Genomic DNA, 71,938 nt, shown 5'->3' with positions numbered 1-71,938 from the left:
ATTATGAAGCAATATTTATTACAGACTTGGCCAAGGAGAACCGGACTGCAACTCTCGTGACTTGCACTTAAATTCTGACAAACTCATGCTTAGAGCTGTGTTTTAACCTTGCGCTATCTCTACCACCTCCCTGGCTCGGGCACCAAGCGTACCAATGTTTTGGTTCAGAGCTGAACACAGTGAAACATAACATTCTGGAGTAGAAGGAGATGAGACTTTATCTATACAACTGACCTAAGTGTCTCCTAACAGGTTCCAAAGCTGACCTAGAGTCTGAGAGACAAACACACAAGATAGACATATGACCTATTAATCTTTCCCATTAATATTACAACTAAAGACCCAAAATTCCCTCACAGTGGGAAACAGGTGAGCGTGTTGTTTGGGCGCTAACCTGCTATAATCACTACACTACCATTCAAAAACTGTGAAAACAGCAATAGTCAAAAATTTGAGGTGACACGTTAATCTGCAGTGACCATCCGCGAGTCGCGGCCGATAATCAGTGTGTATTAATCAATACAATCGGCCATATAAAACTAAGGTTGTTGTTGAAATCACTTTTTTGTCAAAATCAGTGAATATCTCCTCAAGATCTGCTACCTGTCCCTAATGTGTGTGTGCTGAAAACATCTGCTCCACTACAACAGCAAAGAAATAAGTGGTGGTGGACTGTTTCTTTTCTTCTTCTTTTTTGCCACTCCTCTCCCTTATCCCCCTTCACCCTCTCCTCAATCGCCTCGTCATGTCAGAGCTCCGGCATGAAATTCCACACGTGCCTTTAATTTGGAGCGAGGCAGCTCAGGAGTGAAGTTATCTTACCGCTGTGGAATTTTCCACTCCTCCTGCCGCCGACGACTACGACGATGTGAGCCCAGAAGCAATTAAGCCAAAGGAAGGAGTGGGGTGTATATGATCAGGATTGGGGGGAAAGCGTGACAATGGCTGTCTGTGAAGTGCCTGCTCTGTTTGTATATGGCCCAGCGTTTACCAGAGGGCGTGAGCAAGAGTGGCAGGATGGGGAGATAGGGATGATAAAGGTGAAAGGTGATGGAGGGATAAACCCTGCAGTCCTCTCCATAGGGGCCACAAGCACTAAGGATGAAATGAGGGAGGAAAGGGTTAAAGAATATTCATCTTAAAAGGTGGAGTAAGCGATTCTGGCGAGATCTGGCCTGATGTCGAAATAACTTTTTGTCAAAATCAGTGAATGTCTCCTCACGATTTGTCAACAACTGTCTGCAGAATCGCTGACTACACCTCTAACCAGGATGACCCCTATTATTTATCTCAGTTTTCCCCATTCAGAATTGTGTCACGGGATGAACTAAAACTACTTTGAGTTACTCTATGTAATGTGCTTCCCAGCCATGACAGAATAATGACCACTGTTAAAAGAGAAAATGGAAAAGACAACATTGTCTACATCCCCCAAAACAACTCCCAACTCTTCCGCCTCATCCCTTCTCCCATGGGGAATCGGCGAGCCACGAGTAACCCAATCGCAGACTGTGCGATGGATCTGTCAGACCTAACGTGTTAGATCCTTGGCTGTGTTTGACCGCCTGGCCTGCTTTTGTACTCACAACGTCCTTGATTTGGCTTCTGTTCTCATTTTTCTAAGTACTGAAGAAAGAGAGAAAGAATGAAAGAAAGAGAAAGAGCTGGGTTATAAAAAGAACAGCGACGGAGGGCCTTTGAAGTTTTCCGCGAGAAAATTGGGGAGAGAGGAGCGGAGAAACAGTTGGGTCCCTTCTACTTGAAATAGTAATTATGCTAACGCTTTGATATGCTGGATACTGGGAGCATGCGTTCCAACTTCCTATTCTCAGCAGTGCTGTAATAGAGAGAGAAAAATTCCCCATTCCCTTTAATAATAACCAGAGTGATATTCTGAAGAAGATCTTTTTATTCCAAAGCGACTTCAGAGATGTGCCCTGATTTTTTTTCTCCTACCCCTTAATCAGAGAGAAAACCTCATTTGCAGGCAGTAATTGATATAGAATCTAACCTGCCTTTCTCTCCATCAGTAAAAGGCATTATACACAAGCTGCACAGCTAAAATAATTACACTCAGCACTGTATGAAATATAGGCTATGATCAGACCCTGATCTAGATTGTATTTGTTCAGGTCATGATCTTAAAAAAGCTCTAAAATATACTAGATCTGCAAAAAGGGATTCTAAACTGACTGATATATGTTACAAATAGGAGTGGGGATCTTCAGGGACAGGGTGTACCAACACTTATGCAAGTCAGTCATCTGCTCCGTCATCCATAGACGGGAAAACGTACGACTGTGAGTTGTTGAGCAATGAGCTATTATCAGGAAATGAAGAGAGCACGACCGTGGGCCCGTCCGCGCCAGTTTCAGTTACATGAGACCCCACACCCCTGCTGTTTGGCCAGCTCCTGCATCCCCGCCCTGCACTGCAAAATGAAAACATGGGTGTGTGCCGGAGAAAGAGAAGGAAGGGAAGGAAGGAAGAAATAGCAGTTTTATTTTCTGAAATCCCCCTTTTTTTTGCATCTGGCTATTGAGGATATCCAGAGAGTTTGACAAAACAAAACAAATTCACAGAGAAATGTGATGACAAGTCAGCTTTTCTTCACCACCTATATACAAGCATGGAGACAGAGTGGGAGATAGAGGATTGAGATGACAGTAAGAAAGGTAAATAGAGAAACGGTCAAAACAAGGACTAGGTGAAAGCTAAAGACAGGTCATTCCTTTCAGCAAAGGAGAGGGTAGGGGAGCAGTTGTGCAGCTCATTCTCATCTGGGCTAGCTAGTGGCTCATTGTCCTCTCCCTGAACTTGGACACAGCGAGGTGACACCGCTGTCTGCCTCTTAGCAGTCAATATCTATAAGCGCAGCTCACAGGAGGAGGAACTGAGGAGAAAGGGTAGGAGGCTCTTAACGGGGGAGGGGGGTGGGGGGTTAGCTGCTGTGAAACATGCACTTTTCCTGTTCCTCTCAAGTCCTGAAGTGGTGGTGGTCAGGGTCAGACTTCAGTTACTTCAATTTGCTGTAGCTATAACCACAATCATCCATATGGCATCAGTTGCTTTGGTGTTGTGTGCAATGAAAAGCATTATCCAAGACAACAGGACATTCTAGAGACAGTTTACTGCAACCAGGTTCACCACAGTTTATTAGTTTAAAGGTGGAGTCAGCCATTCTGGGGAACACTTGTTGTCAAAATGACTTTTTGTCAAAATCAGTGACTACCCTATTACAATCCACTACCAAACTACTAAAGAAATCCAGTGTCAATACGCTGCCTAGGCTCTGTAAATGGCCATGTTGCTAGCAATGGTGGGCCAACTTTGTTAACATACCCTTTGTTTACATACCAGTTTACAGAGCCTGGGCTGTGTATTAACACTGGATTTGTTTTTCAACACACACATAGGGGTTGATATACTAAGATCCGAAATAAAGATTGCTAAATTGCATTGGATCATGAGGAGAGATTTTGACATAAAGTGATTTTTACAACAAGCGTTCTCCAGAATTGCTGCCTCCACTTTTAACAAAAAGTATTGACTACATACTGTTAGCATGAAGTCCTTTCAGAAGCTGCTCTAGATCAGATGGAAAAAAAACTTTGCTGCATCTTATTACGCAAGTATGCAAGTGTAGCGAGTGGGGCAATAAAGGGGGAAGAATTGGGGGGGGGACTGGGAGAGTACCGACAACGCCACCAGGGGAATTACACCCCTGGAAATAAAGTAAAGATAAGGGATGTAACTTGTGTTGAATAATATTAACAATGTTGATAAGGCAAACAGATTCGTTAAACTGACAGACAGAGACGGGAATTCAAAATAAACCAAATCTTTATTTTGATGGAAAACAGATAAAATGTGCAGGAACTGGAACTACTAAGGATAAAAAAAGGGATTAGTGTGTAAAAATGAACAAACAAGATAACTAAAGAGAAAATATTCTTTATTACAAAAGTACTAAATCTCATTTATATAGAACGTCTAAAAGTCACAATATCTAAAATAGCAGTCCCAAACTTAAACAAAACAAAACAGACTAAAGCTGAGGCCAACTGCTGAGAGGCAAACTACGCCGAGGAGTGCCTAGGGGTGCTACCACTCACCACAAGTGCCTCACGTCAATAGTCACTACACACTAAAACTGGTGAAAAACGTGTTATATCCCTGTGCTTTAACTCGCATGCAAGTGACGGGACCTCACCAGGGGTGCCTAGCCTCCTTACAGTTTGGCACCCAGCTCCAGCCTAAAACAAAATAACTATTAAAACATCAATCAAAAACAACAATTAACCCCCAGTTGGTTCAATAAACACTCAAAAAGAAAGACAAACAACTAAATACTAAACTAAGGCAAAACAGCAGCAAGTGAACCTACAACATGGAGGAAAATAAAGTTAACTTTGGCTCACTATGCTGCATACTTGAATCAATTAGTGTGGCCTACAAACTACTCACCACCACGGGTTTGGGGGTAAGCATGAAATTCACTCGGTCACAGGGGGGCTATCCTAAAGCTAAAAGAAACAATACCAAATTAATGGATGCTTGTTTAAAATTACGTTCAGTACATCTTCTAAAAACAGATACTCACATGGTCACCAGCCACAGCAGAGACAACACCATACTGGCACAACACACCTGCTTTATATACAGGGCTTGATTAGGGGACTGGGCCATTTGCAGGCTGTGTTCAAGAGCACTAGGTTCAATACTGATTAGAAATGCTTCTACATTGCTACAATCTACCCCTAGGTTTTTAAATCGTCGGCCCGACGATTGACACTTACTGCCAAGGCCGAAACATAAATAAAGTGCTAGGACTGGGCACCTGAGAGTTCGTAGCCCCTATTGCTCTACTTCCAGCCGCTTGAGGTTGGTGATGGAGGTTGTGGTGCCTCCCGGCATTGGTCCGGTTGGTCCTCCTCGGGGGTGCCTCACTGGTGCCTGGAAAAACAGCAGTTATATCAGGTAAATAACTTGCTTGATGTGGGCTAGAAGGTGGTACCTGCACTTCTGATGGAGTAAGTGGAGGGGTGGCTTGGGTTTGCCGACTGGTTTGGCTGTCCAAGGCTGAAGGAGCCAGTAGGAACCATTCACCATCCTGTGCAGTCCCCTCTGTAAGAGATTCTACCTCCTGGAGTGGCTTGCTAGAGGGGCAGTCAGTCACATGATCCAATTTTCTTTTAAGTAATACACGATGAACATGTTTTACCTGATGTAGGTCAGTTACAGGGGCAATGGAGTACACTGGTCCTTGTCCTGATGGGGCCTTCAACACCTTGTACACTACAGAGCTCCAGATGTCCTGAATCTTGTGGCGACCTCTTAGCCCGACATTTCTAAGGAAGACTAGCTCTCCTTCTTGTAAGGATGGATCCCGCACATGTTGATCATGGAGCTTCTTGCGCCGCTCAGCCGCAGCCGCGAGATTCTTGGTGGCACCCTCAAATGCATGGCACAGCCGGGTCTGGTGTTCAGCAATCCAATCATGGGCACTGCCAGCTACAGGTTCCTGCACTCTGCCCAAAAGAAAATCAACAGGTAACTGGGGGTCTTGCCCAAACATCAGAAAAAATGGGGACTCACCAGTGGACTGATGTGCTGTTGTGTTATATGAGAATGTCACTTGCGGGAGGTAGCAGGACCAATCCCTCTTTTTGGTAACAGGCAGGGTGCGTAGGAGGTTGTGGAGGGTGCGATTGAAACGTTCACATTGGCCATTGCCAGCTGGGTGGTAGGGAGTGGTGTGGCTTTTGTCTATACCATACATACCACAGAGCTGTTGGATGAGTTGGCTCTCAAAGTTTCTGCCTTGGTCCGAATGAATACGCCCTGGTACCCCAAACTTATAGAACCACTCATTCACCAACACCTGTGCCACTGTGGTAGCCCTTTGGTCATGGGTTGGGACTGCTTGAGTATACTTGGAAAAGACATCCGTCATGACAAGGACATTCTCCATCCCATTCCTGGATGGCTCCAATGTTGTGAAGTCAACAGCGAGTATCTGATTTGGGCGAGAAGCAAGTAAATGTCCCATGTATGTACGAGTAGCAGGATGAGTATCTTTGGCTACCTGACATCGTTCACAGTCCAGACACCATTGCTTGATGTCCTGGTGCATCCCTGGCCAATAGCACCGCTGCCGTACCAAGTCAGTTGTCCGTTCAACGCCTTGATGCCCATGCTCCTGATGCAGCTGATGAAGGACCTGGTTCTTGAGCGACATGGGGAGCACCAATTGAAGGAGATCCCCCGCTTTGGGGTGGCAGACCGCGCGGTGCAATACTCCATCTTTTTCCATCATTCGATCCCATTGTCTGACTAGCCCAAGCACTTCCTTTGAGGTCTGGTGCCGTTCAGCTGCATCTGGGCCCCTCTTCCGGGTCCAAAACCTCTGGAATTCCCTTATTGCAGGGTCGGCTTCCTGTAAGATACACAAATCAGATGGGGAGTGAGAGGGGAAAACAGTGATGGTGGCCTGGGTAGCCCTGGTTGTCTGATCAGGTTTAAATAACTGCTTCAGTGTTTCTGGGACATGACTGCCAGAGGCTACACGTTCAGAGTCAGTAGCGCTGGGTGGGTGCTGTCGGGAGAGTGCATCTGCATTTTGATTACTTCGACCAGGCCTGTACTTGATGGTGAAATCAAATGCAGCAAGTTGTGAAGCCCAACGCTGTTCTGTAGCACCTAGCTTGGCTGTAGATAAGTGGCTGAGAGGGTTATTGTCCGTGAACACCACACATTTCTGTCCAAGCAGGTAATCTCTGAATTTTTCAGTAAGGGCCCACTTAAGGGCCAGAAATTCCAATTTCATCGAGCTGTAATTACTCATGTTTCTTTCCGTAGGTCTGAGGCCCCGGCTAGCATAAGCTATAGGTCTGACCCTGCCATCCTGATTTTGGGAGAGCACAGCCCCGAGCCCACTGTAGCTGGCATCAACTTCTAGGATGAAAGGCAAGGAGAAGTTGGCATAGGCCAGAACTGGAGCAGTCACAAACCTACTTTTAAGGCCTTCAAAACTCCGCTCACACTCCTCCGTCCACGCAACAAGTAGGCTCTCTTTAGATGGTCTCCTGGATTTCGTGCCATTCATTTCAGCCACCAGGCGATGCAAGGGTGCTGCCAAATTGGCAAACCCATCGATGAAGCGTCTGTAGTAGCTTGCAAAACCTAAAAAGGAACGCAACTCTGACACGTGGTTAGGTCGCTGCCACTTTGAAACAACGTCTATTTTGCCAGGGTCAGTAGACACACCATCCTTTGATATGATGTGCCCCAAGTAGCTCACCTCTGGTTTGAAAAAGCAGCACTTTTCCCACTTGGCCTTGAGACCTTCTTGCTGTAGGCGGCCCAGTACAGACTCCAAGCGCTCGACATGCTCCGTTACTGTTGAGGAGAAAACAACAACATCATCCAGGTAAAGCAACAATGACTGACAGTGCTGATCTCCAAAGATCCTCTCCATTAACCTCTGGAAGGTACTTGGGGCGTTGCACAATCCAAAGGGCATCCGGTTCCACTCAAACAGCCCAAAGGGTGTGCAGAATGCGGTCTTCATTTTGTCCTTTTCAGTGACTGGTACTTGGTTGTACCCAGCAGTAAGGTCCAGGGTGGAGAACCAGCAGGCTCCTGACAGAGAGTCAAGGGACTCTTCAATGCGGGGCAAGGGAAAGGCATCCTTGCGGGTCTTACTGTTTAAGAGCCGGTAGTCCACACACAAGCGGAGGCTGCCATCCTTCTTCTTGACCAGCACGATGGGGGAAGCAAAGGGGCTACTACTTTCTCTAATAACCTGTGCCTCAAGGAGCTGGTGGATGTGGGCCTTGGCTGCTTCATACTCTGAAGGGCGGATGCGCCGATATCTTTGACGTACCGGTACCTCATCCTCTAAAGGAATGTCATGAGAAAGGAGGTTAGTGCAACCTATATCTCCCTCGTTTGCAGAAAATACGTCACTGTACTTGTGCAATAAGGTTCTGACCTGACCTTGCTCCTGCTCTGATAGAGCTGTTAGATCAACTGCAGCAATCTTATCCTGCACTTCATTAGTCACTGTCTGGGAGGAAACTGTGGCTGCTAATTCCCTCTCCTCAAGCCCTGCAGGTAAACTCACGAGATGGGCATCACTTAGGGTGCCTAGGACAGTACTGGGGTAGAGTAAAACATCCTGAATCCCTACATTGACAATGGGGATGTAAACAGTACCTCTACTCACACGGACCAGTGCTGGGGAGGCTAGTAGCCCTGAAGGCAGGCCATTACTCAGGGGCTCGAATAAGGCATCATTTGCTAAGTGTTGGGAACAGGTGGCGGCAACAATTTTCAAGGTACCCCCGGGGACTCTGCATACCCTCCCTCCCTTTACTTTTACACGACCCGAGCAGTCCGGAGGGGTAGTAGCCTGAATTTGGTGACACTGCTGGAGGGCACGCTGAATTAGGGGGGGAGCCTGCAACACAGAAGGTAGGTTAAAAAGAGCAGGGCCATGCCGCACAAACAACTCCAAGTAGCATTCCTTAATTATGTTCATTCCCAGCACACCAGGAACTGTAGCTGTACTGTGTGGGGGATCCTTTACCACCAAAACCCCCCGCTTAACGATTTCCTTGCCACAAAGCTGCACATCTAACTCAAGGTATCCTATGTAAGGTATGGCTATCCCATTAGCAGCAGTAAGCCTTAACCAGTTACAGGAATGGAGTTTTTCTGAGCCCCAGGGTTCAAAATGCTTTTCAAAGAAACTCTTGGTTATGGTTGACACCATTGACCCTGTATCAACCAGGCATGGAACCTCCACCCCACCCATATTTATGATAATATTAGGGCAAGCTGAAACCAAATTTCCCGGATCATGAACTTGAGACTTGGAGCACGTAAAGCCCCCACCTGAACCTTGGCTCAACAGTTCAGGGGGTGAAAGTTTCCCTGGTTTGGTGGACAGCGCTCATCCCTAGAGCTGGATTGTACTGCTGTGGTAGCTAGCTTGGATGGCGCAGCTACATGGCCACCATTACACTCCCTAGCAAAATGACCAGGCTGTTGGCACCTCCTACAGATAAGATTCTTCTTATCATACTGGGGTCTAGGGGCATAAGTGATGGCTGCAAGACTTCTGGTAAGCTGGTTTAACTGCTCTTGCTGAGACTTAAGGATTTCTTTTAACTCACCTAGCTCGGAGCTACCTGATGGGTTACCCATCCTGCTGTGGCTTGGATTGACTCCCTGGACAGTGTGCTGAAACCCAAAAGCAGAGGGGACAGAGTGACTTCTACCTCTCCCACCCCCTGGCATTCCCTCCTGTTCCCACCTAATGGCCTCACTGCGGACATCTATCAGGGTGGTAGCAGGGTGGCCCCGAACAAATTGTTTAAGCTCTCTGCGAAGAGTACAATCAGACACATATTCCACAAATTGATCTCTGAGTAATACATCTTTGTTTGGTAGACCATTAGGGGCTTTCTTTACAACCTTCTCTATCAGACTCATTAGTGCATGTGAAAATTCTTGCAGAGTTTCTCCCTCTTGTTGCTTCCTAGAAAAGAAATCTTCCTGCAGAGACACATATGATCTAGTGCACCCATACTGTTCCTGAAGTATAGCTAGGACCTTGTCTGGATCTTCCTTTTCTGTCTGAGATCTGTACTTAATTTCTTCTCTTGCTTCTCCTTCCAGGTGATCATAAATGAAAATTGCTTTCTCAACTGATGACAAACGCCTAGAACGTGTACAAGCCTGAAGCTCTTCAACCCACTCAACAATATTGAGGCCTGTTCTACCCCTAAACATGGGGCACTTTCTGTCTCTGGGTACAAAAATCAGTCTCTCGTTTACTGGGTTCCTTGGGGCAGAGGCACTCGATGCCGCACTGGGCCCCGGCTGGTTGCCTTCTCGTTCCTCACGCATCTGTCGATTCTCAGCTTGAAGCTGCATTATCAAGTCTTTTAGCTGGGAGAGTTCCTCCTCCATGATGGAAGAGAGAAGAGGTTATCAGGGTACAATTCACGGATCCGTCGAGGACCTGCTGCTGTTTTGCCCACACAACAAAGCTTCTACAATCAAATAAATGAGCCAACTGGGGTACCAAAAAATAAAATTTTAAACTACACGTCTCTGTCTTTACAGCATCCTGCCGACAACGCCAGATTGTAGCGAGTGGGGCAATAAAGGGGGAAGAATTGGGGGGGGGACTGGGAGAGTACCGACAACGCCACCAGGGGAATTACACCCCTGGAAATAAAGTAAAGATAAGGGATGTAACTTGTGTTGAATAATATTAACAATGTTGATAAGGCAAACAGATTCGTTAAACTGACAGACAGAGACGGGAATTCAAAATAAACCAAATCTTTATTTTGATGGAAAACAGATAAAATGTGCAGGAACTGGAACTACTAAGGATAAAAAAAGGGATTAGTGTGTAAAAATGAACAAACAAGATAACTAAAGAGAAAATATTCTTTATTACAAAAGTACTAAATCTCATTTATATAGAACGTCTAAAAGTCACAATATCTAAAATAGCAGTCCCAAACTTAAACAAAACAAAACAGACTAAAGCTGAGGCCAACTGCTGAGAGGCAAACTACGCCGAGGAGTGCCTAGGGGTGCTACCACTCACCACAAGTGCCTCACGTCAATAGTCACTACACACTAAAACTGGTGAAAAACGTGTTATATCCCTGTGCTTTAACTCGCATGCAAGTGACGGGACCTCACCAGGGGTGCCTAGCCTCCTTACAGTTTGGCACCCAGCTCCAGCCTAAAACAAAATAACTATTAAAACATCAATCAAAAACAACAATTAACCCCCAGTTGGTTCAATAAACACTCAAAAAGAAAGACAAACAACTAAATACTAAACTAAGGCAAAACAGCAGCAAGTGAACCTACAACATGGAGGAAAATAAAGTTAACTTTGGCTCACTATGCTGCATACTTGAATCAATTAGTGTGGCCTACAAACTACTCACCACCACGGGTTTGGGGGTAAGCATGAAATTCACTCGGTCACAGGGGGGCTATCCTAAAGCTAAAAGAAACAATACCAAATTAATGGATGCTTGTTTAAAATTACGTTCAGTACATCTTCTAAAAACAGATACTCACATGGTCACCAGCCACAGCAGAGACAACACCATACTGGCACAACACACCTGCTTTATATACAGGGCTTGATTAGGGGACTGGGCCATTTGCAGGCTGTGTTCAAGAGCACTAGGTTCAATACTGATTAGAAATGCTTCTACATTGCTACACAAGGAAATACAGAGACTGTTTGAACAGTTTATTTTTTAAACATTACAGGCAGCAGTAGATATGTTTCATTTGTGCGGTGGATCAGTTATTCTTTATGTAACCCGCGGCGTCTTCGAAGGCCTGCGGTGAATTAGGGTCATTCTTTTTGCCAAGCTTGTCCCCAAAAACCTCAATCACCGACTCGAATGTACAATGTCACTGGCAATGTGTCACCATTGTCATCTTGAGTGGCTGCGGGGCTCATATTGTTTCTTCCCGAATTCTATTTGTAGTTTATACAACATGTTTGAGGGCCTTGTCTACTTTCATTGTGTTTTGAAAACTTTAATATTCTCTCATTTTGTCAATTAGTGAAATAATTTTCTTCTCCGTCCTTGCCATCACAAGACCTTATTTACTTTGAAAGTGTGGAACTTTAAGAGTCCTCACAGCAGAGGACAACTCATTTGAATGTGTGCTAGCCTATTGAAGGGGTCACTGTTCACCAGCTAGGCGCTTACTTTGTTCCTGGGCAGATAGTGTACAGATAGTTTACAAGAGCTTTTTTTGTTCGAGTTGAGCTTTATAAATGTTTTATATAAAGATAAACCTAATTCTCATTTGAATTTTCCGGCCTTTATATACTATTTTACTGTTTACTCATGCAGCTGACAGACTAGATGCGTTTTGTTTCTATTTACTTCACATATCCCAGTAGACCTGATCATGAGAAATAAACATGTTCTCACTTTTAAGATGATGTTTTTTTTTACTTTTATTGGCAGCACAGTTTATGTAAGCATTGGTCAAATACATCTGTTTCCATTTCAAAATATGTTAGCTGACCAGTAGGCCTACGCTCATTCTCCTGAAAAACATGATTTGTTCATTTTTGAAAAAACAACATGAAACTTTAGGCCGCAAAAAAATAAGTGTTTACTGTAAGCCAATTTGACTTGGCTACATCCCACATTACTGAAATTGTTTTCCTAAGAGGAGAATTGACAGTCTGTTCCCTATAACCAACATTTCAGTGTTCATTTGGACAGTAGCGTATGGACGTTGATAGATAGTCAGGGGTGGAGAAGTAGAAATGGCTTTTAGTAAAAACATGTGATTTGGGGAGGGACTTGAACACTGAAATATCTCTGGGTGCTTCTAAAAACTAACATACCCCAAAATCAGAAAATGTAGTCCGTAGGCAAACCAGGCTCACTGAACCGTACCATTTCATCCTGCCATGTGGCGATCAACCATTTCAGGGCCCTGAAATTCAAGTCGAAGAAGAAGTAACTCTGCCCGTGAGCGATATGGAGAGGGGAATGTCATTGTTGTTTTTTGGGAGGCCAAAGTTACCCAGCGTGAACTTGGCCAGTTTCAGTCCAGACTGGGGCCTACTGATCCTTGCTCTGGCGGTCTCACCAGACCCTCAATCCGCATTGCTTCTTCCCCTCCCTGCCTGCCTGCCTGCTGGGCTTCCTGTACTGGGGAATAAGAGAGTTGGAGTAGGAGGCGGGTGGCAGGAAGCCAGGAGCATGTGTGAGCAATCTGTAGAGTCGGTTCCGAGGAAAGGGTTCGTGTTTGTGGAGGCTGAGGCTGAGGCTGGGGCTGCTGTGTGTGTTTGAGAGGGCGTGGATATGTCTTCACGGTCCGAGGAGACATTCACTTATTTTGACAAAAAGTTATTTTGATAACAAGCCTTTAGGAACTGGGTCAAAAATAGTGACAAATTTATATATGCTATCAAAGTTGATTCCCTCAATTAGCTATAAAAAAATCTGATCGAAAAGAAATGTTTATTATTATAAAACCTAGTTAAAAAAATGGACTTGAGAGGATTGTGTTGGAGTGGCCGTATTAAACGGTCTCCATGGCAACAGTCATTGTTTTTTATAGAACGTTCAGGCAGAGAACTGCCGTGATTGGTTTAAAATACTTACTGCGTCATAAGAACCAGAGCATAGCCCGCCTCATCTTTAACCGAATGTCTGTAAAGTTTATCAAACTTAAATGGCAATACATTTATTTGGTTTGATACATATAACTGTTTTAACATGCTGTCTTAAGCAACTAACTCCCCAAATGACATAGTTAGGAGGGGTTTGTGGATTTGGGTTTACAGGGGCTTAAAGCTGTGTACGTGAGATCTTCCAGTAGACCGCTGATGATGAAAGGTATAGAGACCGTAGAGATCTGAAACCTGAGTCAGCTGATTGTTTTTCTCTTATCTGCACCGAGAGAGAATCTCATTATATTTCCATGTCAAACACAACACAACATGTACCAAAGGTGGATTTCTCTCTAGTGGACTTGTTTATTTTCCAATACCCAGATTATTGTGGAGTTTGCTATTGCACAAACAAACAAACCAGTGACCCTGACCCCCTTTAGGGCTCTGTATAAAAACCACCATCCCGGACCTGGGAGAGCATCTCTGAGCCCTGACCCATGAAAGTGAGCGGCCAGCCCTCGGAGATTAACCCCCGACCTCTACCTTCACCAATGTTTGACCCCTCGTCCCAACCACCACGGAGACACAACAGAGCCTCATTCAGATGACAGATTCCCTGGCTGTCCGTTAGACAGACAGACACTCAGGGGCGGTGTGGGCTTGTGTTTGGCCCAGACCAAACACAGCTCTTCAGATTGCTACCCTGAGACACACTTTTTTACAGTTTTTTACTCTAGCATGCACAATCTGCAGTGTTATGAGACGTGACTTTGCAATGTTTGTCCCAGAGCAATTTATTTGTAATATTTCCTTTCTCCATGTTCTGGGACAACAACAAACTCCCTTCATTGCGTAACTCATAGCGGAGCCCGGCCCCCCACCCAAATAAGGAGCACCCACAGTCTATTTTGTTCTGAAAGGTTCTCTCTGAGAGAAAGAGGGGAGAGCAGTCAGTTAGGGTCCGAAACGTTGTTTGCGGAAATCACGTGGATGCTGGATTGAGGCGTACTGTGGCCAACTTGGCACATATGGTTTGAACTCCTGAGGTCATTGTTTAGAGGCGAGTAATGTGCAGAGTTTTATTCCAGGAAAAGTTGATTACAGCATCAGCCCCAAAACACATTCGCTCCACCAACGTACATGGTGGCCTATTAAAACTGACATGACAAATGGAATGTCTTCGCTCTACAAACAAATGTACAATGTGGGTGTCAACTTAAAAGCCTATGCTTTAAGTATGATGGATGCCCTTTTTGTCACTGTACTTCTTCAGAGTTGCTGTCAGCAAAAACTGCTTATTGACGGAATCAAGCCAAAGCCTGAAGTCTTGTATTTATAGTGTGTTATCAGGGTTTGTTTTGGAGGGCTATCACAAAAAGACGTGCTATCAGTTTTACCCATGCCGCTATCTATTGGAATGTGGATTCGCAAATTGGCCGGGTTCCCACAGAGACCAGAGACGGGTTCTTAGGTGTGTCTCCCACCGAAAGACGCTGTCCAGAGAGAGAGAGAGGGGACGTCACATAGAAAGTCACAGTTTGCCCTGGAAAATCAAGAAGTAGCATTGAGGTCTGGCTGTTGAGACTGACTCCAACTGAGCGTGGGAGATAAAGACAGGGGGAGGGAGAAAGAGAGAGCACAGCAGAATGGAATTAATCTGCAATTTAAACAGCATTCTTTTTTACTGTTCTATATTGTATTACATGAAGTACAATCCCACCCTGGAACCGTGTTTTACACCGGTTTGTGATGTTCAGTGCATTCCATAAAAAAAAACACATTTAATAATTGAACTTCATAAATAACCAATATCGTAGAGAAAGAGAGCACAAGCTAACTACAGTGAAAGCATTCCCCGCGGGAAATAAAACTGTGTATCCATTGCTCCAATTTTATGTATTTATTAATTACTCAAATTAAAGTCGAATCTAAGGAGCCTACTATAAGGGATAATTTAATATCATAAAATCTGTAACTTTTAAGTGTCAATCATTCATTTCTTGTCCAATTGGGGAAAGTGGAAAAAGTTGTTAACTCTTCTGAACAACATTTACATATTAACACCTTTAAAAGTTGATACAGCAAACTTGTTGGCAGACAGTTGCAGTTACATTCAAACATGGAGAAAACACACATTTAAAATTGTGTTTGTGTCCACCTGATTGAATGTACGTCCAATATTCACTCACTTTAAGCTCTACTCCTGTTGAAATTTTTACCAACTTCTGATGGAAATATCTAGCTCTTTAGCTGTTAAAGGGTTAGGCTTAACAATGTCTCCAAGCTATTCTAGCTGTATAATACTGTCTGTCCCCATTTAGCGCTATGCATGTAGTGCAGATACTGTTAATGGTTGCTAGCTGGGAAGAGAGGTTAGACTGAATGAAAACCCTTAACTTGAAGGTTGTAAATTAAAAACAAAACAGCAAACTGAAAGATGCTAAAACTCCAGTTTTTGGGGTAGTCACTAGTGACATCTGTTACAACCCATAGACATTTTTCAGTTGTTGCTATAAAAATATTGATTAGCGCAGCATTAAATTGTGGCATTGTGTAAACTGCTGGAACATGCTAAAATCCCCACACTCCCAGGAGATACTGGGTGTGTGAGGAGATGATCTTTCCAGGTGAAAGCTTTGTTTTTATGTCAAGGCAACAGTTGTTGTGCATCGCATTCACAGCTGGTTGAGAAAACTGGGATGGCTGCTTCTTCTACAACGGATTTCCCCTTTTAAGGTTACTCAACTTTTGTTTTGAAGGATAATTAATCAAAAAGGAACTTTTGTTTTGATAATTTATATTTAGCTAATGAAAAGAGGCATTTTTTTGCAACGGTCTGTCCCAATCATTGACGCTACATCATTATCTGCTGGATTTTTCTTAACACTACTGAACTTGCATACATCGCTAGCCCATAACAAAACAGCTAAATTAATCTCCAGCAGGGTTATCACAAAATCAACCTCACCGTCTGACCTCTACCCCAAACCCAATATTTTCATGGTTGTTTCTCACCCTTTTTTTTAATTCCACAGACACCACCAAAGGTTGTTGCAGCCGGATGATAAAACCCTGTATTACCCACTGACTGGGGCAGGGTGGGGTGGGGTGGCGGTATAAAGCAACCACTAAACGCGCCCACCAAAGGGCCTAACTATGTTGGTGGTCCTCCCTGCCTGGGATTTTATGGCACAGTCTAGTCAGTGCTTTCTTGGACGGCAAAAAAGGGCAATAGAAGTGGAATGCCGTAATGTATTTCATGCGGGTTAAGCACCCTGATGTATACGAGGGGTCTTTTCTTCTGTTAAACAATGATGGCTCCGAAGCCTATACTATAAAGCAGGCGCTGTGTCTCACGGCTGACACACACAGGGCCAGCTGTGGTGGGGATGACTGCCTTTGTGTGAAATTAAAAACCATTTTCACAAGGTAACCAAGAAAAAGAGAAGGGGGAAAAATGATAATGATAAATAGGTAAAGCGTGAAGCTGTCATAAATTATTAGCCACATTATCCATTACTGCATCTCCCCTTGGCTACACTGTGGAAGCTCCATGGCCGCCTGGTGTCCCTGACTCCCACCACTGTCCCTGAGCTGCAGCTGGACTTCAGATCACTGCTGTGGTGTTTACAGAGGGAAGAGGGAGGTGGTGCAGGTGGCTGCTTGTATAGTTGGTGGCTGGCTTCAGATCACAGGTTGTGTGCGTACAAACCCCTCAGAGCAAAAACAGGGCCGTGCCAGGTGGCTCTGCCCTGCATCACATCCAGGCTCTTAAGCTGCACTGCTGCTCCAACACAAGAGAAAAGGGGGAAAAGGTTCAAAATGGAGGAAATACTTTGAAACTAATTACTTATACATTTCACACAAGTTGATTTAAATTTTGCAGAGCCAACCCTTAAAATAAAATATTTCACCTTAGACACCCATTCAATGTATCGGAAATCCTTTTTCCTATTCTGTTATTTCAAGGGCAAATTAAAAATTCATGTGCACTAGCCCCAGGCTAGGCCAGTAATGGGCTTGGTCATCTCTGGCCCACCAACATTACTCACTGGTCCACCTTGCCAAGTTTGATACAATGTTGATGAAATGTTACCACCACACGATTTGGCGAAACAAAGTTCTTTAAAAATGTTGGCAGAACTTTACGTTTCTGCTGAATAATGCATCATCCCCTATTATATAATCTTGGGTTATTATTGGACGTTTAAAATTCACACTGTCGAGCCAAAAGCGCCCCAAAATATGAGCTGGTAAAACCATTTGATTCATATCTCTACATAAATAAAGTTCCAGTGTGTATTATTCTGGTGACGTGCATGTAGTTCTCGTTGGGCAGCCTTAACATAACACAGATTCATTTATAATTAAGCCTGAATATGATATTTGTTTGAGCAGTTTGTATTGCCAGTGTTTTGCTGGTATTGCCTCTGTAATATTTATAAAAAAAAAAAAAATGTCAAGTCTTCAAAAGACGACCAAATCACTTTTGAACTGGCCAGTCCAAAATACAATTTCTGCCTATACCACACAATAAATGAATTAAGTATGCATGTACAGTATGTATGACCTTGCAGATGCTAGGTGTGAGTCAGGTTTTGTCATCTGTGTTGTTGAAGGTTCCAGTGAGGCAATGAAATAGGATCAGCAAAACTCCAGTAAAAGGTTAATGTGTTTAAAGGCTCATTCTCATATTTACAGAAAAGGATTTTATAACTCTGGAAAGTTAAAAACAGTGGCAGCTATCCTATCTTTTGTCATGGTCATCCCGAGGTACAAATATAGTGTTCATGTTACAAAGTAATCCACCAGGAATGTGTGCTTGCATGTATTTAATTTGGATTTGACAGATGGCATTGCTTTGCAGCCAAATTGTAGACTGGCCATCATTGGTGCCACTTCTGTGTTGATGGTTATGCTTCATTCAAATTAAAGGCCATGTTAACACGGTAACAGTCTCACTGAAAGCGGAAAGGCTTTCCCTTATGCGTACCAGAACTTGTGAAAACAAAAGACATGCTGCTAGTGACTGGAGCGCTGCTGGGCTGTGAAGGGGCTACCTTCCTGTTACTTCAAAATAAAAGTCAAATATAATAAGCCTACGCATGTGCGAAGTGGAGCCGTGATGTCATCGTTATCACAGGGAGCGGCATTGCTATTCACATGGTAACGCTGGAGTTGTGTTTTCAAAAGATTCCACTCAAAAGTTTACGTTTTCAAGACTGCGTTTGCTGTTATCATGTAAATGATAGGCCCCAAACGTAAAAATACTGTTGTTTTTGTGCAGTTACCGTTTCCAATGTAAACAGGCCCAAAGGCATACAAGGTCAATCTAATGTGGGCCCACTTTGTTTACATTCGCTTTGTTTAAATACTAGTTTACAGAGCCTAGGCTGTGTAATCGGACATCATTGTTTCAGTGCACACACAGTACGGACAGGTAGCAGATTGTGAGGCGATAATTCACTGATTTTGACAAAAAGTAATTGGTTATCAAATATTCTCCAGAATGTCATAGAATGCCTCTAACACAAGAGAGACGCATTCTTTTAACTTAGATGCAGGTCTAAAGTTGGTCTGGTCCTTACCATGCATCCGTCCTTCCCTAGACTTAAGACACAACTGCAGGACAGGGAGGGACAAAACGGTACAGATGTTATTTAGACAAAGGGGTTGAGGCCTAAGAAGCTGGAAAGGTTAGTGCAGTTATATAAACAAGGATAATAAAAGAATGTAGTTCTCCTGAATGAGAGTTCAGGAAATGCTGCATGTCATAATGGACATTTTTGCAGAGTTCAGTCAGAATGGACTCAGCATAAGGTAAGGTCAGTGTGTGACTTATTGATGGACGTCTCACCTCGTCTTTCATTAAAATGCACAGGGAGTGACCGCAGCTTAACTAGATCTCTCAAGAGCAAATCAATCAGCACTTCAAAGTAGACCTAAAAGGCAGAAATAACACAGACAACTCGACATGTATTCCGCTCTGCATTTGTTGGAAGCCAATGGAGTCATGCATCTGCCCTGCATCACTCCTCTCATCTTCTTCTCCTATCATGTCCCTCCACAATCGTACATACATTATGAAATCACGATGTTATCTCTCTTTGTCAGTCGAAGAACAACCCCTTTTTAGGAACAACTCGATACCCACATTACATGTTCCCCCCTTGTAGAGAATATAGACAAACTGATTATATACTGGAGCACCCAAATGCATACATTTACATTCTAATGTAAAAAAAACACCACATCCCCCTTACTGCTTTAAGATCCATTTATATTAATAGTATGGCCATGTGATGTATGTTGATTTAGGCGTGTTTTAATTATGGCATTCATTTGCTAAATGAACGACCTCTGGCATTACAGGTTCTGTTTAATAAATCATGTCGATAAGTAACAGGGATGGTAGGCAAGCTCAAGTGCCTCTACATTAGACGTTGGAGCTGAGTAGGCATATTTTAACCCAAATTCAGTGCCTCCCAATTAACTTGAGCATGGATTATAATGTATGTGCACCTTAAAAAAAACAAAAAAGTTCAGCTTGAGTTTGGAGCAGCCTGCTGTGCAGCAGTAATTTAACTATACAATCTGTCTTAGTTAACTCTGGAAGAATGATTTGGTGGAGATGCACTGCGTTTGACCGCGCGTGCTGCCTCCAGTCTGCGTGGATGGACTCAGTGAACTGAAGCAATGGCTGATAATGTTAATAAATTATTTGCTGGGGAGTCAGTGGGACGTGTCCAGCTCCATGTGCACGTGTGTGTGTGTGTGTGTGTGTGCGTGTGTGCAGCTGCGTTGTAGGAGGTCTTGAGTGAAAGCAGAGCTAATCGGGTGGGGCCGATGCAGAACAATGGAGCATCCAGATTTAGTCCCCTGAAGCTTCCTGCTGTCCCCACATCACGTTTGTTTACACGTACACAAAAAAACCCAAACACAGATGATGTGCAAGCGGGGGAAAAAAGCACGTGGGCTATAGGCACAGGCCACTCGAGAGTTCCAGATTGAGCCTTTTTAACTTCATCCTTGAGTGAAGACCTCCATCGTTGCTGCCGCACTAAGAGAGGTTAGATTCCACTCGGAGTGGATCAACAAGCTGAAAAAAACAACAAACGCTTTCAGTCCTCTTGGCTCGGCTTCCACAGCTCAAGTCTTTTATACCGCTTGAGCAAGGAGCTCGGCGAAAAATAACACTGTCATATTTCCCCTCGCCCAGAGTGATTTAATGTTCAATTGGGCTTGAAAAAGGCAGGGTGGTTTTGTTTGGATACACTCACGACGCACTGCTCCCACTTATACTCCCACCCCATGCATTGTACTCTACCTCCCTGTGTCTTTTCAGTTTGTTTCTTTGTCTATAATTCTATTTTGCCTCTTTATTTGGCTCAGTTGCTCTCTCATTATTGCATCAGATAAGGCAACATAAATGCCAAGAACTCCAAATAATATCCCTCGGAGTGGGACACAAAGGTAAGCCTTTTTTTTAAGTGCAGCGGGACTTTCTCTATGTAACTTTATCGAAAGTGCTTCTCTTGCCATCGGCTCCAACTCCACATCCATTAATATAAAGTAAGAAGTAAGACACAAATATGAGCGGTAACTTCCTGCCATCTCCAGGAAGCTTTACTAATACCACTGGCCAAAAATCCAACTTAAACCCACTAGTGTTGGCCGAAAAGCGGCATAACTTACGTGGCAACATCACTAGCCTAATTGTTAACCATATATATAATCATGCACCAAATGTCAGTAATATCAGTTTATTGGCCCAGACAATCTACATTGTCACAGTAACCAGGAAACTACCAGCTTCACTAGGTTATCTGCAAAGGAAAACATTTTTCTTTGCTATTTAGGCAAAGGCCAGGGAGTATGTGGAACAGCTGGTTGTAGGAATGGGTGCAGATAGGTTGACACTGTAATTAGTCACTGGACGGGCTCTGTGGAAAGCTAACAGTGTCCACTATGAGTCCTCAGAGGGTGGTGGAAGAGAGTTCCTTATCCCTGAGTAACATGTCAAGAATGGAGGGAAAGAAGGAGGGAACCTGCTGAGGAATCCTAACCATGTCTATACTCATGTGTGTGTGTGTGTGTGTGTGTGTGTGTGTGTGTGTGTGTGTGTGTGTGTGTGTGTGTGTGTGTGTGTGTGTGTGTGTTGTGTGTGTGCGTGTGTGTGCGTGTGCACTCTCTATCAACCTTTGTCGCTCATCCATCTCTCACACCTGTTGGCCCCCACAGAGTGAATCATACTAAGCTAATGTCTCTTCTGGGAAAAGGATGGATGTCGTTCAGTGCGCTCGTGTGCACCCTGAAGTGTGTGGCTGAGTGATAATGGAGACTCTACGGTATGCACTTCAGAATTAATCATAACTTTCGCAACCAGCAGAGGAAAGGTTTTGCCGCAGGTTTTTTAAAATTCAATAAACATGTTATCATCACGCCCAGCTATTTCGGAATTCCATTTGGAGTTTTGATAGGAACGACTTTACAGACGTCCTGCAATCCTGTGGCTTTTGGTCAGTTTCAATGTTCCCTTTGTTAACCACTGCTCGGCTTACACCACTGAACAATGAATAAGCAGAGGCCCAGTGCAAGCATGGAGAGGTTTTCAAGTACACTCTTTTTCAGCTGACTCAAGAGAGGGCTATTCGTCCTATCTCTGTAGTGACTCCAGTGAAACGCTGAGCCTGTTTGTGGCTCCAGCTGTGAGTTATCCAATCCTGTGTCAGTGGCCCGGGCATGCTCATCATCATCCCCCCCTGCTGTGGTGTGTGGACGTAGTGGTGGGAGGAGGAGGGTGAACTGGAGGTTGATGCATAGATGTAGGTGCCTGGTACTGGTAAGGGCAACACTTCAGTCATCCCAGCTATAGATCATCCGATTTGATTGGGTTGGTTAACTGGGAAAAATTATTAAAATAGTTGTTCCTGCTTATTTCTAATTCTAAGCCTTGGTTTGTCAAGGATACACTGGAAAACAATGTTTTCAACAAAGTGGCTATAATCAATAGTTTTATAGTAAGGTATCAACTAACAAAATGAAAGGAATAGTTCAGCAAGTGTATATCCCTCCACTTTTTCAAGCATATTTTCAATTGCCAGAACGGAAATTCAGATGTGATGGAAACTAAAAATATCACAGAAACGTTTTTACGCTTTGCTTGGAATGGGGGAAATAAAATGCGCCAAAGTGCAATGGAAAGAGATTTCATGAATAAATCATGGAGTATATGAAGCGTGTGACTTGAATGTCTACTGAAGCTTCCAATTCACTGGGGAAAACAAAAAGGGGCAACATTTGACCTGCACTGTGAGACTGTTACCTCTCTCAATTTAATATATGACATAAGAAATAAACATCAAATTTCCATCACATTTTCAACATTGTTTTCCTTGTTTGACTTACTCCATAAGGTTGTAATAGAGGGTAAACCAGCTTAATATATCTTTGTCAACAGGTTTGAACTTGGGGAGCCTCTGCAGCACGTTTTCAACCTCAGCCTACAACTAGGGAGAGTGCCCACCCTCTGGAAGACATCTTGCATAGTTCCGGTTCCAAAAAAAAAAGATCTAGCAAGCTGACTGACTTCCGACTGATGGCACTCACATCACATCTGATGAAGACCTTGGAGAGGCTCCTTCTCAGACACCTCAGGCCTCAGGTGCAGCAGGCTCAGGGCCCTCTACAGTTTGCCTACCAGACAGGGGTTGGTGTGGAGGATGCCATCCTGTATCTCCTACACCGGGCCCACTCACATCTGGACAAGGGGGCGGGCACAGTTAGGATTCTGTTCCTAGACTTCTCAAGTGCCTTCAATACAATCCAGCCCCTTATACTACAAAACAAACTGTCAGCTATGCATGTGGTCCCCCACCTGGTAACTTGGATCTCCGATCGAAGGACACCACATCTGACATCTTAATCAGCAGCACTGGGGCGCCTCAGGGGACTGTGCTGGCCCCTCTTCTCTTCACCTTATACACCTCAGACTTCAGCCACAACTCTGAATCATGTCACGTCCAGAAGTTTGCTGACGACACAGCCATCATGGGGTGTATTAGGGGTGACCAAGAGGAGGAGTACAGGACTAGTGAGGGACTTTGTCACCTGGAGCCATTCAAACAACCTGCAGCTGAATACATCGAAGACAAAAGGGCTGATGATAGACTTTGGGAAGTCAAGGCCTCGTCCCCAAGCAGTGGACATCGATTGGTAGAGGTGGAAACTGTGGGCAGCTACAAGTACCTTGGAGTGTGGCTGGACAAAAAGCTGGACTGGGCAATAAATACCGACCACCTGTACAAGAAAGGCCAAAGCAGACTGTATTTTTTTAAGAAGGTTGCAATCTTTTAATATCCGTAGTAAACTTCTGTTCATGTTTTATCAGTCGGTGGTCACCAGCATCCTCTTTTACACACTGTGGTGTGCTGGGGAGGCAGCACAAGTAGGCCTCAACTCCAGGAATAAACTGTATATAATTTCCTCCGGAAGACAGATGAAAGAAACCTTCAATAGATTCCATAGGCTAAGCTAGTATCTTGCGGCTAGCCCGGGTCACACCAGGATTTACCTGTCTAAATGATGAAAGGTAAAAATTATCTAGGTTGCAATGTTTAATGCGTTGAAAAATTACATTTGAATTTAGTATTACCATCATTATTTTACAGCAATGCGTCAGTACAGAAAAAACGTCTTACTATAACAGGCCAACCATTTGTACAGATTTGTTGAATGAACACTGCTGACAGTGTGTTCTTTGCATTATCCTATATGTCTGTTGACACAATTGTATAAATGTATAAAAAGTAAATCACCAAATTAAGGTTTTCTGCGTGGCTAGAGAACCATTAGCCCTCAAGTGAGAAAAGTCAGTGTGTGGGTGAAGAAACCCTTTAAAAACTGCGGCTCTCACCTTTTCATCACCCCCACCATTAAGGTCCTGAAATAACACACTTTCTCTGCTTTGTCAGACTGCTAATTGGCTAGCTGTGGTGTAATTGTTACGCATTACTGCAAACTTATATATAAAAAAATTGCATATTGGAAACACTGTGGCTGTCTACACGATAAGCCTGTATTTTCCCTCTGGCACTCTCCCATCTTCCTTCCCTCACTTTTCCATGTCTGGCTCACTGAGGGTGTCTGTCTGGAGTCAGATCCCATGAGAAATCGGGGACAGGGTGTGTGTGCGTGTGTTTGTGTGTGTGTGTGTGTGTGTGTGTGTGTGTGTGTGTGTGTGTGTGTGTGTGTGTGTGTGTGTGTGTGTGTGTGTGTGTGTGTGTGTGTGTGTGTGTGTGTGTGTTTGTGTGTGTGTGTGTGTGTGTGTGTGTGGGTGGGTGTGTTGCCGGGATTGTGTGTGTTTTGCCACATTACAGCCCAGTGATACTTAGATGAGCGAGGAGGAGTGCAAACAGCACACTGGGATGGCAAAACACACACAGTGAATCCCTGAGTTTGTCTGGCAAGCTCTTTCCGAAAAAAAAGAGTGATCCATCTCAGAGTGCACATATACTCCGAGTAGGATCTGTCATCCAAATGATACATGCAGTTAAATGAGGGGAACATAATGATTTATGAAAGGCACAGTGGGACTTGGGTATCTTGGCTGCAGACGGTTTCATGTGAATTGGATCACCATGACTCTGTTGATACCCTCCAGTTCTCATGTGTATAAGCAACGGAGCACGACAGCCATCAGTTCCTCTGCAAAAAGTCTACTGATGCCGACTCTGATGTGGACATATCAAATTAGCCATGATGTCTGCACGACGGCACTTATCTGTATGACTCATACCACTAACAGGGGTCAAATATTTCTCCCATAGGCACCGCATGTCCTGCCTTCACAAAGCATCTATATCTTATCTAATTCAGATAATGGAAGACATACTGTTGCATTCAACCCGATGTGACGTGTCACTGAGTGAGAGCAGTGAGGCCAGTGCCCCTGTGTGCTCTATCAGGTCTCTGTGGGTTACCAGGTCTGATGTGATGTGTCCATCCTGCTACTGCCTTCCAGCAAACATTGTAAAAAAATCACACATTTCCGCAGAAAAGGGGCTAAGGGGACTAAGGTAACACTTATATTGTTACTTACTTACTTACATGTAAGGGTACAATAATTAACTGTTAGTTAATGCTTAGTAAATGCATACTAAACATAAACTCATCATTAACTAACCATAATAAATGCTAAGGAAATGCTTAACTAAGCATTAATTAACCAAGTATAGTTAATACTTAACCAAACAATAACTCACTATTTATAACTAAGCATCAACAGTTAACTTACTGTTGATAGCATTAACTAAGCATTAGTTAACAGTTTATTCACATACACTTATTGTAACCAACTCAAATGTAACCTAGATATTCTCCAAGTGGGGGTCTGGTGCCATTGCCAGCTCTTTAAACCTAGAACACTAACCCCGGGTGAATTTTAGCCACCCGATTGTGTTTCAGGGTTTTCATTGTGTTGCTGCTGTCTGAGTTGCCTGGGTCCTTCAGTACCTTCAAGTTGCACAATGACGTCTTAGAAAGTAGAAATGGTTCCATGCTCCCATCCCTGTTTCTTTCAGCAGGAAGGTGTTAGAGTGAATTTCACCCAGCATAGTGATGGTGTTGGAGTATAGTTTTTTTTCAATGCAACTGTATGGAGACTGTATGTGCGCTAAGGTAAGTTAGAGTGCTCCTGGAATAGGCATGTAATATTTATTTAGTAATTTTTTTATGAATACATACAGTATCACTTAGGGGTAATGTCAAAGGGAATTTAAATGGTCAAATATTTAGTTTGATATATATATATATATATTTTTTTTCTCCTCTCAAAAAATGCCCTTTTTTGTTTATCTCTCCCACTGTTGTCACTGATATAGGGAGACTGTGCCTTCACCAGACAACGCTCACATGTCCCAGAAATGGGTGGACCAAAGAACAAGTTCCCAGCCCCATTTTCTTTCTTTTTCTTTTTAACGATTGGCTAATTTTTCACAAATTTTACAGCCTTTTTGTAGGGTCCATCCCTTATACCTTTTACTCGTTTTAGGAGGTTGTATAGGGGGAAAAGAAAAGTACCTAAATTTGCCATGTATTGTTGTACTTTAATATATTTTGATGAGAAGTATTTTTTATTGGGTATATCGCATGAAATACACCCTGCCTTAGTGAATAAGTGTTAGTGTTTTAGGGTTAAGGACATCTCAGGCTGGCAATTGCAGAATGAAGGGTGGATTAATTTCATTTTCCAATTAGCGTGAGGGGAGAATGGGTGTATTCTTACTTCATTGGTTCCACTCCCAACAATTATTTCATCATTAAAATCCTTCCATTAAAGCAGCCTAGACCAAATTAAATTAAATCTTGAGAGAGACAGATGAGGAAGGCAGCCAGATCGCTCACTATTTTGCAGTCCTTGGTGAAAAAGCTGTGATACACTGAAACAAGCAATACACTTGTATTTTTGCAAACTGCTTCCTCAGTGCAATGCAGTATTTCTTTTAAACCAGCCATTCTCCAAGGTCCATCCATTGACAGAAAGACAAATAATCACTGTAACAAATGTTGGTAACAGCCAGTGGCACTCACTTGCTAACTAGTTTTTACACGGACACTTGGTTTGCAGCACAAGGTGTTAAGGTCCTGGTTAAGAGGTGTTTCCTTAGAGTGTAGCCTATAGTGCAGCTGGTAGTTTCTTGGATACTGTGACAATTAAAGCTAAATATTTGTTGAGCCAATATATAAGCTGATAATACTGCCATTTTGGACAGTAAATATAGTGTATTATATAGCCTAGTTAACAATAAGTGATATGGACAGGTTAGTAAGTAAGGCTTTCTGAAAAAGGCAGAAAGCCATTCCCTAAAAGTAAAATTAGTCAGTTTTAGGGGAAAAATAATTAAATAGCCTAAATAAGTGAACCAAATGACTGCTGAAATGTATGTATCATCAAACATGGCTGATTTGTAAAGGTATCGTTGGGTGTCAATGCTTCATACCAGGGAGGAAAATAAACCAACTAGGAATATCTTAAAGGCAACTACTGCATGTTTACCTCCATGTTTTATAACCTTTAATATAATATGTATAATTAAATGTTCAAAAATATAAATCAGTAACAGGGGGGGCTCAGTAGGTGGCCCCAGCTAACCTCTTGCCCTATGGCCCACTGAGAGGGATAATCCGGCCTTGGGTGGGAGAATATTTCACTAGAACAGTCCGATAATAAAAACAGGTAGATCAACCTCATGCAATTTTTCAAAAGCAGCTCCCAACACATTATGAATACAATTGTCTTCGTGAATCGGGATCAAGGTGGATCAAAGTGAATCTGTGCATCAACACGAGGCAGCTGTTCACACCGTGGGTTCAGAGGTGAGGGGGCTTTACATGATCCTCATGTATTGTGAGTGGCTTCGCGTGCCCCCTTCCCCACAGATCTCTTACCTTATAACAATAACCACAATCCACGGGCTGCACCAAAACACAAGACAAATCCCTGGTCGGGCCCTCAGATCTCCTGAGCAGATGCCTGTGGGTGGTGCGATACCGCCAGGGAGGCCCAGACCTCATACAGTCAGGCCCTCTCCACATCTGTCCTTGGTTACGGTGGGCACTTTACTTCGTCAAAAACCAAGCTGTTTAGGGGATTTGCTTTGTTGGTGCGGAGCTGGTTTGATTGTGTGGTAGTGTTACGTGGGAAGACAAGGCCTTAAAAATCATATTGAGAAGATTCAGTTGCTTCTGTTTGTGTGAGCATAGGACTCTGTGTGTTTGTGTGTGTGTGTGTGTGTGTGTGTGTGTGTGTGTGTGTGTGTGTGTGTGTGTGTGTGTGTGCGTGTGTCTTTGTTAGGGCTTTTAAACATCACTGCTTGTTTTCCTTTTTCTCTTTGCTGTTTCAGGTAGTTGCTGACCAGTTGCTGTGGGATCACATCCTAGAAAAATAAAAGCCTTTTCCGGAGGGAGAAACTGAGTAGATTAGATCACCAGTGTTGGGGATATGATGTAATGACCACACTGCGTCTCAGTGTATTTGAAAAGTAATCATTGCACAGCATGTGATCAGTGACTAACACATTTTGTTTTCAAACAAGTTTGGTATTTGGACATTTTGTAACCAACAGACAAAAGCCTCACTGAGTAGTAAACAAGGAGCATATGTTCATAATCGCTGCCCAGCTACACCCCAAATGTTGACAATGGATTCCTGCTGTTGATTCACAACTTAATGCGAGACGGTGGTGACGGATAGAGGAATGTTACACAGAATCAGTGTTGTGTTTAGGTTACACTGCGGTGTGATTGTTTGGGTGCAGTGCAGCTCCTGTGGCTCTGTAAGAGAGATTCAGAGGATTCAGTGGCCACTGGATACTCTGGCGCTCCTAAAATAATCCTAATTATAGGTCTGCAGATGGATTCTGATGGGAAATGGACAATTTTGGTCCACAAGGCCCACAAATGCGCAGTTATAATAGCCGAGCCAAGTTTAGCACATTCTTTCTGAATGAAAAAAAGCATCCAACTGGTGAAATCAGCTAGCAGGACTAGAAGCAGCATACAATCATTCTTCTTTGGCATTCTCTTTGAGAGCTAGCCATCAAGGTGATATTTAAATACATTTCATCTGTAAATGGTTTCACAACCCTCTACATCTTTCAAATGGCCTGGCAAGTTGCTGTTTGGTTTTCTTTCTGTCGCCAATAAGAACGTTCAAATAATCATCAATTATTTGTCAGAAGCAAACTCCAACAAAAACTGCATGCCAGCTCCTGCATGACTGGTGGCCGTAAATTAGAGCGATCACAGAAGGGTTGGTGTTTGCCAGGTGGCACGGTAGCCCCCGACGGTAATCTGTCTGGCCCATGCCAAACTCTAAAAGGTGGCCGCACTCGCTACATTAGGATTGCTACAATTACAGCCTTCCAAAGCCCATTACCTGCTGATCTATTTTAAGCTACTGCAGCAAGCCTCTTTCCACAGACACCTTTGATGTGAGCCTCATCTCGGTTCAGGTAACACAACAGTATGCAATACAACACATGCGCTTATTGGACATAATAATAGGGACATGCAGTCTTTTAACAGTTCATGTCCTCTGTTTTCTTTTATATCTATCCTGTAAGAGATGGTGTTGATAAGATTGTATTAGGATATTAAACGTATTATGCTTCAAATTTGACCGTTTATTATTAGGCCTAAAACGTAAATCTATCTCTTTAAAACATTTTCTACCTTCTGACCAAGCCAGGCTAGCTGTTTGCCCCTATTTCCAGTCTCTATACTCAGCTACGCTAGCTGTCTTCCGGCTGCAGCGTCATATTTATCGGATATGAGTGTGGTATCAATTTTTTCAGGAACTTTCAGGAAGAAGGGTAATAGTTTTTTATTTTTATTTATTTGACATTTTTCGCGATTCACCAGAATTGCTTAACCACACCTTTAAGTTAAGCATTGTTGAAGGGGACTGAGACTCAATCATTTATTTTCTACGACTGCTCCTGTAATGGTTGTCTGCATACGTGAAGGATAAAGGTTCTTGAATCTTGAATCTCAAAATTCATGAAATCATGTTGAAGTTTTTTCTCTCATGGGTTCGTATATTACTCACTGACTAGAGGATTCACATAAAACCCCCACTCACCTACAGAGTCAAGATGTTGTTGGACCCAAGTTCTGGGGGGAATTGGGGCGTGGCAACTGCAAGCAGCCCACAGCGCATGCTCACCAAGCTCACAAACGCCTAAAACTCAAAACCACAACTTGCGAACAGAGCAGTGACATCAGCGCCTTCTGCACCACATTTCAGTGTGCCGCATATGAGCTGCATATGTGCGGCACAATTGGAAACAGACACACAGCCAGATAGTCGGGTGCATTGTGCTCTAGCTATGCGTGCACTCTATGAACACAGCAAGCAGCGGGAGTGTTGACCTTCGGTGATACTGAGCAGATGCCAGTAAGTCACAGGCCAAATTAAATGATATGCCTTTTCCCAAACTACTGTACCGCAGCAGTTACAGTATCTTAAATCACTTCCATTGTTTTTGTCAGGTTCCGCTCACTTTTTTTCTCAGTTTGTCCATGCTCTAACATGTTATCCAGTCTTAAGTCATAACCTATGCCCTCTAAATGCTCCACTCTATTGGAAGAACTGTGTACAAGCGCCGACAGGGAACTAAACCAACACTGTATCTTGGACTCTATTAAGTCATTATGGAGGTTTGTCTCCATATAGCAGTGGCCACAGGATATGTCAAGTGAACAACTGTAACAATGGCTAGCTTTACAGGAAAGGAGATAATGATCGAGTAGGTCATTTTAAGTTAAGCTGACTTGATGTAAACATGAGCATTCTATACTGTTGCAGCTATCGCCAAGAGGACACATTAACAGCTGTGATCAGGCTAAGTGGAACTCACACAGCGGTCATTACACATTTTGACTGGTCAGATTCTACGGCAGCCCCACTAACATGATTTCCACTGGGGGGAATACAAAGGCGAGGGCCGACAGAAGCCTACCAGCCTCCCTTAGTTTCAGGGGAATTCGGTTTATATGCAACATCTGTGTCAATATTGTGGAGGTTTAAGGGTCCTCTGTTCTTTTAAAGAGGTTGGAGAGGTTGTACATCGCTCAGCTCTGAAGGCCTGGAGCCGAACGGGCGTAAAGTAGGTTTTGGCAAACCCTTACAGGAGAACCAAAACAAGAAAAGTGGACCAAGGTTTGATCAATTGCTGTAAATAACTTTTTATGATAACCATGTTATTTAAAATAGTACTACATGAGGTTTTAGCAGATACATGTTTAGTGTTTCTTTTTCATATTCGCTGTCCAGTGCTGCAAAATACAACTATTTACATTACAGTAAACATGATACTACTGATTATTTTTTCAATTAAAAGATTCATTATTTGGTCTATAGGACAGTGAAAACATATATATTCAGCCCTAATGATGTCAACAAATGCTGATTTGTCAGAAAAACAGTTCAACCCCTGCAGACTTTCAATGTATTAGAATGCAAGAAAAGGCAAAGCAGAACATTGACATATTTGAAAACAACCCACAACATGGAACCAGAGAACTCATGGATTTGTTGATTGATAATTTACAGTTTTTCTCAGTTGCTTTGGTGCTTTTCTCAGATCAGAATGAAAATTCTCACAACTATTAGTTCAACCTCTGCAACATTTAGTCATTTGAGCACATCATAGTAGCAATTTCTCCTTTCTCTGAACAAATTGCAAATGCTTTTCGACATGTATCAGTTGCTTTCATACAATTCTCTGCTGTTTTATAACATTTTAATTTGCTTATGTCATGTCAGTCAAAATTAACCATACTTATGGATGCTGAATAGTCGTTCCCAATAAAACTAATAGTCTTCATTTCATTGCTTGAGTCATTACATACAAAATTGTTGAACTAGTTATCAAATTCTGTCAAGCAAATTTTAGACCTTTCTTTATAATTTTTTCCTGGAAATGTCTCCTAAATTGAACAATTGCTCTCAGGTGGACGTCAGCTTTCACTCACGAGGAGGTGTGTGAAGTATTAGTTGTACTTTCCTCGCTGCATTGCAAGGGATAATATCCGTTGTGATGTAGATGAAAATACGTGGCCAGACAGACAGGAAAGTCTGGATGTGCCAGAATGATTTACCTATATATGTTCAGTTACAATATGTCCTGTTATATTGTTCACATTTGTGCACAGCTCTACCAAAAGGCTGTTTTTTATGTTTGTTCTAAATAAGTGACTGAAGTGTATTTTTCTTTTGCACAATGCTGTAGAATTGCAAAGAGCATATAGTAAAAATGTGAAACATGCGTATTCAGTGTTGTGTACTCACTTACTCCCCTAACTACAGCAATGTGTAACTTTACTGTAGTTTTCAAATGGCTGTACAAGTAGTGTATAGTGCTGTCTTGAGCATTTTCAGGTAGTGTCACTGAGTTCTGACCTTTTTTTTGCATTGGAAAACACTGAGAGAATAAACTGTCATAATGAAAACATGACAAAGCCATTTGACTATCTTGTTCATAAACGATGGTGTCAAGACTTCTCATTTTGATGACACTGGCAGTTTCATTGACATGAATACTTGCTTTTGAGGAATAGACTATCCATTTTGAGCAAGTGACGTACTTTCGCAGGTTATCCAATAGGTTTTGCAGTTTGCACTAATTGTTTTGAGAAATGCACTAACTGCTATGCAAATGTTAATAGTGATGTGAGAAAAGCACCAAGGCGACTGAGAAAAACTGTAACTTACAGTAGCTGATAAATCGATTAACGAAACTGTTGCTGATTAATTTTCTGCCAATTGGCTAATCAGTGAATTGACTGAAAGTTTGGCATAATGTTGACAGCAGGACAGCAAGTTGAGGGTAGAATGGTAGCCTACGTCATCATGTGAGTAGGCCATTTATTCTAGTGTTATCCTCAGCCTGTGCTCTGCTGCCTGTGGGAGACAGATACAAGGAGACGGGTCAGATTACACACATTCGTATTGGCAAGTGATCAATCATTCTGATTCTGATTATTGAATAAGCATTTAATTCATGTACTCTGCCTAATAAAGGACACAATAGATAGATAGATAGATAGATAGATAGATAGATAGATAGATAGATAGATAGATAGATAGATAGATAGATAGATAGATAGATAGATAGATAGATAGATAGATAGATAGATAGATAGATAGATAGATAGATAGATAGATAGATAGATAGATAGATAGATAGATAGATAGATAGATAGATATAAAGACTGACTGACTGACTGCCTGCATGAGTGTGAAGTGACCTTATCAGTGAGCAGCATCCAGCTGCCTCCCCGCTGGAGAAGAGGGATGTTTCCTCCTTCAGTGCTGTGCTGTAGCTAGAGCGGGGCTGTTCCCTCAGCAGCAGTTCCCAGCTCAGTCCGTCCAGAGCAGCGGCGGAGTGGGGATGAGCGCTGGTGGGGACTAGGCGGCCACGCAACGGAGCATTTCACAGGTAAAAAGAGTGTCTCTAGTAGGTAGAGCCTTGAATGTGTTTGGCTTGGGTTGTGCGGATGTGTGTGTTGTTGTTTTTTGCTTTCTAATTCCGCGACACATGCGATCGACTGAGGAGACGAGCAGCTGTTCTGTTATGAGGAGCAGCAGACAGAGGTTGAGAGTCACATCTGCCCCGAGCTGCGTTCAACATTTTCCAGCGGTCCCTCAACTTGCAGGCTCTCTCCTGTCCGACTGGCTGGCTTTCCCCTACCTCCTATGCGAAGGATTTAAATGATTTAGGACAGGCACTGAGGCACCGTGGCACTTTTTGGCGGACGAGACATAATAGAAGGTGAAGGAGTGTGGGAGGAGGGCGCTCTTTTATTTTTCTTCTAACTTGGAGTGTGTGCGGCGGAGGCGGCGGCTGCCGCTGTTCGCAGGACGGACGCGCTCCTACGTATCTCAGCTGAAGGTTAAAGATTGCTGATGGAGCTAGCCGGGCTAACGTTAGCCCCACTGTGCCGTTCTTCTCTGTGCTGTGGGAGAGAGGCCAAACTGTCCAAATTACGCAGTTTTACATCCTAGCTCACATAATAGAGGGGGGACACTAATTATAGGGACGCGAGTGAAAGACGGCATACACGACTGGCATTCGGTAGCCATCCTGTATGCAAACATCTTCTACTTATTTTAACTTGTAGAATTGCCTAACATCTCCTCCTCCATCTGTGATGGATGATAGGAGTTATAAAACAGAGCGATCACCAGAATACAGCCTCTGTAGTGGGTCATCCATCAGCCGAATTCCATCACGGCCCGCTATTTATGATCTATTTTGAGTCTTACAACAGGTCAGGGCAGACATGCGTCTATCCCTTTACTGTGAAGTAACCTTAAACGTGCAGATGTTTTAACGGGGATTTGGCATGGTTTCTCCCTGCGTCTGAGTGTGAACTGCGCGCATCCTTGGCTATGCTATGATGCTACGGCTGCAAACCTGCAACGGAACCAGCGGGGGCTATAGCATCATGCCAAGCCACTGTCAATCATTTTATAACGACATGGTGACAGCGCTGGGGTCCGGTGGCGCTGTGTAGCCAACAGCGGACGATAGGTTCGGGTCGGGCGCTCAGGAACACACCAAATGGCGATGGAAAAGAACTCCAAATACCCCCACCCCCCTCCCCTCCGGCAAATGGTATGCCAAGTTTTAGGCTGCTTTGATGTTTGCATGTTGTTGCCACTCTGTCACACCTGCTGTTCGCATGACGATGGCTGCTGCTTGACCTCTCTTCTCCTAGCTTTTCCCATGCACACACCGCCTCATATTCATATCCTTGCATGACTAGCATATCAAAATAACTGTTCTGCTGTCAGTTTGCTGAACATTGATGAATGCATGACATGTGCATAAGATTTACGTTTTTATTTTGAACATATAACCTTCATTTGTAATTATGATATTAAGTAGCCTGCAAGATTCCATGGATTAAACATTGGGATGCTCTGCTCTTGAGTCATAGGCCAGGGTAAGGCTACCCAAAGATTGCTTAATGGCTTTAATTTTAGAAGGTCCACTATACATTCTTACTGTCAGTTAGGGACCTCTAGAGGCCAGACTTTCAGATCCATTATTTCACCTGATGTGTTCAAGTTCAAGATAATGTTTTCACTTAGTTTTATTTTAAATTTTTTAGATCTAGAGGAGGACCGCCATATATAGTCTGGGTTTTTCTGTTCCATTTCATCCCAGCAGATTTGATAAATTCACTCCAATCCGGGGTTACGCTCTGTCATTATCTTCAGGCCTTACTTTAAGGTGTTATTCATAGTATTTATGGAAGTACCATTACATTTCCCAGGAGATCCGTTCCTTCTTTGCCAAGACCTTTCATAGCTCATTGAGCTTGCATCATGCTGTTGGTAAATGTCAGTAAAGAAGCAAGCATGTGTGCAGGATGGATTTGTTGAAAGAAGCGAGTTCAAAAGACAAAGTGCTGTATAAAACATAGCCCAGACCAGTTTGGGCTAACCTGCATTTTCACAGGAAACACTTGGAAAAAAATCGTGTGTGTGTGTGTGGGGGGGGGGGGGGGGTTGTTGGTATATTGTGGTGGGTCTTTCACACATCCTTGAGACTGGGGATGGTGTGTGAACACAAGGCCCTGCTAGATGCCCTGAGGAGGGGTGGGGATTGGAGGGGTGGTGTATTAAGAGGGGAAGCAGCTCATTAATTCCTTCCAGCAGCGGAGGAAAGGGTTGGTCAGCGAAACTGGAAGGGGCCCCTCCACAGCCATGAAATGAGTCATACCAGTTCAACTTAGGAGTGGTCCAGGCGATAAGTTTTGGGCTTTGATAACATCCTGGTGTTGCAGGAATAGTCTGGTTATCCCCAGGCTAGAGTTTCCCTTTTCCAGCCATCATGCGTGTGTGCACTATCTCTCCACTATCTCCTCGCTCTCTGCCCGTCCTCAGCTTTATTTTTCTAGGCCAAATGCATCGAGAAAATGAGTTTTCTCGCCATTGGATAGCTTTAGCCGCGAAGCCTTTTTGAAAGTCATCTGCTGTTTTGCCTGGCTACTGGGATCCCCTCAGAGCTCCTGCCTGATGTCACATGTGATGTCAGAGTAGGGGTGACGCAGGCAGGAGGAAGTAGGCTTGTGGGTGAAGCCAGCCAGAAACGTGTGAAAGCGACTGACATCTGCCACTGTGCCTCCTGAGCGAGAAGGCACGGCAGTGAATTGCACGGCCCAAAATAGAATGCACCTTGAGCAAGCATATACTGTATATTGTTATGCCCTTAGCTGGATTATGTCCAGTGATGTTCATATGTTTTGCAGATGGTTGAGCTGCCTGCTTCGTGATTTCTGGGTGTCAGTTGTTATGCCAGTGCTCTGATTAAGCCCTTTAGATAACCCTGACCAATAATTTTCATGTGTTTACACAGCAGTTTTCCACATTCATCATCAGGCCATCCATCATGACAACATATATAAATGACACTGTGTACGCAAGCCTTTTCATCCCACCTGTAATCTGCATGGCATTCTTATGTCATATGTATAAATATAACCTCATGGCCTTCATGTGCTTAAACTTTCCTGATAAGACATAGTCTCTGGGATTTTGTCGTGTAACATACACTGATGTTGGACTGTACCTTTCCCTTTGATAATACTGTGCGAGAGGCATGCATAGTCCATCTGATTAGCAGAAAGCCAGAGTGTGCTAACCCCTTTGATCACTCTGTTTCTGGTCTGATAAACCATGCCACTGTCATCTCTAGCAAAGCCCCAGACCTTGACAGACACTAATTACCATGAAGCCAGTTTGGCATGCTCAGAAACAGCATGGGTTAGGAAACAGTTCAGCGCAGGTGAAGCCTACTGTGTTTCCGAACAGTACCTTGGTGGATTAGCGTGTCTAATAGCCTCTCATTTATGTGTTTTTCTCCCCCTTGTATGAGTGAACGTTGGCATGAGCTGTCGTGTTTTGGAACGTCCTCCATATGAGCGATGGATGCATTCAAGTCTAAGGAAATATCATGACGTCAATTCGCTACATTTCAGCTGAAGCCGGCTGCACAATGGGGAATGAGTCTATTGTTATAATTACCATCACATCGTCAGTGTCATGTGGTTGCTGCACAGCTTTCGCCGCCTTTTGCATTAATGAGCTCTTAGCCATACTGTTTTTGCGCTTACGGCATTTGTGATTAAGCATTTTTCTTTGGATTAAAACACAGACAGTCCATTGGAAAAATGTTCGGCTGGACTACTTTGTAACAGTCTGAGATCAATCAGAAACTGGTCACACTGTTTCAAGCTGCATAGGTTGAGTAAAAACACCTCCCCCTCAAGCCCCATCCCGCCCTGCCTTTGATTTCACTGCCAGTGGAATCTGACTGTAATAAGTTTTGGACTGAGGCATTGCAGCGGCATTAATGCAGCGGGAATATCTTCGCGGCTCACATGCTATTGTCTGTGAGCTGCCATTCACAAAAGCAAAAACAAGTGTTGCCATGGGATATGCTCAACAAAATAACCTAAATAAGTGGGCCTTTTTGGGCCAAACCTTTCCCCCATGAGCTAATTGTGCAGGCCCTGCCTGTTGATGCTCTAGCAGGAGGGTGTGGATCCTCCAGAAAGCACATTGCAACGTGGTGAAGAGCTCTCATTTGTATTAGACAGTGAAATCTTTTTAGTTGTTACTATCATTTAAACAGATGTACACTTCATATTGGACAAAGCTGATTTGCAACCTTATATTTTTATTGCTGGAACAGGTAATAATTGCCCTTTCCTTTAATTGCATGCCTCCCGAGCTTAGCGGGATTTTTCTGATGGATGGCAAGTGTCCAGGGGGCAGATAGGTTCCCAGATAATATGTCTCCACTTTATGTTGCTGAGTTACTGTCTACCTGAAGTGGAGAACATCATGCTTTCTAGAGGTCAGTGCTGGTAAAATGATGGCATGGGGCTGTTTATTCCTCTGCACCCATCCAAAACAGGCCTCCAACTCCCAACTTTTTTTCCCGGGACAAACTGTGGTCTGCAGAGAGCCTGATTTGAAACATTTGTGACACCGTCGGCTCTACTCTAGCCCCACAACCACACATTTCCCCAGGAAGAGAGACGGCCCCTCCACTGGACACAGTGATGTCACATAGATAAGCAATCTGCGTACCGTTGCTGTTTGCTGAATGTGATGGGCTGTCATCCCTGAGAAACCCCTGTGCGTGCACAGTCCTAACAGATGCAGGCCAGAGACTAGCCAAGTACACACCCACTCTGGTCAGTTGTTATAGATCCAAGGAGACTGGGAACAATGTGCTGGAGAGGTGCGGCTCCTGTGGAATATTTTATGAGGCAGGCTTATCGTCTTTGTGGTTCGAGCCCCTGTTGTGTGAGATTCATTTTGTTGTGGTGTTGTTATGCTTGAGCTTGTTAAATCCAGATTTGTTTTTGTCTGTAGTTCTTTACTTTTAGAAGGGGTGTGCTATTTTAACACATCTGTGTGTCTTCTTCAGGGAAACATTACTCACTGTTACTCAATTTGTTTTGATCACAGTGCAAAAAGCATTCTGTTTTTCTGTTTTATGCTCGTTGTGCAGTATATTTTGGTAGACTGTCCTCTTTGCACAAGTCTATAACTCATGTTTGCAATCTGGACTATTTACTCCACTCTCTAACTCTGCAGGTTTTGTCCTCCCTGAGGCCTGATCTAGGTCTCTGTCCTGCATTGTATGCCACCCATGCTGTCCCTCTGCTACCCTTCGTTCCACTATGCCCTCATCTCAGTTAGGCCATGAATAAGGAGCTGACACCAAACTGTCAACCTGCAAGCCGTCATGCCCCTGCAGCGTGCCGCTGGTGATAGCCACCAGTAAGTTGGCCCCTTACACAGCTAAAAATGCTATCAGTTTTTAATAAACAGCTTTCACAAAAGTTTGGTTGACCTTAAAAGCGGCGGCCTTACATATTTCACTGCGTAGTTTGTAAATGAAGTATCAGTAGTAGTGTACAGTGGCTTATGAATTAGAGAAAATGTGGAGGTTGGTGTGAGGGTCGTCTGTAGGGAAATGCCAGTCCTCATGTGGTTCTGTTTAATTTTAGCTTACTCTGCAGCATATGTTATCCATAAACTTTAGCATTAATTGCTCTCTTTGAGTGAGCCATGTAATGAAAAGGCAGCAGATCTGCACTTTTTTTCCAGTTGCCAAATTCAAGAGCCTTCAATGCCAGTCTTTTTCACACAAGAAGGCATTGTAACCAAACACAATGTTGTTGTGTTTAGGGGGATGAAAGCCGACCGTTGTTGCATACCGTTGCTTGAATCCGAGGTTTTATTCAACATGAAATGGGTAATTCCATTGCGTAACAGCATTAGCACTATTTAAACAGAGCTTGCCATGGGAAGGAAGGAATAGGGACTAGGTCACTTTACAGGAGGAAATCCTCACTTTTACTGATGATGGAGATAATCCTCATTTAGCGATGACACCAGGAGCAATTGCCTCAGATTAAAGGTTTAGCTAGATTAGATAACATATGGGTTGAAAAGGTTAATGTGCAAATATCATAACAAAAGTGAATTTTCATATTAACGAACATCGCCCTTGACCTAAGGCTCACTTAGATAAGCTTTTGCCTGGTGGGAGGGATAGGCTTCAACTAGGGGTAAGAAATGTTGTTGATACCAATCTGACTGATAGCAAAGTCTGATAGGGGCTTATCCAGCACTGCAGGGAGACCTGGGGTTCTTTATTTGAAGTAAAGAAGAAAAAAGCTTACATTTTTGAGAAATACAGTATATCTTCATTTTGAAATTAATTTGGTTCAATCGTATGTAGTGACACATTGCCACAAATATTACACTATGAGCCACTGGCCTTTTGCCTAAAACAAGTTCAACTACAGTTCATGAAATAAACGTCAATAAGAAAAGTGTACATCTCCGGTCTGCATTCTCATATGGAAGCAAATTAAGCTTACAAACCCCCCTTTTTGCATTGATATTGCTCACAAGAACTCTGCCTAAAACACTCTGACTAGCCTCTTCATGAGGAGATTACTCAAAACACAATTGGAAAGAGTTAAACTCGACAAAAGTAATAACTGGGTAAGCGCCATGAGTCAATCCTCCAAAACTAACAGGTTTAAGGTTTTAAATGAAAACCATAATCGCATTAGAGAACCAGACATACAAAGAGAGCTGCATTTCACGCTTTTCGATCCTGTTAATCAGCTAGTAGGCTATCCTAGGGTTCAGGTACCAGAGGGAGGGAGGGAAGGAGCAGGAGGAAACTCAGTGGGGTATGATTCTTTCCTCTGAGTCAGGACTCTTTTCATAGATGCATTTCTGCATCTCTATGAGACTATCATGCATAAACAAATGCTAAGAAGCAAAAAAGAAACAATGCTAATCTGTTTGCAGCTGAATACATTTCAGTAAGGCTGTGTCAGCCGTCTGTTTTTCAGAACAGAAAACAAGCTATGTGGCATTAAACATTCATAGTGTGATTGGCTTTTAAACAGTCTGAACAGCATTTTGATTCTGGCAACGAGTCTCACACTGCTGTTCCTGAATGCCATTTCTTATTAAGGACAGCCAGGTTGTTGGCAGTCTGTTCCAGTGGAGAGTATTGAATGAGTGGGCTGCAGCAGCATTTGCCCTGTTGACAAGGCAGCAAGCATGACTGCATCAAGAGCATTAAATCATGACATGAGCCGATGCACCCTGGGTATCATCAATTCAGTTCCTCATCAGTACTTGTAATACAATCTTATAAGTATCAAGTTATTCTTTGGGCAATAAAAGCAGAAGTCAAAATGCTGTGTTAAATGTACAATCTTTGTAAATTATAGGGTGTAAGTATGTATGCTTACAGTAGTTAAGCCTACACTCACCGGCCGCTTTGTTAGGTACACCTGTTTACAATTGCTTGTAAAAACAAATAGCTAATCAGCCAATCACATGGTAGCAACTCAATGCATTTAAGTATGTAGACATGGTCAAGAAAAGGTGATGAAGTAAAACCGGGCATCAGAAAGGGAAAGAAAGGGGGTTAAAGTGACTTTGAACGAGGCATGGTTGATGGTGCACGACAGGATGGATCCATGCTTTCATGTTTTTTACACCAAATTCTGACCCTACCATCTGAACTGTGCAACTGAAATCAAGACTCATCAGACCAGGCAAAATTTTTCCAATCTTATATTGTACAATTTTGGTGAGCCTGTGCGAATTGTAGCCTCAGTTTCCTGTTCTTAGCTGACAGGAGTGGCACCCGGTGGGGTCTTCTGTAGCTGTAGCCCATCTGCTTCAAGGTTGGTCGTGTTGTGCGTTCAGAGATGGTGTTATGCATACCCTGGTTGTAACGAGTGGTTATTTGAGTTAATGTTGCCTTTCTATCAACTCGAACCAGTCTGCCCATCCTCCTCTGACCTCTGACATCAACAAGGCATTTTTGTCAACACAAATGCCGCTCACTGGATATTTTTCCTTTTTCAGACCATTCTCTGTAAACCCTAGAGATGGTTTAGAGTGAAAATCCCAGTAGATCAGCAGTTTCTGAAATACTCAGACCAGCCCTTCTGGCACCATCAACATTGCAATGTTCAAAGTCACTTAAACCCCCTTTCTTCTCCATTCTGTTGCTCGGTTTTAACTTCAACAAGTTGTCCTGTCCAGGTCTACATCCCTAAATCCATTGAGTTGCTGCCATGTGATGAGATCAGATGAGACCAACATTTTAGTTTTTGGCCTGAATGCAAAACGCTATGTGTGACAGAAACTAACACTGCACATCACCCTGAACACACAATCCCCACTGTGAAACATGGTGGTGGTGGCAGCATCATGCTGTGGAGATGCTTTTCTTCAGCAGGGACAGATAAACTGGTCAGAGTTGATGGGAAGATGGATAGAACCAAATACAGGGAAGATGGATAGAGCCAAATACAGGGCAGAAAGAGTCTGCAAAATACTTAAGACCAGAGTGAAGGTTCACCTTCCAGCAGCACAATGGCCCTAAACATACAGCCAGATCTACTATGAAACGGTTTAGATCAAAGTATAGTCATGTGTTAGAATGGCCCAGTCAAAGTCCAGACCTAAATCCAATTTAGAATATCTGGAAAGACTTGAAAACTGCTGTTCACGGACGCTCACACTCTCTATCCAATCTGACGCTGAATCTGAAGCTCAAGCTATTTTGCAAAGAAGAATGGGCAAAAATTTCAGTCCGAAGATGTGCAAAGCTAGTAGACATACCCCAAAATACTTGTGGCTGTAATTGCAGCGATAGGTGGTTCTACAAAGTATTTACTCGGGGGCTGAATACTTTTGCATGCCAACTTTTCAGTTTTTTTTTATAAATCTTTTTTAAAACCATGTTTAATTTTCATTCCACTTCACAATTATGCGCCACATTGTGTTGGTCTTTCACATACAATCCAAATGAAATAAATGTACGTTTGTGGTTGTAATGTGACAACATGTGAAAAAGTTCAAGGGACATTAATACTTTTGCAAGTCATAAATTAATACATAAATTAAGACATAAAGTATGAAACATTAGTTCAGTTCCTTTTGATTCTAGTATTCTATACTTTTCATTTAGATTTCAAAGCTTTAATGTTCATGTCAATTCAGGCAGCTGTTTCGGAATGTGCAAAACCCTTATCCAAGCCCGAAATTTGTTTAGGGCATTTAGCTGAAAAGGTTTCCTCATCCATCAAGACTACAACCAGAAAATACCTTGGAGATGAAAAGATGTGGAGAGAGAGGAGGCTGAGGCTAGTAGCGAGGAATACAATTCCCCTGTTGCCTCATTGATGCAAAACATGAGCAGTGGTTGGCTGCTAACAGCTACCTTACAGCCACTGTACGAAATTCTACAGGGAGCCCATTGTAAACAGAGACATTTCACTGCATCACCAGTAGCCTGAAACTCTGGTCACCTCTGATCATCATGCTATTATTGAGGGTTGTTGTTGAGGGTGTTTGTTTACCTTTGCGTCCTCCTCAGTTCTTGACACGGATAGGTTTGGTGCAGATTGATCTCCTAGTAAGATGGAAAGAGGCTTGTTGCTAGGAGGATTGGAAAACAGAGGAAGGAAGGACGGGCTGCTCGGAAGGCGGCTGATTTCGGTTTTGTCATTGCGGCTTGGAATTTGAGTTCTGGGGTCTTTTGTTTTGTTCCTTTTCCTCCAAATTGTCCATACGGGTTGGGAGGACCCTTGACAAAAAACTGGTCACTGGTAGCGTGGATAATTGTTTTACCGTGACCTTCTTTTCTCTGTCTCTCCTCCTCCTGTCTCTCCATGTCATCCCCCTCTTTCTTTTTTCCCCCAGTGATGGCCTCAGCACGGCAGCTGTGCCGGTGATCTTGCTGCTGCACATAGGGGAAGAAGCAGAGACGCTTTGACAACCGACCTACCTTCCTCTCTCCCTTAAAAAAAAGGCAGAGAAAGGGTAAAAGAGAAAACACACCAGCGTAAACAAATGCGACCATGTACAGCGTGGAGGACCTCCTCATCTCTCATGGATACAAGCTGCCCAAGCATAACCCCTCTTCCTCCACGCCTACACCAGCCCCCGTGTCCTTGTCCCATCAGGATCCCTCGTCCTCACTGCCTTCCAAACACCATGAAGTCCTGGAGAACATGCCCGGCCCTAGGACAGTGAATGGATACGAACGAGGGCCCAGGGTGCCCATTGGGAAAGGTGGCGGTACTAGGCAGCCACAAGCATACAGCGGGGGCTGTCCCAACAACAACAACAATGAACCCAGGGACAGGAGCCAGTCCAGGCGGGAGGGCGAGAGCCGGAGCCAATTGGACACCCACTCCTTGGGAGAGTCGCTGACCTCAGACAGCGGGTAAGACATAGTCTGTGCTGTACCTGTAGACCAGTGATGTGCTCTCGTCTGATTGACCTTTTGCATGTCCAATCCTTTTTATGATTGTCCATCATTCATTGTCACTGTGTTTTGAGCGGATTAATTAAATTAAATTAATCAATCTTGCAGTTTTGCATGGGAATTTTGCAGTGCATCTTAAATGGAACTGCCTAACACTGACGCTCAGTCCCACCAGCTGTCTCTCTTTTGTGTAACTTCCTCTCAATTCAATTCATCTCTATTCCCTCTCTGTCATCCTCTTGCCAATCATATCTTGGTCAAGTGAGGAGGGATATTGTGTGCTGGAGTCTTAATCTGTCACATGGGACCTTGGAGTTGTAATCGAAACAAGGTTTTGGGCAAACCTTTGTGCCCCATTTGAGCATGCCCAGTCGTACACACTTACCCCAAATGTAACCATGCCTAACCAGCTTCCACTGTTTCACAAACATTCTACCTACTTATATAATGCATAGCCCATCAATAAAACAGGATTCACATAGGGTTTATTTAAATATGTATATGGAGGATATGCTATATTTAGCGCAGTCTGGAGTTATGCAATTGAATCCCTCTTGGGTAGGGACTGTTATAATGTATGAAATTTCCAGAGATATCGCCAGCCTGCAGCCAATCTGTTGTTTTCAGAAAACAAGATTGCTTAGTTTGCCTGTTTGCACCAGTTCAGGGGGTTAGTGTGCTGTAACTGAGACAAAGTCAATACAGCTGTTCCCACATCCATACAATTAGGCAGGCTTTTCAGTCCCCCCCCTTTTTTTCTTACATTTTGTTTGACAGACTTTTTCCTTAATCCCTTTCTGCCACCAGCCAGTGAAAGAGCATCTGAAAATAGTAAAATTACCTTGAATAATTTCAGTGGCTGTGTAGTGTTTTTTTCTAAACTTTTGGGTTATATTATTTTAGATGAGTAATCCACAATTTCATGTCGCTGCTCCACCAGTGCTATCAGAGCATTACATTGGGAATTTCAGAATTGCTAAGACATATGTTCTGCGACTTCAGTATGTTGTTTGTTCATCCTTTTTTTTTCTCTCATCCAAATCTGTTTGCCTGGTAGCTTTAGTTTAGATAAAGAACAGGCCTATCTTGGCACTCCCATTATGCAGTGCTACTTAGACCCAATTAGACTCATGATGGTAACTCATCTTACAAGAGATGCCCTCAAATTTAGCAGATTGGCATGACTTGCCCCCTTCCCCCAGCCAACATTTCTGGACAGTGATTACCATGGATGGAAATGTCAAGGACACTCAATGGCCTCGGCCTCCAGGGGATGTACACATGTGCTTGCATCTTGTTTGTGTTCAGTCAGTCAGTCAGTCAGTCAGTCAGTCAGTCAGTCAGTCAGTCAGTCAGTCAGTCAGTCAGTCAGTCAGTCAGTCACTCTAAAAATAGCCTGACATGATCAGGGGGTATGCAGAGACCCATTGTGCCATGTTGTTGCCCATCAGGTCTGCTGTCACACGTCCTTCCAGAGATATACAGTAGTAGGACTTTATGTTACACTGGTAAATGAAATGCTGCTTAATATCTTAGATTTTGAGCTAAAGAACAGTGCTATAGAACGATTGTCAATTAAACGTCCTCTAAATTGTTGGTCTTTCTTGGAGGACATCCGGAACAGCCAGAGTGTGTCATTGTGTAATGTGTTTATTATGCCCCATAGAAAATCACAATTACCAGACACTACACTGCTACTCATTGTCATCTGTCTCCATCTAGTGGGATATACTGTCCTTTCATGTTTAAATTCCTCCACATTTCAGACTGTAAATGGTTATTTTTCCTCATATCGTTTGGGTTAGGATTAAGGTTTAGGTTAACTATTTGTTGGCATTTAATAACCTTAACCATTTTGTTAAGATTTTTTTGTTTTAAAGCGCCATTAGCTTTGCTTAAATCTTTACAGTGTGGGTGACTTACTATATTGCATCGTTTTGGATTGGCTCATCTCTAAATCAGCTAAACCAAAAACTCTTGAAGGAAGGGTTGTGAACTAGTATTTATGACACATAGTATGACAATGTCTGAAGGCAATAGTGTTTATAGCTGTTCCAAAAATCTAGAAGGCTGTTCAACTATCTGCTGTCATCAAATAAATATTGGACACTTTCAGCCTGTGTTTCATCGAATAAATGTATAGTGTTGAAAAAAATAGGGACAGGAGAAATTGTGTAAAGAAAGGAAAATGCAAGGCTGAGAGAGAAATTCAACACCTGCTTACCTCCGTACAACTGACCAATTGCCACATCTGGTCTATTTTAAGATTGTAAGTTTTGAAAAAAACAACAACAACATTTTGACGTGAGAAAGGTGTAGGGCGAGAAGGTTTAAGACACTATTCCACAATCTAACATGCGTATGTGTCTGTGATTCCTCACAGGTTCTGTGATGGCAACAAAGGTATTCAATCGCAGTCTAAGGACGTGGCCTATTGGAGGAGGAGAGGTCAGGACTTCACCGTGCTTCTGGACTATGCTGACTACAAAGAGCCCCATGGAGGAGGGCAGGGGAGTTACGGCAGGCCGGAGGGGTCTCAACAAGCAAGAGGCCAAGAGTTGTCCGCAGAGGAGCGTCAGAGGGCAGCTCAGGAGAGGCAACGTTGGGCAGCCCAGGCCCAGGCTCAGGTGCAGGCTCATGCTCAGGCCCATGCTCAGGCCCAGGCTCAGGCCCGCTCTAGAGAGAGAGAAGCTGCTCTCCATCAGTGGAGGATGGTGACTGAGAGGAAGTGCCAGAGTCTGGGGACAGATGAGTGGCGTCCAGCCGTGAGCTTCAGTCGCCAGCTGTCACAGAGTGAGGGTGAGCGTTGGGCTCAGGAGCAGCAGCGGCTCCATGCCAGGACACCGGAGGGCATGGTAGTCCACCCCAGGACTAAAGCCAAATCCCAGTCCCTGCCCAGGATGCTGCAGCCTGAGAGCCTGCAATATGTGGACATAGCCTCATCCGGTCAGGAACTGTACAGGCGGGTTAATGGCCACCCTCTGTCACACCATGGCCTTTATAAGGCACACTGCTGGCCGGAGAATGGCAGGCCAGCTAGTGCCAACCAACTCTCAATGACACCAAAGCCCCGCTTCAACCGACCCCCGAGACCTCCCTCCTATGAGATGCACCAGCAAATCAGGGGAAGCTGTGAGGTGTTGTCTGGGAGAGACTCTGTGACTCCCCAAGCTAGGGATAGAACACCAATTCCTATATTAAGGACAGGTGAGCCCCAAATTGACTATTTTGCACAGGACTCTGGACCTCCAGGATACATCCCTCCCCCATCATACAAAAGAGTTCCTATAATGGGAGGGGGGCACCGAGGATATGGTGAAATTACTGTTGACTACAGGTAAATTTTTCTTTTCTCTTTGTCTTAAATAATATATGCAAGAATTTTGCTGTGCAGATAAACGTACCACCACACATTCTAATGAGGCATAAGTGATCATTGAGAGGGATTATTTTTTTGTGACTTTACTTTGTTGCATTGTCTGCCTTCAAAGGATAGTGTCATTGCATATGAGCAATTAAATTATATTTTGCTTCTAGGAAAATGTATTCAGTGTTCATGACCAGAGATGCAGCCCTTACTGTATGCTATGTATGTCATACCAATATATCTCAGATAATAGGCAATTTTTAAAAGTATGGCAAAACATAAGACTACATCTGGTTTTTTTAAGGTTCCAGTCAAATTGTGATATTTCACTCAGAATGGGGTTACGCAGTAACAATGGAGAATTCTCAAAATCATTTTCTGGTGAAATTTTGCTGATATTAATGAATGCATCTGTCCACTGCAATGAAGATATTATATGTTACATTCTGAAATTGAGTGCCATTTCACTTGAGTACATATTTGTGAGGGTAGTTCTTAACTTGCTCAACAGATATTTGAGTTGAGCAATATGATTAGGTTGAACTTCAGTTATTTTTAAATCCTTTGATCCTTTTTTATTCACATTTGTACAGTTGAAGTCTTTATATCCTGGATAAAATGCAACTTTCTTTCTTGTGTTAAGGTACAGAGGAGATGTGTACCAGCAGATACACATTGCTCCAGATGGATCTCACTGGCTCACTAGACATCCAGTTGGTTCCTGGCCTGATCCCCAGAGAGAAAGGAGCATATCTGGTCAGAAGCAGTTATACCCTGTGTATGCTGCCCAGGAGCAACCCGGCGGAGGTATCCAATATATCCCCTTTGATGATCCCCGCATACGCCACATTTCCTCAGCCCTGGGGGGCAACTCCCTGACGGACGCTGACAAGATCCGCCACATCCGCAACGAGCTTCCCAGCGTCACCGTGTCGGAGCCTGCATCCGACGACAGTGCCTTTTTGCCCCCGCCATTGGGGCCGTTCATCGCTGCCAAACTGGCCGATGATGCCAAGCAGATATCTTCTAGTAACTTCGACAATGACAATAAAAGATGGCACAGTGGTTTGCACAAAGAGACTGTCGATAACTTCCCAGCAAATTACCAAAACTGCAACAACAGATATTCCAAAAACCAACGTCCTCCTCTATCTCCCTCTTCAGCCTTCCAGGCCCCATTAAAAAGGTCTTCTTCTCACCAGGGGTCCTGCTCAGATCAGGTCTTTGGGGAAACCATCACACAAGTGAAAAAAATTGTCCCAGAGTCAGGTCCAGATAACAACAGGAACACCAAGAGAAGAGTGAGTGAGACCATTTTCTGCCTTGTGTCTGTCCCTGTTCACACACCGACTAACATTAGCAAAGACCTAGCAGCAGATCAGAACAACAATGAGACAGTGCCAGGCCTGACTGTCACCAACACAGACACTTTCGCTGTAGGCCTCAAAGAAAGCCGGAATGTGCGGAGTAAGTCAGTGAATGAGATGCCCATTAAATCCCACTACTCTCACTTTCACACCAGCAGCACATCCTTAATGAGGAACTATAAGAGGGCTCCTTTAAGAAAGGAGATAATAGATGCCTGGGCTCTTCAAGCCAGTGAAGACAAAGAGTTGTGCTATGCTGGATCTTGGCCTGGAAACCAGTACCGTAATCAAGAAACGCAGACTGGCTCACCTTTGACAGTGGTAAAAAGTCAAGAGCCCCAGAGTCCTGCTGGGGCGCAAAATCCTGTTCAGTCTGTCTCAGACACAACCTCAAACAGTGTTGAGGGGACAGACAGTAGCTCATCTTATGGTTACCCCATGGCAGGCCAGAAAAACCTTCATCTGTCTAGCAATAGCGCCTTCTCCCGTCTCAGCTTAAGCCCAACACAACCACCATCGGTTCAACCCTCACAACAAAACCCATCCTCACCATCAAAGGCCAGCGATTGGGGGGACCAGCAGCCATCTTCTCCCAGGAAGAGCATCTCCAGTCCTACTGAGAGTGCAGATCAAGTGGCTTTTGGTCAGTTTCTCTTAAAGCCAGTAAACCGACGACCCTGTGATGCCATTGGTGAACTGGAGAGCATTAATAAAGAGATGGAAAACACGATAAGCAAGAGACCAAATGTGGGTCAGTGCACCGAAGATCTAGATGGGTCTAAATCAGGAGCACATTTCATTGCTTGTCCAGAACCAGGCAGGGAAGCAATCAGTCTTCCAAAGATGCACATAGAAGAACCAAACAATATAAAAGTACGATCAAAATCGTTGGCTTCTACCGCTGAGCTGGACTCCATGGACGTAAATAGTTATTTCTGTGGGCCACAGGCAAACAACATATCATCAACAAATGAGCTATCTATACACTCCATCCCAGGCCTCAGGGACAGCTCCCTCCCACCCCCACACAATGAGTCAAACCGTCTCTACAGACAGGACATCCCAGTCCCTCAGGAGTCCTTGTTGAGGGATGTCGGGTTAACTGTCTATACAGAGACTCCTGGTGGTCCCGGCCAGCCAATGCAGCGCTCACTCTCAGTCCCATCTCCATTCGATCATGAGGATCTTAGTCAGTCAGTGCAGCCCTTGTGGGAGAGGAGGACAGCACTTAGGACAGCAAATAGTGGTAGCCCTGAGCACAATTCGAATAAAGAGCTTCACGTTGAGGGAGAGTCTAAGAGAAAGACTAAATTAGACAATGTTCCACCACTCAAGGGGGATGTGTATTTAGGCATCTGTAGAACCAGGAGTGAAGGCAGCAGATCACCTCAGAAAGATAGTTCACCACATATCACTGGGCTGACCAGGGAGCTTTCATTTACGTTTGGGAATAACTATGGAGATGAGAGATACATAATTTCTGAGCCCCTGTCTTTTAATAATGAGTCAACCATAGCAGATAAGCATCTTGAGATCTTACTCTTTCAGGAAAAAGCCAATTCATTACCTGCGGAAGACCTCAGCAACCTGTATGAGATCAAAAGTGCAAAAGGTATTCCTGAAAATGAGTCCATTGAGCAGAGGGCTGCCAGAATACTGGGAATAGCCGTTCCAGTGGAGGCCTTTGGTGTGGCTGACAAACAGTCAGGGGACAATCAGGACAATCGAGATACCTATATAGCTGAGAGACTTAAAAGTCAAGATGAAGAGACACAGCAGGTGATAGGAGAATGTGAGCAAGTCAAAGAAGAGTCCCCGATTGTCCAGGGAGCAGAGGAAACAGGATGTGTAGAGGTCCACGTAGAAGCAAACAGACCAAATCACAGCAGCAACCACAGTGATGGTGAGGATGATTACGATACAGAGATTCAGTCCCTGGTGGTAATGGACCTGCCTGAGTTCCCACCCAGTAAGCTTCAACTATCCCTGCCCGTTACCACTGATGAGAAGCTATCACTTACCATGTGCAGTGTTGAGAGGAGGGGACGAGGGGGAGCATGCAAACTAATCGAATCCCTGCAAGATAAGCTAAACTCTTCAGCTTCTTCATCTGCTACATCGCTGGGCCGATCAACCCCAGACAGAATGGCCCGTCTGAAAGAGTTAGACTCAGTGTCTCGAATAAGACGCCTCAGTCTCAAAGGTTCAGAATCTGAGGAGACGGAGGGAGAAGGAGAGAGTGAAGTTCAGAAAGAGACACAGGAGGAAGTTGTGGAGCAAGAGGATAAGAAACTGGAGAAAGAAGGAGAGAAGGGTCAGGAAACCCCAGATGAACATGAGAATTCACATGAAACAGATGACAAGTTGGTAGATCCAGAAGAGGATTGTAAACCTAAAGAAGAAATTAATGAAGGGATATGTGAGGAAGAGCAAATACAACAAGAGGAGGCAAATGAGGCAAATGTTGAGAATGCACAAAAAGCAGAAGAAGAATTGAGTAAAGAAGTAGATGCTGAATTAAAAACAGAAGAGACAAAACAAGAGTTGGAGTTGAGAATTGTGGAAGATTATCAAGAAAAGCTTTTAGAGAAGGTGGGAGATGTTCAGAATACCGAAGAAGTTAGGAAAGCTGAGGTGACACCAAGCGGTGAGGGACAACAGTTGCCAAAACCAAAGCAGCGCACTAGGCTCAAGAAACCACCACTGCTTCCTAAACCTCGCAGTGTTCCCAAGAGAGAAATAACTCTTCCTCTGAGTTTCAGCACTGGGACAAATATTGAGGATGAGGAGATGCTCTCTGTCTCAGGTGGGTACAGAGGAATTAGGAGATTAACCTTTTTATATGCATATGTTGTCTTTAAATTGAAGCAGCATCATAGTATTATACAGTATATTGGTACAAATTAGTATACTGTTGATTTTGATTATATTGTTGTAGGGACAGTTCAAAATTTTTGTTAAAATAATCATTTGCTTTCTTTCTGAGGGGGAGTTGATACAATGGTTATCAATCGCATGTCTGTTCATTAAGTGATGAGCTTGAGTGTAGTGGTTTGCCTACCTGTGAATAAATATAATTAAAACATGTGTTAATTGTTTGGTTAAATTGTAATACACTTTTGTATAGTAAATCAAAATATATATTTGGTTGCGAGATATGGTCGCTTATCACAGGTTTTGGTTTCGTCTCTGTGTTAGTAATGTAACCAAACGTGTAAAGCTCACTGTGAAGTCAAGACTATAGTTATTTGCTGAGAAATAGAGCATGCAGCCCCCCCAAACCTTAATTTTTCTTCTTTAAATATATTTAATAATCAAATAAGATACAACATAATTTATGGTCTATTTCCAAGGGTTTTTAGTAGGATTATAGTTAGTGGGGCTGTACTGAGCCAGGCCAGCTGTTTCTTCCTGCTTCCAGTCTTTATGCTAAGCTAGGTCAATCATATCTAGCTCCATACTTTTTGTGCATAGACCTAAATCAATCATCTTGTCTAATTCTCAAAGGAAAAATCTGTCAATCAGTCGTACTCACTAACATGCGTGTGTGTCCTTGAAGTCTAACAAATGTGGAATTAATTTCCTTAATTATAAAACATTCCTACAGTGTTTACATCCATAATAACTTGCTGTCTTAATTTACTTTTGGTGAAAAATTTAATTTCCACCTAAAGGCAAATAATATTGTTCTGACTTGTTTTTGATTGTGTTTCTTTCTCTTTTTTCTCATTAGACTCCTACGACCCCAGTCGAGTGGAGCAAGTGTAACATCTTATACTTCCTTTACCACTGTGGAAATCTGTCTCTCTCAAGTTAACAGCTTTTTCCAACAACAAAGACTCTCATCTCACCTGGTGTCTTTGTCAGCTGTGACCCCCTTCCCCCCCCAATATTGTTACGCATTATTTCGCTGAGAACTGACTGTCCTGGTGCTGCAAGAGCATTTTTTACAGCCAAATAAAGGCACTGACGGTGCCAATTCTCCGGGCCTTTTCGGCCGTGAAATCCTCATCCTTCCATTTTCTCCACCTCTGAAAAAGTTTTATTTGCTCAAGCAGGCGGGCATCATCCCTTTGAAGTTATCTTATTTTGCTTTTGGAAAAATGCATGTCATTATTCCCGTCGGCACTTGGGCTCCTTCTCGAGCCTTGGTGTTGAATTATGAATGTAATTGTTCTGCTCAACAAACAAAAAAATTATAACAGAAAAATAACAAGAAGGCAACAGTATTGCATTACAATCAGTATTAACCTACACCAAATGTAAATAAGAAAGAGTTATAAGATTTTATTAAAAATATATAAAAAAAAATTTAAGACATTTAATTGTTGATTTTTTTTTATATTTTCTTATCTATGTTAAGAAAAGACTAGATTTTTGGAGGTGTAGTCTTTGGGTGTATTACTAATAATGAAACCCTGTGCGCTTTATTCTTATACTTGTGTGATAGAGAATGTACTTCGAGAGCCTGGATAGCAATGAGAAACACTGTGGTCCTTGAATAGTTTTCACTCAAGAGCAATATTGTCGTCGTATAAAGGATGTTTGTGACATGGTTTCTGTGGTAAGTCTCTGTTCCAGTGAGCTGATCGCATTTAAACATCTGCTTTAAAGCTCAACTTTTTGGTACAAGTGTTACATTTGCGCTGCTGAGATGATTGGCTTTATGTTACCGGTGAGCACCTGATAATCTCTTCACATATTCAGAGATTACACTCCGGAGGGATTCGTGTTTTGCACACTCTCTTTTTGCTGGTGCCGTCAGTCTCAGCATCAGCAATGGCAACATGTATCAGAAATGTCTGATTTAAGTGTTATTTCTGTTAATTCTCATTCTGTTCAGTGAGGAAATGTATATTTTGTGGCATTAACAGAAGTTTATATTTAACCATGGAGTTTTTCTTTGGTCACATCTTAGTTTATGTGGGATTTCAGAAGTGCTTTTTTGCAGTTAGTGATAGATGTAGCTATATTGATCGCAGTGTGCCTTTTTACACACTGTTTCTGTGGAGAACTTTATTTTGTGTGTAACACATCCAGTATTGTAGGTTCACAAATTATCATTTAAACTGTACATCAATAATTCATATCACTTTATTAAAAACAGAAACATTGGAGTTGTTTTGGCAATAATAGTAACGTTTAGCTGAAGAAGCTTAATATAAATGCTGTATTTTTTTGGGATACTAATCACAGTATCTAAACATCTCCAATAATTTAATCTTGACATATCAGTGCTTTATAAGTTGTGGGAATAACTGGCAATTGGTTAACAACTCACTTCACTTATGGGGTAGCAATACAAGATATTTAAAAACATACCAAACCAAACTTTATGCTATGCATTGTACATCTACATTTTTCTTGGGTTTGATACCGAAATTCAAAGCTAAAACAGCTACTTCTGATTTGCTTGTTTGACCCTGTCACTCTTTGATCCAGCTGCATTTGATGATGGACCTGTTGGATCTGGCTAGAGTTCATCAGTGGAAGCTCAGTGCAAGGTTTTGTCTTTGTCCTGTTACCAGCCCAGTACCCGTACCTCTGTGTTACCAGGTAATGTGTTATCTGGTCATTCTCGTAGGTCTTTTTGTACCACAAGTTCTTTGTAACATGATATAGACCCTTGGTGCACATATTGCTTTAATATTTTCTATTTTCATACAGAAGTATGTACAGCTTCTTTTGTATGCGCAACATCTTTTTTTTTTCTTCTTCTTTTGTGCATGTAATGTGAAAGAAGTCACAGAGAGAAGGTGTATTTGCATATATTTACATTTGGTACTATATAGGCTATCCAATAAACAAGTGTTATATTTCATATAATGTATATTTTATTTTAAAAAGGTAATGCCACATACAGTATTTAAAACAGAACAAGGTATTTTTAGATTATTGTGAAAAGGGAACTGTTTGTGAAGGCACAATATTTGAAATGATCATTAAGAATGATCAGAAATGGAGACGTGTGTGTGCTATTGTACAGTACTGCAGAGTATTCATAAATAAAAGTCTGCATGAAACATTTTGTCTCTGATTTTCTTTTTTCTACATATATTTTTTAGGTGTTTCAACCTTTATTTGACAGTTGATGAACAGAATGCATATACTTTTTTTATTTGTATGTATTATTATTATTAATAATAACAACAACAACAACAACAATAATAATAATCATAATCATAATCATCATAATCATAATCATAGTGGAAAAACAAGGAACAACTGCATTCCCTTTTGTTGTGACCATGACTGCTTTTGCATGTTGTAATGTATTAATGGTGGTCTGTTAGTCATATCATTGCAACCATCTCTCTGCCTGTGCATTGCTTATTGACAAACTTAATGTGTAGTATTTTTGAGGAAGGTCTGATATGTTGTGTTCCTATATTGCCCCTGGATATGGACTGAATAGAAGAGGACAAAATGGTCTTTATGAACCCATAATATACTGTATATATTTTTAATTGGTTGAACTGCAATAGGCTCTATAACCATAATAACAATAATCATTATTATAATAATAATAACAATTTGCTTCTGTGGACTAGTTTTTACCCTGCAACGCATCAACACCAGTCTTTGAGCATTCAATAGTTAAATATAAACGATGAAAATACATGAAATAACCACATTTTAATTAAGGAAAAAATGTATATATATTCAATTATACCCATGGAAACATCTAACATCTAATACTGCATGTTGAAGTGTTTCTCTGTCACTGTACCTCTTTCTAAAATTGGCAATCCATGGATGTTGATCTTTGTCGAATCTGGTTTTGAGTCTTATGTAATGCAGTACAGGCCCCCTCAGAGTCCAAGTTATTCTTCCAGTAGTTCGAAAGAGTCAGAGCGCCATCTGCTGGAAATTGTGGGCAAGGACAATATGGATACTTGAGAGTGCACACTGTGTTAACCACTCATGTAGTCTACAGTTCGGCCCAATCCCAAATTACTCCCTAGGCACTCCCACTCCGTGAGCGAGTGTCACTCGCTGTGGAGTCACACTCGCGGCTGTGAAGTGCCACTCGATCATTAAGGGCGAGGGTATAACAACGGTGCGGCTTTGGCAAGCCCTCACCTTTGTCAGACGGAAACAGGAAGAAACCTAGAGAAACTAGTTTGTTAAAGCTATACTATACAATTATCTGCAATATGCACTTTTTAATATGTTGTGAAAAGTGTTTTTTACACCCCAACAGCAATAAATAACTTATGGGCAATGAAAAAGAAACGAAAACCCCCCAAATTCTGTACCTTCTATAAACCTGTTAAAATGCTGACCAATCGGAGACGATGGACCCGTATCTAAAGAACCAATCACAATCCTGCGCGTTCTCTCCCCTCTGTGTACGAGCCTGAGCGCGTTCACGGAGGGCAGAGAAAGCGTTGTTGCCATAGTAGTCATGGATAGTAGTGCATGACAGTGGACTAGACCTAGTTGAGGTAGCCTGCACAATGGAAGAGAAACCTAGACAGAAGTTACCACTGCCACCGTTACTTGCACCTGCTCACCATTTACAAAAGGCAAAGAAAAGAAAGAAAGACATCAAGAAAAGAGCAGTTACATACAGCTCGAGGTGGACAAACGCGAGTCAACATTGGAATCACTGTTCAGTGATGGCGACAGCTGAGGATGCTGTATGGCTTGGAAAGTGACGCAATGGTTGCCGTCTTTCTCTTGTTGGACAGGTAAGCCTTTGTTTTGTTTCCTGTAAAATGTGTGTTATGGCGAAGTTTAGCCAAGGAAGCTATTTATGTTGCGTTAGCCATATTAGCCCGATGCTAACGTTAGCTCCCCAGTCGTTCTAGGCTAGTAGGCACATTACAAGCTGCATTAGCTAACGTTGCCAATAATGTTCCTTTCTAACAATATTATTAGTCTAATGTTATGTGGTCGTCAGCGTCTGAACATGTGTCATTTTAGTATTGGCTTTTTCAAAATGTGCTGATGCAGTGTATGTTTTTCTTTTTTTAATTATTGTTTTATAGTTATGACAACAAGGCTAATTCCTCAACACTTGAAACACCGATCGATGAGACCACCTCCTCCTCCACCTTTGTCAAGTATTTATCCAGAGTCTCTCGGTGAGTAAAACTTGATATAGAAGTGAATATGTGTGCTATGCTACAATACTGTTCTCTATGATACATAGGCCTAGACAATGCGTTATAAATGATATAGGTATCAAATATATGCGCAGACAGTGGGTATAGACAATGTCAGTTAGTGTATACTCTGTGTATATGGGGGGAAAGAGAAACAAACATGCCAACATTAATTTTTAACCATCTTTGGGTATCCTGCCTGGAATTGTCCTCCTGTAAAAGCTCCCCTATATAATGTATACACAGTCAAAACCGAAATTATTCATACCCCTGGCAAATTTTGACTTTAAGTTACTTTTATGAAACCAGCAAGCTTTTTCTTGATTGGAGATGACACAGGCTTCTCCCAAAAGATAATAAGACGATGTACAAGAGGCATCATTGTGGAAGAGTTGGGTTGAGAGTTGGAGCTCATTGCTAAAGATGAAAAAAATACTAGTGGAAACATTCTAAAAGCTGGTCAGCAATTATAGGAAGCGTTTGATTGCTGTAATAGCAAAGAAAGGCTTTTCTACTGATTATTGAGAAGGGTATGAATAATTTTGGACATGCCACTTTTTGTTAAAAAAAAATTCAACGTTTTTTTCAACAATGATGCCTCTTAGGTCAACTGCAGAGCTGGAGTCATTCCATAATCACATTCTGATGTACGCAAGCAAGCGCTTCAGCTTCTCCCCACCAGTGTATGCAGCTCAAGTCATGCTGGCTGGCCTTGACTACAACCACCATGTGCACAGACCAGCCAGGAGAAAGGCTGACGGCTCTATTCAGTACGTTTTATTATAAGTAATTCCCATGCATTTTGGTCAATGAACTTCCAAGTCAAGGCAAAATAATGCTGTAACAAACAAGTGAACCTATATTTATATACTTTTTTTAAAATATATAAAAAGAACATAATACAGGGTACAGCTGTAAGATAACCCTTTTATGTGGAAATTCAAAATACTATACATTGTCAGGTAAAATGAATGCATCACTAAACTTACAATACTTTTTCTTATGCCAGGTATGGAAAAGTGTACAATAAAAAGTCCAGGAAGTGGAGCCTGTACACACTGAAGGAAGAGAAGGACTACCGCTACATCATAGACCTCCAGGGTGAAATTCTCCAGGAGAATTTGTCTGGGTTTGGGGGCTTCTGTTGGGTGTCCCTGCACCAACCAACCAGAAGCTGTTGCAGACTCAACTAAGCAAAGGACTAGGTTAGTATACTTACATTAGTGTATGAGCATACATTTTTAACTTTGCTATGTAACACAGCATATGAAAATCCATTTAGCTCTGGTCTAAGGAATGCCAAAGTGTAAAGATTTGTGTCCGGGTTCCACCAACCATCATGAGGTATAATATTACAGATCCAGAAGTGCTGGTCAACCTATTATCTGAAGAACAACAATAATAATAATAATAATAATAATGGATTGGATTTTTATAGCGCTTCTCTATGCAATCAAAGTGCTAGGATAAACCACATGTCATGAAGGCTTTTCTCTGCAGCTCTTTGTAAAACCCCTAATACTGTTATTCATTGTGTGTGTCTTCTGATATTCTCTCCTAAGGACAGTCACTGCCACAGCTGATGCAGCCGTGTGCAGTACCAGACCAGACCTGTCTGCGAAAACTGGACCCCTGGACAAAGTTTATGACCACATGTTTATATTGAATTAAAAAAAATATTGTCACACAACATCGGTTGTAATTATTTTGTGCAACATTTACAGAGATGATAAATGTTATGTCTTGATATCCGTAATAATAACAAAAATTAGAAGTAATTTTAAATGTTTTATTCAAACATAATATAAAAACAAAAGGACTATAAGTATCTTCAGTTCCTCCTGGGAATAAATAGAAATATACAACTATGTACATTGAAATAAATAACTTATAAGTACAGATACAATTAAACTATTTGTTTATTGTAACCTGTTGGGTATAAATCCTTTGAATTGTCCATGTGGATCTGGAAAGCGGCCTCTTATTTTCTACACTCAGCAACTAGGTATGACCACAGCACTTGCGCTCCACATCTGTTGGCACTTCTCTGCAGCTGTGGCAGACGCACCAGGTGGGTTTATCTGTCTTTTGAGGGCCCGATGGAGGAGGATCTGCTGATGCCAATGTTAGCCGGTCCAACATGAGGCTGGGGTCGCATGTCAAGCAGAGCTGGAGCAGATGATGCAACATTTGTAGATTTAGTCTTTGAATTCTTGCCTGTAAAGTAATACATGATTATTAGTTGTATTTATTGAATACAGTTTTGTATTGTCCTCTAATAGGTAGGCTATTGTGTGTTCATGGTAGGCATCTCAGTATACAAAGTTGCTGGTAAGGTTTATGTCAGATACAGTCAGCTGACTCAGCTCATATGCAATCCTTAGAGTTTTGCAAAAAACTCACCTTGTGAGCTCTGACAAGCCAAACAATGAATGATAAATAAAGTGTCACGTAGCCTACTACACAAAACATGTGGGTAAACTGTGATAGAAATAACATGTATTGCTGATTTATTTTTATTTGTATTACATTTCTGTTACCAGTCCATCTATGCATATGTGCTAGCTTGACTGCTGTGAGTACTACTACTAACAGTAGGCCTTATCATGTTTGTTTTAAACATTTAGCATTGCAATATTAGGTGTGTTCTTACCGGTGAATGAAACATTGTAGTTCGTCGACAAATGTAGCCTCCAGTTAGCTAGCCGCTCTCTGCTCAGTGAGACGGCGCAGCGGTCAGGTTGCTAAGTATGAAGGTATTATTGTAGCATAAGTCTTTAGCACATGTAACTGCAGATTTCGAATGCGTAAACTGAAGTCACAAATGTGTAACAGTAGATTTGAAGTCGTAAATATTTGTTTTGCATGTGTACTCCAAAGTCACAAATGTGTAACAGTAAATTTGAAGTCGTAAATATTTTTTCTACCATTGTGGACACAAAATAGGGGCTACGAGTTCACAAATCGTTGTTACGGGTGCACAAATCCTATCCTGTGCATCGCAACTTCAAAGAGTCATGCGCTTGACACTTTTGCTACAATCATTGCAGCACAGTTGGTGCAAAACACATTTGCACACCCGTGTTTCATAATGTGAGAACATGCCCAAAATGTGTGCATTCGTAAACCCAAATGTGAACTAACGCATCAGAAGTTGCACATCTGTGAAAAATGTCCTCACAAATAAAATGATATCGAGCACAGCATTTTAATGAGCGAGCACAAATCGATGATACAACTGCTCAAATCTGTTCCTACAAGTCTCAGCTGAGGGTTTTCTCTGCTCGAATCTGCTCCTGCAAGTCTCAGCAGTGGGTTTTTTGCAGGTAGATTTGCACCACGTCCAGCTGCTATATTTGGTGCAAAAGTATTTCGTACCCGTAGAACAGAGTTGTATCCGTAGAAGGTGGGCGGGACAACATTGTCGTATCATCCAATGAAAGCGCCGGTTGGGACCTGTGACGTCAGCATTTAAACAGACTGAGGGAAAGCCTGTTTCCGTCGTCTCCCTCATGTCCATGGCTGGTCCATGGTCGTCTCTTCACCAGAAAATGTAGGAAATGTAATAATAAGGGAATTGAATAAGAGGGAACTACAGCGGAGCCTTATGCCAGTAGTGAAAGTCATAAACAAGTTTACTTTAGCAGATATAAGGGCCAGCGTCGACGTCAGTTAACGTCTGCTGTGTGATTGGCACTGGTGTAACTGTTTAAACCTGCTGTTTTTCTCTTTAAAACCTTTACATTTTAATAAAAGTAGTCTTATTAAATAGAGAATGAATTTCCATTATATATTTTTTAACCTTTATTTATACAGGTATATCCCATTGAGTCCGAAGACTCTTTTGCAAGGGAGACCTGTTCCCATTTACACGTTACCATTCACACACATTCATACACCGATAGCAGGCTAACTATCGACAATAGTTTATTGTCCCGCAGCCGCTGTCAAGGCTCCTGGCTGTTAAAACTATCTATGGTTAAAACACACCACACGCAGGGGGTGAGGAGGACGTTGCAGGCATTGAGGACCAAAGTGAATAAAGTAGGCCTACATATCTTGCTGCAGAGTATTCAGCATGTATCTAAATCCAGAAATACGCTTATAAATCATACACTTAGTCTTCTAAATGTAGTAAGCTTAATTAATTTAAACGTGTGAATAGTGAAGTGAATAAGTAACCTACTCTACAAGGCAATAGAAAAGTATAGAGGACACATTAAAACTGAATTGGAATAATTGTTCCTCTCTCACATTTTCCATGTGAAATTATCACTACTTGTATCACAAACTGATAATTAGATGATCAGGTTTAACTGTGTGCTTATCCCCAGACAGTTCTGCTATACACCTTACCTCATGTGACGTGTCCAGAAGAACAGGGTACAAAGCTTCATATAACCTCATTTCAGTGATTACTTTAATTAATCACAATCACAAAGTGTCACACCATAACATTTTATGCAGTTTAGAACATGTTAATTCAGATCACGTGCTGCATTAATAAGTAGGTCTGCATGCTGCTAAAGCAAGACTAAAAAATGCCCTATATCAATTATATTTATGATTTGCAGTTATCACATCAAAGCACAATCGGTACAAATGTATAGTAAAAGCTTACCCCACAAACAAATCACAAGATTTGGACTTTTTAAAATATTTGTGGATTTACTAAACATATACATACGGTCAAAATGAAAAATACAAATCAACCAGTTTAAAACTATAATGCACTCACAATTGCATACCTCCAAGTAAAGTTTTGTATGGCGTTATTTTATTAAGAGAAAATGAACAAAATACCCAAAATGCTCTGGCATGTGCCGGAACAAGACTTTATAAAACAAAACATAAAACTAGTAACTTAGTCCTTGGTCTGTAGCCCAACTGTTTACCATATTTAATCAAAATCTCCCCTACCTTTTTAATGTTAAACAAATAAACATGACTGAGTATGTCACCTCATTTACTGCAATCAATATGATTATGAATTGAGTATGATCTGACTTTGTCTAGATTTATAATAATCACAATCTAAAAATTGAAAACAAATTGTGTGTAGAGTGTAGAGTCGGACTGATGTGCTGTGACTGCCAGGTGAGTTCCACGCTGCTCCATCTTCGGAGATCTTCTCAAGGCAGCAGGAGCAGTGAAGTCTTCAGTTATCTGGAGTGTCCTTCCCTCAGCAATGCATACACTGGGGACGGAAACAATTGTTAGATCCCATTAGTGATGTTATAGTAAACACATGACGGATAATAGTTAGGACTGACTGTAGCTGCTCACTGTACAATGGCTTCTCCCTGACAGGATGGAAATCCCAGACACTTGTGCAGGCCTTGTGCAGGACAGCCTAGATGAGTCTGTGGAAAAGCAGATTGTGCCATTCAGATGTTAAGATAATGTTAAGATTTATAAAATAAATAAAATACATGTAGGTTCGAGTTGATGAAGAACACAAAGCTAAAAACTAATCAATATAGTTTATTATAACAGCCCTGCAATTCATTCTCTTCGTGGGGGGTATCTTGTCATTAGTGACTTTTAAAATTAGTTGTAAATGTTTTTTTTCAGGCTGGAAAAACAGATATAAAATATGATTTAAACACGATGGAGCTGCACAATTAAAAAAAAATCCTTTGCATAATGGGACGCTTGTCTACCTGTTTTTATTCAGAAACAGCAACATGATGTTGAGACGGGCTGAGCAGAATAGTATACTGCTCACATGTGTTTATTTGGATCTTCATAGCCACTATTAAGACAGAAAACGCTCTATATGAGGTCGACACATGCTAACATTACATCCTGATGTAAAACTAGTAGGCTATGTATGAAGGTGCCGATGTCCCAGAAAAGCAGACATACAGACACGCTGATTATTATTATAGCAACAAGACTCCAGTATTCAGCTGACTCATATTTCCCTGGCTAGCGCCGGGATTATTTTTAACTGATTAACGGAAGGATTCATTGGTCAGCCTTCTTATTTTACGTTAACAGTTAATTATTAACATCCTTAGAAGTGACCAAATGCCTTAAAAAACGGTACATCCTTTAAAAGAATATGCTAACGAACATTAGCTGTTATACCCATTATGACTTGTTAGCTAGTGGTTAGCTATGCTGCCTGCAATACATTATAACCACACGTTGCTTCTCATCATTGAACGTATTATACCGACCAACTTTGAAGTTTAAAAACATAAGAAAACCAGACTTACAGTTCATAGTTTCCGTGGGATGGCTCCGTGTCCTGTAGGCTCTAGCTAAACCCTAGGTCTGTGTCCGACCGTGTGTTCGTGACCGTCAGTCCAGACACTGCTGTGGCTCCGGACAGAGATTGTGAAGCAGCTCAACTGTTTATTAAACCACCGCAGGTCCTGGTGTTTAATGGGTATCCCCTCCTCAACTTCACCGTGTCACATAATAAGCCTCCTGTCCTGTCTAAAATGATCGGGAAACCACCTCAAAGCTAGCTAACGCGGCTTATTTACTGTAACAGACACCTTGGACTACTTTTCCTCAAAGGCTGGAGTACATATAATATAATTCTCCATTACTTAAAAATGCTATGTAAAAACATAGAAAATACAGAAAAATAGTTAAATTCACTACTACCTACTACTTCGCATTAGTTTGATAGTTGTTGTTGCTCATTTAGTCATTTCCTACAATTTCTGGTGAAAAGGGACGAAGGAAAAAGGCTTTTCCTCCGTTTGTTCACATGCTGACGTCACGGGTCCCAACCGGCGCTTTCATTGGATGATGCGACAATGTTGTCCCGCCCACCTTCTACGGATACAAATCTGTTCTACGCATACGAAACAGTTTTGCACCACATTTACCACCTGGGCGTGGTGCAAATCTACCTGCAAAAAAACCCACAGCCGAGACTTGCAGGAGCAGATTCGAGCAGAGAAAACCCTCAGCTGAGACTTGTAGGAACAGATTTGAGCAGTTGTATCATCGATTTGTGCTCGCTCATTAAAATGCTGTGCTCGATATCATTTTATTTGAGAGGACATTTTTCACAGATGTGCAACTTCTGATGCGTTAGTTCACATTTGGGTTTACGAATGCACACATTTTGGGCATGTTCTCACATTATGAAACACGGGTGTGCAAATGTGTTTTGCACCAACTGTGCTGCAATGATTGTAGCAAAAGTGTCAAGCGCATGACTCTTTGAAGTTGCGATGCACAGGATAGGATTTGTGCACCCGTAACAACGATTTGTGAACTCGTAGCCCCTATTTTGTGTCCACAATGGTAGAAAAAATATTTACGACTTCAAATTTACTGTTACACATTTGTGACTTTGGAGTACACATGCAAAACAAATATTTACGACTTCAAATCTACTGTTACACATTTGTGACTTCAGTTTACGCATTCAAAATCTGCAGTTACACGTGCTAAAGACTTATGCTACATATATACCTTCATAGCTAAGCAGCAGAGCTGCGCTCGTGCACGGCTGTGTACAGAGGGTTGGGGGGAGGAAGTCCCGGGGGGTGGGGGAGTGGTTAAACGGAACTCCGAGGAGAAGCTAATTTCAAATCATGCTAGCTCTCTCACATCGTATAGTATAGCTTTAAGTCAACTGCTCTTCTCTCTCTTAAAGACAAATGACAGTCAAGAGGAAGTAATGGTACTTCTGGGAAGCCCCTATAAAGTTCATATTACATGTGCCATACTTGTCTCCTGTGCAAGTTTGACCTGTAGCATGTGGTGTTCACGCGGTTCTGTTTGCGTGTGGCGTCCTTTCAACCGAGGTCGGAGCCCAAGGTTGTCGTGGCCGAGTGGTTAAGGCGATGGACTAGAAATCCATTGGGGTCTCCCCGCGCAGGTTCGAATCCTGCCGACAACGTGTCTCTGTTTTCCCTCAGAGTAATCGCCAGGCTGCTGACAACAAAGTTGGTGGAGTCTTTGAAAAACATTGCCCATGCAAGTTTCTCTGAGTAGCTCTACATAGCCTCCTTGAGGATTGATGCTGGCCAACTCCATCTTTGCATGAGAGCGGACGTTGAGCAACGCTTCAATCTTGGCCTGCTTTTATTACCACTGGTGAGCAAATATTTTAATTTGTGTTCATTTTCTTGCATTCACAGCCTCTTCACTGCATTACATTAATATCCCATGACATAGCTATATCTCAGTGCCTTGAGTCTGGTTTATCCATCTAGAAAAAACTGCATCTTCTCTTTGTATGCCTGATACTGAATGCATAGAGTTTTTTCCTGTGAAGTCACTGATATACTGGAGTGTGCTGCAAGACTACCAGGGACTAGAGGATTTCGCCCAAGGTAGGCCTCAGAACTACTGTTGCAGAGAACTGTGGAGAATTGGTTTGATACTCTTTTCAGAATGTCATACAAGGCATAAATAGTTTGCAATGGCTGGGAATCGAACCCAGGTCAACTGCTTGGAAGGCAGCTATGCTCACCACTATACCACCATCGCTGCGGAAACTGCAGTATTTCTACCAAAGTCCATGCTCCAAGGACAGAGGAGGTACAACCTATTACCTTGATAGCCCTATCATCTTGGAATAACACCATTTAATGACTTTTTCAGGAGAAAAACTTGTGATTTTGTCACTCAAGGGGTAGTTGATATATGCAGCTAATCGCGATTGTGTCCGTGGAAAACGCTTCCGTGAAGGGGGGATGTAGCTCAGTGGTAGAGCGCATGCTTTGCATGTATGAGGCCCTGGGTTCAATCCCCAGCATCTCCGTCCTTTTCAGGAGACGATACGTCGCGCACACTATCAAAGTACAGTTTGTCAGGCACTGTTGCTCACACATTCAAAGATATTCTTTGTGGGTTACCACGGCCAGGTGGTAACCTTAAGTCAACTGCTCTTCTCTCTCTTAAAGACAAATGACAGTCAAGAGGAAGTAATGGTACTTCTGGGAAGCCCCTATAAAGTTCATATTACATGTGCCATACTTGTCTCCTGTGCAAGTTTGACCTGTAGCATGTGGTGTTCACGCGGTTCTGTTTGCGTGTGGCGTCCTTTCAACCGAGGTCGGAGCCCAAGGTTGTCGTGGCCGAGTGGTTAAGGCGATGGACTAGAAATCCATTGGGGTCTCCCTGCGCAGGTTCGAATCCTGCCGACAACGTGTCTCTGTTTTCCCTCAGAGTAATCGCCAGGCTGCTGACAACAAAGTTGGTGGAGTCTTTGAAAAACATTGCCCATGCAAGTTTCTCTGAGTAGCTCTACATAGCCTCCTTGAGGATTGATGCTGGCCAACTCCATCTTTGCATGAGAGCGGACGTTGAGCAACGCTTCAATCTTGGCCTGCTTTTATTACCACTGGTGAGCAAATATTGTAATTTGTGTTCATTTTCTTGCATTCACAGCCTCTTCACTGCATTACATTAATATCCCATGACATAGCTATATCTCAGTGCCTTGAGTCTGGTTTATCCATCTAGAAAAAACTGCATCTTCTCTTTGTATGCCTGATACTGAATGCATAGAGTTTTTTCCTGTGAAGTCACTGATATACTGGAGTGTGCTGCAAGACTACCAGGGACTAGAGGATTTCGCCCAAGGTAGGCCTCAGAACTAGCCTGGCATTCCCAGACCTGCCACTAGGCGCTGGCAAATTAAATTTGCTGCGCGTGTTGGTCTGGAGACGCTCCGTTGAAGCTTATCAAGACTACCAGAAATCTGGTATAACGTTTCAATTGGTTCTATCTAATATGGGCGCGCCAGAGCCCTTTATATGGTGCTCTGGGGAGGACGTAACCGGATGACGACAGTGACGTGCATGCGACGTCGAAGCTGTGATAGTAAACATCAAAGATGGCTGCGGATATGTTGTGTGAGTTTGAGACTGCTTTGGCCTCGACCCTTAACGAATTGGAAGACGGGACTCATAGCTTTCACTAGCAAGTAAGTGGAATGTTCTGTTTTGCCGACCGACAACGGCAAACGTTTAATTGAACAGTTTAACAGCTGTTCGCTAAACGAACGGGGCTTACGTCACTTGTGCATCGCTCTGATTGGTTGTAGTGCTATCCAACTGCGTGCAGTGGCATTTGAAATGCACGAGTAGGAGCCGCCCCTAGAGTTGGAAATTACTATTGATCGTCGCCAGACCCTCTATCGTTCAAGATATCAGGGTCAGGATTTCCAGGCTACCTCAGAACTACTGTTGCAGAGAACTGTGGAGAATTGGTTTGATACTCTTTTCAGAATGTCATACAAGGCATAAATAGTTTGCGATGGCTGGGAATCGAACCCAGGTCAACTGCTTGGAAGGCAGCTATGCTCACCACTATACCACCATCGCTGCGGAAACTGCAGTATTTCTACCAAAGTCCATGCTCCAAGGACAGAGGAGGTACAACCTATTACCTTGATAGCCCTATCATCTTGGAATAACACCATTTAATGACTTTTTCAGGAGAAAAACTTGTGATTTTGTCACTCAAGGGGTAGTTGATATATGCAGCTAATCGCGATTGTGTCCGTGGAAAACGCTTCCGTGAAGGGGGGATGTAGCTCAGTGGTAGAGCGCATGCTTTGCATGTATGAGGCCCTGGGTTCAATCCCCAGCATCTCCGTCCTTTTCAGGAGACGATACGTCGCGCACACTATCAAAGTACAGTTTGTCAGGCACTGTTGCTCACACATTCAAAGATATTCTTTGTGGGTTACCACGGCCAGGTGGTAACCTTAAGTCAACTGCTCTTCTCTCTCTTAAAGACAAATGACAGTCAAGAGGAAGTAATGGTACTTCTGGGAAGCCCCTATAAAGTTCATATTACATGTGCCATACTTGTCTCCTGTGCAAGTTTGACCTGTAGCATGTGGTGTTCACGCGGTTCTGTTTGCGTGTGGCGTCCTTTCAACCGAGGTCGGAGCCCAAGGTTGTCGCCGCTAAAGCTGGGGAACAATAGTCTGGATAAGGGGGGGAAGAAGGGGAAAAAGAAGGAAGGAGGAAAAAAAGGAAAAAGGAGAAAAAAGAAGAGAAAAAAAGGAAAAAGGAGGGAAAGAAAGAGGGCGTCCACCCTCAACTACAGGGTCGGTGGGTCGATCCCCCGTCCCCCCGACACATGTCCAAGTGTCCCTAAAGCATAAATTGCTCCCGATAGTTAGTTTGCACCATATATTGTATAAAAGGTTTGCAAGGTAGCTGCTGCTATCGGTGTAAGAATGAGTGCTCCAGTTGTGAGTCACTCTGAATAAAAGCGTCTGCTGAATGACATGTAATAATAATAAACTATTAAATGAGATATATAATGACCAAAATATTTACTACTTTGTGTGTGGTTGTTGTTAATGTAGACATTTGACTGTTACATTAAATAATATGCTAGTTATTACATAACTGCTAGGGTGGTCAACCCTTAACTGCAGGGTCAAGAAAGGATGAAAAGCAATCTGAAAATGATCAGAGATCAAAGAGTGTCTCTGATCTTGGAAGTTCAAGATGTTGCCTCCTTGTCAACACCTCTTGATTTACGACAGGTAAATTACCTGGGAAAGCTCACATCTAAAGAGTGTAAAACCTTTGATTAAACCTTTGTTTTTTTTCTTTGAACACCGATCACAACAAAGTAACCTTTCTTTTTTATTGTGACTGTAATGTCTCCAATAATTTTCTTTACTCATTTACAATAACTAAAATTAGTATTGAAAACACTGATAACAATTTGCCATACCGTTCCATTCCTGTCTTATCATTTAATACCTCAATTAGCAAAAAGCCCCTGTCCCTGGACCTCTCACCAACACGCCATCCGTGACACTGACTGTCTCCTCACATTCACACCTAGCACCTAGCTCTTCTGATTTAATGAATACAATGTGTTATAATACTAGATATTATACTACTTAAGATTAAATAAATAAAAAGTCAATACCGCTGTTGTAGAAATAGTGTGCACATTTAATACAAAACACACGCACCATAGTACACACACACACATAAATAATAAAATAAAATAGTACAATAAATGAAATAAATACAAAAACACAGCACACACAAAGAAATATATAAGAAAGTAAATGTATATAAAAATAAAACAAGTAAATACAAAAGTTAAAACAAGGCTAAATATATATATATACACTGAGTTTTCTAACTTCACTTTGAACTAGAGAGGAAGACATTTAGTTTGGTTAACTTAAGCTACTTAGAAAATAGTTAAAATTTGTCTAAAAATATCAATTGACAATGTATAATGTGATATGCAATTATAACAAATATAGCAAATTGTTATTCACGGGTCATACACCAAAAAATAACATTTGTTAATAAATAGCTAATTTAAACAAATCGGAAATCTGACAGTCCAGCTTCCTGGAAGATGAATAGGCCTGAGACCTTAAACTATCCATAATAAAACCGTCCCACCTGGACTTTTCACAAGGACACAATTATAAGTAATGTCACTATCAGTTTTTTTTACTAAGTTTAATAATATTTATGGCAGAAGGTCCTGTATGTGTGTTGTGTGTGATTATTTTTTGGCATCTGCCCTCTCCCTCCTCTTTTCCTCCTGCCACTGTTCTAATGTTTTGGTTGCTGTGACAGGACAGTAGTTCTGGCCGTAGTACTGGCCATGTCCAGTCTCCTTTAAACAGGGCTGGTGACACTGGCGACACTGGTTGGTTTGTACAGTCCGAATATAGGGTCTGCGGGCAGTTGGTGGGGATGGAAGGGGAGCAGAAGGGGCAATTATTTTAGGATGCTGGGCTTGTGGGAACAAAAAAACTGGTTGTGAAATAACCGGGTTTGGAAAAGGGGTAGAGGCAGGTTGAGGTGGCTGCAGTGTAAAAAGCTGCCTCTGTACAGGCAACTGGGTGGGATGGAGGTGGGGAGCCGCAGTCTTCCTCCTGTCCACTGCCTGCCCTACTGTGCTCTTTGGCAGGTTGTACTGTAATGTAGGACCAGGACGTACAGGAGCAGCAGTGCGCCTCATTTTGTGAGGTGGGAGAGGCACCGGAGCAACAGGGACTTGGGGAGGAAGGTTGAGTCCTTGCTGCAGGATGCTGAGGTCCTGCCTCTTCAGCCGCCTGTTGTGCCACTGGTTGACAGTTGTCTGGCTCACCTCAAACAACTGCAGGGTAGTGCCCTGCATGACTGTCCCATTGCCCAGGACAAGCTGCCTGATCTTTCTGTAGTCATTCAGAATCAGAGTCCATCTCGTCAGTGACTGACTGCCCTGCTTCTTTGGGCTCTTGTGCAGCTCGCAGAGCTTAATCATTATTGACTCAACGAGTCGGCAGCAGTCTGGCCACTGGGCAGGGGACCCTGATGAGCCGGCCACACTCCGGGTCATGCTCTCCACCCCTGGCACAAATGCAGTTTTATTTGCCCGGTAACGTCCATCTAATGGCTTCTGCTGGTGCCGTGCAGAGTAGGCCACCCTCTGCTGGTCGTACGGCAGAAGGTCCTGCCACAGAGCCACTATGGTACCCGCCTGTTGTGGGCTGATGGTGTCGCCAGGTTCAGCCCTCAGTCCCACCAAGTACTGTGCCAGGCTGTCCACTTTGTCCATCCCTGGGACACCACACTCATCCACAGCCTGGAAAATGTCACAGTACATTTCAATCAAAAAACAAAACGAAAACACACAATATCACAGCTGTTGCAGGGTAAAGTGTCACAAGAAGACTTACCAGTTGTTGCTCAGGTGCTGCTAGGGTCCTAGCCGCGGCCCCAGAGGGACCAGCAGTGTGAGCGATGGGGAGAGGTGAGATGGCGGTAGTGGGAGGCACAGGAGGGGGAGTGGACATTGGCAGCACAGGAGGAGGGGGAGTGGGCATTGGCAGCACAGGAGGAGGGGTGGCACAGACCGATGGCATGATCTGTTAAATGTTATAAGATTTTATTTTATTAAGCTTTTATTCATTCTTAGGATTTTTACATATTACCTATACTATAAACATGTTACATACTTGATTACATCATGAGCAGGTGTGCACACTGTCACAGCATGATAAAACATATGAAAAGAATAATTACCAGTTGTTGCTCAGGGGCCTCTGTCCTGTCAGATGCAGCTGCAGTCTGGAGAGAAGCTGGGGAGGAGAGAGCTGGATTGCTGGCTGAGCCTGGTGTCGTCACAGCTGACACGTCCAGGAGCGCGATGGTGGGGTCCAAGCTGAGACCGAAGGCTGCATCCTCAAAGCCCTCATCTTCCAGCTCTTGCTCCTCGCCCAAATCTTCCAGCATCTGATTGGTTTCGTCAGAGTCCGGCTGTACTTCCTGCATGGCCCTTCCTGTCTGGTGGTAGAGGTAGTCTATACCAATAAGCTCACCTAAGAGAATAGAATGTGAGAAGGTTTAACTTTCATAATGTCAAATGCTGTTAAGAATATTGTATTTGGCGGTTAAACATAATATCATCATAAGGAAAGTTAAAACTCACCAGTGTAAATAGAAGGTGGCTGAAAAGAGGGGTCAAGCTTCTTTCCAAGCACCTTCATACTTAAATCGTTCACACAGTGAACAAGGTCCCCCGAGTAGCTGAGCCAGGAGGGAGGCTTGACAGCCAGGGATGCAGCTTCACGGTCCTGGTTCCATCTGCACAGGCCTTCCAGGAGGTACAGCTGGAAATTCAAGCCATTGGCACTTGTTCCTTATTTGACAAATGCAGAAGTAACTTTAGTTAGTTTGTTGTCATTTGAAGAACATTTGTTATAAATGTTTCTGCCTAAATACTAACGACAAAAAACATTCAACTGAAAAATATTTAATCTTATTGATCAATAATGTTTCAAACTGACCTGGAATGAACCTATTCACATGGAGGTGAAATGACTCCAGGGACGTGGACCCTCTGGCACACCTGTATGTAGGCAGCACAACCCCCCCCTTGGTTAAGGTACCAGTCTGTGTGTACAGCAGCACACCCGGTTCATCTTGTATGCACTTAACGTGCCTCCTCTGGATGTTCCAGATGTGCTCCATCCTCTCCTGGTTCAACAGAGGGACACCGAGGAGGTCCCTGCCCTTTTCCCCCATCAGCTCCTGTAGAAGGCCCTCAATCATGCTGATTGTCTGCTGCACCCCTCTTGTGCGCCTTCTGCAGTGAAGGGAAAGTTCGTCCTTGGTGATGCGCTGGTCCACCAGATGTTGGGTGATGCCAGGCACACCTTCCTCTTTCAGCTGCTCCCTCTTGGCCTGCTGCAGCAAGGCGACATCCCCCATGTCCCACTCAAAAATGCAGCTAGAAAGTCTGGCCATGAATATGGGGTACAAGGGGTGTGCATCCTTTGTACACCCAGATGCCAGTCTCCTCAGGAAGTGGTAGATGTCCAGCCTGACTACCAGGTTTGGCCAGCCACCAAATCTTTGCTGCAGTTTGGTCTGCCCTTGGCCCTCTCGACAGCAGTCACAGTCCACATATAGCAGCCGAGGAGGAGCCACACCAGCACTGCTGTACCTGCTGATAAGGTCAGCTGCCATTTTGTCCAGAGCAGGACCCTCCTGCGTTGTCAGGACACTTATGAG

At 42.9% G+C, this 71,938-nt stretch overlaps 2 protein-coding genes and 1 long non-coding RNA gene across 7 annotated transcripts; 2 read left to right on the top strand and 1 right to left on the bottom strand.

The window, feature by feature from the left end:
• The first annotated feature begins 23,720 nt into the window (after window positions 1-23,720).
• jcada (junctional cadherin 5 associated a) lies at window positions 23,721-54,355 on the top strand. Of its 3 annotated transcripts, none has more exons than XM_080050255.1 (5): window positions 23,721-23,792; window positions 43,044-43,569; window positions 45,995-46,948; window positions 47,622-51,151; window positions 52,079-54,355. In XM_080050255.1, the coding sequence occupies exons 2-5, from the start codon at window positions 43,202-43,204 to the stop codon at window positions 52,111-52,113; spliced, it is 4,887 nt and encodes a 1,628-aa protein (XP_079906381.1). In that variant the 5' UTR covers window positions 23,721-23,792; window positions 43,044-43,201; the 3' UTR covers window positions 52,114-54,355. The 3 variants fall into 3 exon arrangements, with proteins under 3 accessions (XP_079906381.1, XP_079906382.1, XP_079906380.1); XM_080050256.1 differs by lacking the exon at window positions 23,721-23,792 and adding an exon at window positions 33,102-33,204 and having other exon boundaries at window positions 47,628-51,151; XM_080050254.1 differs by lacking the exon at window positions 23,721-23,792 and adding an exon at window positions 33,102-33,204.
• A 1,454-nt stretch (window positions 54,356-55,809) lies between these two features.
• LOC307267593 (uncharacterized protein) lies at window positions 55,810-58,152 on the top strand. 2 transcript variants are annotated; one of them, XM_080049950.1, is made up of 5 exons: window positions 55,810-56,039; window positions 56,340-56,435; window positions 57,062-57,226; window positions 57,466-57,661; window positions 58,019-58,152. In XM_080049950.1, exons 1-4 carry the CDS (start codon window positions 55,984-55,986, stop codon window positions 57,647-57,649), a joined length of 501 nt encoding a protein of 166 aa, XP_079906076.1. In that variant the 5' UTR covers window positions 55,810-55,983; the 3' UTR covers window positions 57,650-57,661; window positions 58,019-58,152. The 2 variants fall into 2 exon arrangements, with proteins under 2 accessions (XP_079906076.1, XP_079906077.1); XM_080049951.1 differs by having other exon boundaries at window positions 58,024-58,086.
• Window positions 58,153-61,452: 3,300 nt separating this feature from the next.
• Window positions 61,453-62,934, bottom strand: LOC307267591. Of its 2 annotated transcripts, none has more exons than XR_013845408.1 (3): window positions 62,681-62,934; window positions 61,730-61,819; window positions 61,453-61,653 (listed from the first exon to the last, which is right to left on the bottom strand). It is a non-coding gene; the product is annotated as an uncharacterized lncRNA (long non-coding RNA). The 2 variants fall into 2 exon arrangements; XR_013845409.1 differs by having other exon boundaries at window positions 61,743-61,819.
• Window positions 62,935-71,938: the final 9,004 nt, after the last annotated feature.

Source organism: Ammodytes marinus, assembly GCF_949987685.1.
Source record: "Ammodytes marinus genome assembly, chromosome: 21".
In the NCBI taxonomy this organism is placed as follows: domain Eukaryota; kingdom Metazoa; phylum Chordata; class Actinopteri; order Uranoscopiformes; family Ammodytidae; genus Ammodytes; species Ammodytes marinus.
Note: the sequence above shows the minus strand (reverse complement) of the source record. Positions and strands in the feature narration are given on the sequence as shown.

Excerpts from the sequence above, each read along its gene's own strand:
- LOC307267593 (XM_080049950.1), top strand. The coding sequence starts at position 55,984 with ATGCTGTATGGCTTGGAAAGTGACGCAATGGTTGCCGTCTTTCTCTTG. Across the intron at positions 56,436-57,061 it reads TATTTATCCAGAGTCTCTCG|GTCAACTGCAGAGCTGGAGT; the intron begins GTGAGTAAAACT and ends GATGCCTCTTAG. Across the intron at positions 57,227-57,465 it reads AAGGCTGACGGCTCTATTCA|GTATGGAAAAGTGTACAATA; the intron begins GTACGTTTTATT and ends TTCTTATGCCAG.
- jcada (XM_080050255.1), top strand. The coding sequence starts at position 43,202 with ATGTACAGCGTGGAGGACCTCCTCATCTCTCATGGATACAAGCTGCCC. Across the intron at positions 46,949-47,621 it reads GAAATTACTGTTGACTACAG|GTACAGAGGAGATGTGTACC; the intron begins GTAAATTTTTCT and ends TCTTGTGTTAAG. Across the intron at positions 51,152-52,078 it reads GGAGATGCTCTCTGTCTCAG|ACTCCTACGACCCCAGTCGA; the intron begins GTGGGTACAGAG and ends TTTTCTCATTAG.